The following is a 72089-nucleotide window of genomic DNA, read 5'->3' as shown; positions in this document are numbered from 1 at the left end:
ACTTGCAAATTCTTTCTAATCTGTTTCTTGAGTTTAACTCGAACTATTTTAATGGTTAAAGTCCTGTTTTGTTGTTAACTTACATCTTTGGATGATGTATTCAGTCAATAGTTCAGAATGTCATAAGTTATTGTAAATTGCTAAGCATAGTGGCCAGTTGTGTTTAACTATTTACCTTACCTTGTGTATTCTAAACATTTACTGATGTTAACTAGATTGTATCTTGAATACAGTCTACCGAATCCTTTATTCATCTTGATAACTTTCAAGATGTTCATTCTTGAATAATGATATCCTTTACTTATGATCTTGACGGATTCCTTCCGTTTATTTTCATTGATTATACCCTTGAACTTTCAAAGGTCAAATCATTATTTTCTTTTTGAGAAGACATACTTTTATGTCTGGTTAAATGCATCACTCTCTTTATATCATCTTTCTATAGATGATGATTTATTAAATAACATAGTTTCTTATATTTCGAAAATTTTCGATAGTTAATTTCGAAATTTAACTATCTCTTTTCTTAATAGTATTCTTTATCACGATCAATGCTAAGGGATTTAATTTACCCTTTTATTATGACAAAACTTCTTGTTTAAATACGAGTTAACAAGTAGTTTATAAGAGTTAACTAACTATTTCTTATGCCTTTGAGTTTCGGACTACTCTTGTTTGTTTCTATTTATTGACTGCCAGATGCTCCTTGTTTTTCCTTTCTTCCTATTGTTGTTGATCCATTAATTGCGTCTTTGAACATTTTCTTTAAAATGTCTATTTTCTCCAAAGATGAAACATGCAACTGCCTATAGTCGTTTTCAGAATGTCATGTGACTAATGTATTGTTCTTGTTCTGTTTTTCGACATTTTCCATCATGTCGTGTATCACAGTTCTGATAGATTGGTCTTTTGAATTTAAATGGTTTCTCCTTGTTGATGTTATTCTCTTGATTGTTGCCTTTTCTTTCTTTCTCATACTATTTTTCTCTTTAACCTCCGTATTTCTTACCATACTGTTGATCAAATATCTGGCCAATTCCATGGCCGAGGAGGTAGTTTGTGGCATATAGGTTCTCACTATATCTACTATCTGTTTGATAATGTTCAAGAAACTTAGTATTATAATCCGTGAGATTTGTTGCATTCATCTTGTGGTTTAGAAGCTTGGTTTGAATATAATTGACTTCATGTATGGGGCAAAAATTCTGTAATACAAGTTCTTAAATACTTCCCATTTTATTTGATACAAGGTTTCTCTGTCCTTTCTCATGATTAGAATGTTTCATTATTCTAGAGTTTCACCTTTGAGTTTCAAAGATGTGTACTAAGTTCTTTGAATATTAGTAAATTGACTAATGATAACGATGGACTCGATCTTTTCAAGTCATCGTAAAGTGGGTATAACACCTTGATTGCCATAGAACTCCTTTGGTTCTTAGGTTTTGAAGTTCTTAAAACTACAACCTTAAGTTACTAAATGGCTCTTGAAGTTCTTACTACCCGTATTGAAATGGTTTTTCCATGATGATAAGCATTTCGACATGGGTGAGTTCTAATAATCTTATTTGAATGCTTAATTTTGTATATCTCCCATTTCATTATATTGATAAGAGAGATCATTGTGTCATGAAATCTCTCTTGCAATTTGACTAAATATCATTCAGGAATCTCATGGTCAGATTGTGTCATATTTTTGTTGCTTCTCTGATTGGAAATTTCATCATTATTTATTGACTGTTTAGGTTCAACCTTCTATAAATGGAATTGCATCAGTATGAAAGAAACTTATATACTTATGATATATTGCGTGATATGTGAACCTAAAGCTACAAGAAATCGTTTCATAGATGTGTCGTATTTCCTTTCCACTTTTTCTTGAACCTTGATTAACCTTTCCTTAAGGTTTATTTGTTTTGCATTGGGCATAATCCATGTGTTTTACCCTTTTGACTGAGAATGATATTAAAGAACTTTTATAAGATGATATATCCATATCTCTTAATTACCATAGCTCTTTCAGAATATCTTGTTGATAGGGTTCTACTAGTTTGTCCTTTATTGTATACTCTTGAAATGACTAGTATATACCTTGTGTACAGACAACCCATGAGAATTTCTAATTCTCTTTCTAGGTTTGATTATGTCTCTTTTGCTAAATACTTCTTTAGCATTGATTTGGAGTAATTTATTCTCTGAATTTTGTCCACCTGGACTTTTCCTTTAAGCTGATATTTTCTTCCAGACTTGCTGGGAAAATAACTCTAAGAGTTTATGCTTTCTATTCCATGACATAATTTAAAGATAAGTTTAGTATTTCGAAGAAAGTAAAACATATCTTTTATTTATGTTGTAGTAGTAAGAATGCACAAAAACTACTATTACAATATTTATTACAAGTTATTGTCTACTTCTTCCAGCGAATGATCAATTTCTTGTTCTTGTTTTTCCTTCTTGATGCTTTTGCTTATCTCCTTTTCTTTTGTCTTTCCTTGTTTTCCATTTCTTTCTTAAGCATTGCTTATGCTAATTTGGAAATGATTAGACTTATTTTCAATGTCAAACATTCCTTCTAAGGAAATTCTGAGTCGTATTCAAGTGTTTTTCCTTGAGTAAAGTAAGGATATTGTTGTTCCCGATAATTGTCTTTTGGATTAGCCATTACTCTTTTTCCTTTTGACAACATTGGATCCTGCTCCTTGTATATTCTAATTTATGCTTACCAGAACTAATGGAGTCTCAGTGTCCTGAATTTTCTTCCATTGTCGTTTGATATGAGTCTTCATTACTGGACTCAGAAATTGGGAGTAGAGATGTTCCAATACATCCCTTTCCTTTACCAGATTGATGTTTGAATCGTATAACTATTGTGATTGGAAATCTGGGTGAGATTTGATTGAAAGTAGGAATGCGTTCCTATCTTATTTATACACTTTATCTTATCCGTAATATTTGAATGTTTAGATATTTTTCTGTTAAGTATCTAATATATTGTGACTGATGATTATGTAATATGATTGCTCTTCCTATTGGCATTTATGAATCTTCCTAAGATTCTTTGTTTGCCCTATATATGGAAAATTAGGAACCATTGATTGTTCTTGACTGATAAAGATTGTATAATAGCTGTCATTACTGGCCATATCTGATGGCTCAGATTTGAATGCACTGATTGAATGTCTAACAACTTAGCGTATATGCCTAAAGTAGTTTTGTATAAGACATTGATACAGATTATGCTTAGGGATATAGATACTTCCAATCTTTACTTATCCCTATTTATTCAACAAGTAGTTAAAGCTTTAGGTACTAATACATTAATACCAAATTTTGTTGATATTGATGACTCTATAATATGATTGATATTTATCTCTGATCAAAGCCTAGGTATAATTTATACCTAATTCGCTAAGATTGATGGCTCTGATACCAACCTGTCACACCCCGGCTTAGGGCCTAGGTGTATGACCAATAGTTGGTACCTGTTTTGTAAATACATCAGAGTTGCGGGTTATTTTAGCGGAAGACATTAGTTAAATAAAATATTAAATTCATTTGAAAACTTCTCGGATAATAAATACCCGATGTTTTATAAAGCTTGTGGAAATACCGTTTGCAATATTTTAATAATTAAAAACTGAGCCATCATTACCTTGAGAGCATCTATCTCCATGAATGTTTTGCTACCTGTACTAATCTGTATTCCCTGAAATGTGGGGAAAAATACGTCAGCTATATGCTGGTGAACACGTATGACTCTATAAAACATTTGAATGACATTACAATACAAATGTAGTTTTCTTGACAATCTCAACGGAAGCATTTCTACTTCCGGTATATGTACCACTGCCCTACACACACAACGGTATTCCCCGAGCCAAATGGCCCTGATCCGAGAACTGATCGTGACCGTTTAAGCCCGCGGCTTCATTGCCTTTGATTGATTGATTGAGCTTTAACAGTTATGTTTGTATCCAGACACATGCGTATTCGGTCTGAGTTGATATTATTCTCTACTTTGTATTATAATGTTTTAGAGATTTCATTATCTCATGTAGACGTTGATTGACTCGTTAAGACAAACACCCGTTCGTCTCATTGAGTATAAATATGTTTTGACTGATTAAAAAGGTTGAACGTATTTACCTGTGATTGACAGTTCTGAATGATATGGTGATCTCGTTTGAAACCTTGACTGTGAATGAAAGATTGATTGACTGACTGATTGAATGATTGATTGACCTATAATAAAATAGGTATATAAATATCCGGATCGTCTCTTGATCCGGCTATAGACCTTTAGTCTGGTTTAAATATCTTTAAACCTTGATTGTTCATTTGTTTGAATAAAATATTAAAACATATAGTCTTTATATTTATTTACCAAATCATATGTTGAGTTTCTTCATCATGAAGAAACATCTGTAATATGTTTCTTCTTCAAGAAGAAACGTTCATTGTTTGTTAGTATTGAATGTAAAATCTTATGTTTCTTAATCATAAAGAAACAATGTTTTTACTATATGAAATGCTATGTTTCTTATTCGTTAAGAAACTATATCTTCTTATGAATGTAAAACTGATGTTTCTTAGTTAAAAAGAAACACTATTATAATCCTTTGTATGTTTAAAGCTTATGTAAACAAAATTTTGATCAAGGTTTGGGCTATATCCCTGACTGTGGTCTAAGCCATAATATAATAATAAAATAATGACGTAGGCAGAACCCCTACCTCATACGGCTATTCGGAGTTTTGCTAACTAAGATTGACTGAGCAGCACTTCTACTCTCTATCGCATTCTAGGGCTTTAAACTGTCAGAGCTTCAGAGCTTGTATGCACTACGATGCTTGGCGTGCAAAACGAGGCGACATATGGTGGCCGTCGTGTTGTGCACGTACTTCGAGATAGGTGTCGGGTTATTTTCGGGTGGCACGCTCTTCGAGGTATTGTCGGTGTATGGCACGGATTACGAGGTAACGATTGTCGGGTCAGGGCACGGAAATCGAGGTAGTGAGAGAGTATTTCTAGAGAGAGAATCTAGAGAGAGAAAGTTTGGAGTGAGAAATGAATGTGCCGTGCACCCCCCCTTTTATAGCTGATTTTAGGTCCATCGCGATACGCGATGGGTCCCCTTTTCAACACCGTCGCGAATCAAGACGGGTAGATTTCTGCCACGTGTTACTAGAGTGTGACACGTGTCCCTGAGTCATCACGGCCCATCGCGGTATGCGATGGCCGTCTCCTTGGACGCATCACGTAGCGCGATGGGTCCCTATATACCATTTTTTTTCATTTTCAGTCCCTTGTCTTTTATAGCTTGTCATTTCTAGGCCTAACTCCCATTGTCCAAAAATACTAAGGCGGCTCTTTAGCGGCTCGCGGCGATGCGAACGTGCGAAGTGCAAAGTGCGCCATCAAAGCGGCACTTTGTGCCCATTGCCCTTCGCCCGAGCCCGAGCCCGTGCGCGTCGGGTGCTTTGCACCCTCCGCTAGGACCACTGGTTGCATGCTAGGCATATAAGAATATTATTATGGAAAATCTCTTCCTTATTAAGAGCTTCCATTTATTTACCACTTTTCATGTGGGATGGGTTTTAATTTCCTTATTTATACCCATCTGAAATGCTTCCACTTTCTTACATCTTTCAATGTGGGATGTAATTTCTTTATCCCTTAACATGTGGTAACTTTATTTAAATTTCCAAACACTTATTTTAGGGAATTATTTTGATCCTTCAACTTTACTTAGTTGTCAAATTTGGATCGAAATTTTGGGGATGTTACAACAATCCTTCAAGATGTCTGAACCTGCCTCAAATGCTAACCGTTCCTTCTCACGGCTTGCTAGCGTAGCATTCGTGGATTCAAGTAGAGATGTCAACCTGTTCACCACTACATCTCTCTGCACCGCCTCATACTCAAGTTGGGCAATCCGTTGCATAAACGAGCCTTTTACCCGACTCACACCCCAATATTTACCTGTTGTCAATCCGTACCCAATCCCTTTTAAAAACCCACCTTTCTCTTTTCCAAGCACTAAGGTGACGGCATCTGTGCACGGTTCAAGTGCCAGGGCTCCGGAGGCGATATGCTCCTCATGCTGAACCTGCAAGAAAACAAATATTCTAATACACTTGTAACATGCTTATGTATCCACATCAAGTGTTGAGACAAGTTATACAGACTCAAGTTTTTTTGACACAAAATATAAGGCAATGAATTGACTTTAAAATGATTTAAAAAGTTTAATACTAAAACATACTAATTTGGTTGTCACGCCTTCGACAACAGCATTCTTGTATGCACCATCTTTGTCCTCCCTTCCTTTCATCCACATTAATGCACGGGCGGGGATCTCATCCAGTTCAATTTCCTTCCTTTTGACCTTGTAAAATATTCAAGAGAAAGCAGCTGACGGTCATGCGTTAGACAAATCATTGAACTAGAGAGAAAGCAGCTGACGGTGATTACCAGTTTCTCTCGAAGGTAGGTATAACCCCCTCGTCCCATATGATGATCAAAAACATTCTTTGCTCGAGCTCCCTTTAATGAAACCGATTTTTTCTTCAACCACACATTATAATCATTTCATTATATTTAAACAAAAAACATAAACCATATATAGTCGATCAATCTACGTTTGCAGAGTAGAGGATTTATACCAGAAACTGCTCTGATTGTGTGTACTCAACGAAGCGATCCCAGTCTTCTTGCCTGATCATCGTCCTGTGTCCCTTGGGTATCGCCTTCAGCTTCAGAGGTTTACCGATGTTCGGCATAATGTATTTGGCATACATTTTTCTTCTGAAATCCCGAAGAAGGTGTCCGAGCCGATTCATCACAGAAGGCTTGTGAGACGCCTCAATCTCAAAATATTTCTGCATAATATAGTACAATAAAGGTAAATTACTTCTCAAAATATAAAATGCACAAATAAAAATTAAGAATAACCGTTATTTGTTCCCGTAGTTTATCTCTAAGCTCCTTTGTGACCTCCCCCCGACATAAATGTCTCAAGCCAACTATTTCCCTTACAACATCCCCTAAAAAACATGCAAACTTTGATCTGTTTTGGCCAGTGAACCTACCCAGATTATCAAACTCCACTACCAGTTTGACACCACCAGAGTTTGCATATTCGGTACGTAGCTTAGGTAACCTCGGCAACCCCCTTATAGGTTTTTTCGTAGTAGCAAAACTGTTGATGGGTTGGATAGCCATCGTCCATAAATCATCGTCCCTACCAGTCTCACCGTCATGGTCGTTGGCTTCCTCGCTGGAGTATCCTTCAGTGTCGTCTGATTGAGCATCGTCGACATCGTTAGCTTCCTCATCGGAGTATAAAACATGTTCTTGTTCGATTGTTTCATCTATAAGCTTCATCGTCGTGCTGATTTGTGGAGTGGAAAATTTTTAATAATTTTGAGTGTAATTTGATTTTGGAGTGTTAAATGTAATTTGGAGTTTTTGAATATTTGGAGCCAATATTTTGAAGCTTTTTGAGTTTTGCCTCCCTTTTATTTAAGAACCAATAGATTATTGGCATAGTTTTTACGGCAGAGAACCTGTGGCTGAAATTAGACACTTTGACAGAAGATGGTTGGAAAAGCGTGTTACTTGCGTATTAGGATATTTATATATTATTAAATAGACACTTTGACAGGAGATGGTTGGATAAGCGTGTTACTTGCGTATTAGGATATTTATATATTTTTTGTACATTAGCGTGTTACAAGCGTAATAGTGTTTTTAACAAAGTGTTTTTTGTTTTATTTTTAGATTTAACCAAGTGTTTTTAGTTTTCTCGATTTGTTTTAAGATACTCCATAATTACCATTTATTAAAAGTTTTTATACAAAAGACACCATTAAAACAATAAACTAAAATATGTAACCAACCAACATTCAAAACAATATGTTACAAGAAACTATAAAAGTAAAACATTTAAAAGTTAACTAAAATAGGTATCAATACAACCATCTAAACATGAAAATAACAGATGTTCCAAAAATCACAAATTTCACCAAATCACAAATGTTTCCCAAAGTCACCAAATCACAAATGTTCCAAAAATCACCAAACACAACGCGCATTCTTGCACTAATCAACTTTTGAAACGAACAAAGTACCTTCACTGAAATCTAACCAACCAACATTCAACACAATAAATTAAAAAGTGTATCAATACAACCATACAAATATTACCAAATCACAAATGTTCCAAAATTCACCAAACACATCACCAAATATTTTCAAATGTTCCAAACATCACCAAATCACTAATCAACTTTTGAAACTAACAAACTACCTTCAATGAAGTCATATTCAAATTTGCACTTATCACAGATCTGTAAACCATTTTCCTCCTTGAAATTTTTACATTTTTGTAAAGAATATCTGAATTTAAGCTTCGACAATTCACCATGGAGTTTCATTTTTTTACGTCCTTCGGGATTGACCAAAGTGATTAGCATTCCATCATAGGCATCAATCTTGGTAGCAATGTGACCCGGAAGACGCTGTGAAAAGAAAATTTCAAATATACTTGTAAATAAAAAAGAAATTTAAAAATTCAATTTACCAATTTCTTGGTGACGTCCATGTGGAAGACGATTTTAGAGTCATCATTTTGCTCATCAAGATGAATTGGGTTTTGGGAGGAACTACCTTGATTGCTTAATTGGTAGTTGAGAAACAGCTAATTCGGACCAGGAAGGATAAATTCTATTCCATCTTCATAAAAGACATTAATATGAAATGTGTTATCTGATATGATTTCAAACACAACAAACGAACCACCTTTCAAGTTGGTTTGTTTAAAAACCTCAATCCATCCATCCTCTAGCCTATAACCCATTCCATCCCAATGACATGAAACGTTAAACAACACTCTATCTGGAGCAATAAGCTCGAAAAGCAAATTCATCCAATTTTCACCAAATTCTTGAATCACGTACCACTCAGGGAAATCCTGTTAAACATGTTAATTAGAAAACATTTGAATTTGGAAACAATCATTAAAAACATAAATTAAAACTTACTAATTAATGGACGTGTCGGTTTCTGACTGGAATACATATCATAGTACCGGATTGATCATTTACGTTTCTTTTGAAAGTAAACATGTTCACCATAGATGTTGACTTAACCTCAAAAACAACATATGTTCTAGCTTCTATACAACATTCTCTGATTAATTCAGTCCAATCGGTTCCAAAATAAAAGTCATCAAGTACTTTGATTATAACAACAGAAAACGTTCTACCACTTTGATCATAAATCAAACAACAGCCGGTATTCGATTTCATGTCAGCAAACATTGGTTGAACAGCTTTAGGAATGAGCTATAAGTAACACAAAAAATGTTCTTAGAATGTATATGTTGCAAAACTGTAAAATGTTTCATAAAAACAAATTAACCAGATAACATTAACATACCATCCTACTCATGGAATAGCTGTTGATATCTACCAGGAACTTAACTCCATTATTGAGACGTGGCATTTTTATGTTCTTACGAATTACAGTAAATACGAATTACAATAGAGCGAAGTAGAAGTCGATTTAGGGTTTTGAAGTTAAAAGGGGTTTGAATTTTGGTTTTATTTATTTCTACACATTTAATTATATATATATTTTTGTTTTTGTTTTATAAATTTTTAAAAATAATATAAAAACATTTACTTTTAGTTTTTTTTACTAACATTCCGGTATTAAATTTCGTTAAAAGTTGAGTTCATTTAATAAATCGTATTTTTTAAATAAAATTAAATTTTTTTCCATTAGTGAAGTATTATCTTAACCATTAGTAAGATTTTCTGGATAAGATTTACAACTTCGTAATAGAGAAGCTCATAACATTCTAGTGTTATCATTATCATATGGTTATCATCATCACCATATGTGTTATGATGATGATCAACATCATAAAGTTATCATGGTTATCATGTATTATAGTGGTTATCATCATCATAATCATCGATCACCATCACCATGAAACGGCATCATCATCATCAAACGTGCGGGTAATCAACGTGGTCATTGTATAGGCTATCGTAGTTGGCGTTGATCATACTGGTAACATATATCTCGCTATAAGTGTTGCCATCATCGTCACACATCATCATCATCATCATCATCAGCATCATCATCTGATTGCCATGTACGGGATGTAGTCAGCGTCGTATGGGTTATCGTAAACAAAACGCCCAATATTAGCGATCACTGTCGGCACCATCTTATGAATTGTTGTCGTCATCAAATGACATCATCAGTCATACATTCTACCATCAGTATGACCATCGTATACGTTATCATGGTCATCGTCGATCATACGGGTTACATGTCATTAAACATCGGTGTCACCATCATCATCAACATATATATATATATATATGAGTGTGTGTGTGTATGTGTGTGCGCCTGTGTGGCGTATTATCATATAGGTACATATAATTGGTCAACATCATATATATTTGTGATCATCATCATAGACGTCATGCTCGTTGTACGAGCTACAGTCGCCATCGTATGGGTTGGCGTAAGCAAACCGTACCATATAGGTTAGCAACATCAATATGATAACCACCACCAACCCAGGTTGTTATATTAGCATCGTCTCGTCATAATTGGGCCAATCATCATGGTCATCATACAGGATAACATCGTCATCATCTCATGTATTACATATCCGCAATCATACTACACACCACCTACTACCACCATCCACCGCCCACATTCGCCACAACGACCTCCAGCACCAACCACTAACCACACTCCACCACCACCCACCACAACCACCCACCACAACCACCCACCACACGCCCACCACCCACTAATATTATATAAAAATATATATACATTTATTTATACCCATGACCAACACCCACTACCCACCACCACCACCGACCTCCGCCACCAACACCCACCCACCACAACCGACCTCCGCCACCACCACCCACCACCACACATCCGTCACCACGAACCACCACACCTCCGCCACCATCCACCACCATATATATATATATATATATATTGCTAATATACAATACAAACCGTATGTTTAAAATTTAAAAGCACGCGCCTTTTTGCTACTATACAATGCTAACCGTACGATTAACTCATCTATTCTGGAACGGCGATAATTATTCCCAAAATTCAACCTCGTATGTCAATATTCCTAAAAACCGTCGACGATTCCTTTCTACTGTGAAGAACAAGCACAAGCACAAGCACAAGCCCGAGTAGTTTAATTATTCTGGAACGGAACCAAAATGAAAAAACCTAACTCATCTACTTCTGGAACGGAACCAAGGACGAACCAAAAGCACGATAGGTCTCAGAATAAAGATGGAACAGGTGTTAATTTATGATTTTTTTAGCGTTTTAGGTTTACTTAATCTTAAAATGTAAGCATTTGTTTGAATGTATTAAAGCGTTGGATAAGCGTGTTGTTGTTGTAATACATATCTTTGTTTTTTTTAAATCTATGTATAATATTAAAGCATGTTATAAGTGCATGATTAGCATGTTATGGCTTTGGTATGAGAATTTATCATTGTGATGTTTGATAAGAGTTTTCTGTTTCCTTGTGATTCGTGTTGTTATCCCCTACCCCCGTGTTTTATTGTATGTATGTGATTCAGTTGTCGAAAAAAACATGACTGATAAAAGGAAGACTAAAAAAGTTGCTCCGGTGGGGAAAACAAAACATGTTGTGGAAGCAGACTCTGATTCAGACCTTGACACAAAAATCGACATGTTGTTGTCAAAGTGGAAACAAGTGGAACACAGCACCTCTGACCCGGACTTTCAGCCTCCGAAAAAGAAAGCCACTAAAGAAAAGAAGCCAGCCGAGATGGGAAAACCTTTTGTTAAATTTGTAGACAAAAAATTGAAGAATAGGTGTGCACCTTGTAATAATGTTGATGCAGTGAAGGCAATGACCACCGCCCAAAAAACTTGTGTGGAAGAAATGGGTTTCGGGTCAATGTTAAGACTTCAAGTAACCCAAACTCCAACAACTTTGGGATATTGGTTGCTCATGAACTATAATAACCGTTTAAATGAATTGAACATTGGGAGCGGTTATTAAGATAACACCACCAAAAGTACATGAAGTGTTGGGGATACCAATGGGTAAGATTCCTGTTTTAGACAAGAGTAGACCAAGACTGGGGGAAGATGTTACTACAGATTTGTTCAAAAATCAATTCCCGAAAAATTCAAGAATAAGTATAAAGCATGTGAAAGACAAACTGGCCGCGGATCAAGGAGTTGGTGAACTGTTTAAGATTAATTTCCTTGTGTTGTTCAACACCTGTATAGGATTTGTGACAAAATAAACAACAGTCAATCAACGATTTATCTCCGTAATTGATAAAACCACGGAGATTCCAAATATGGACTGGTGCAGCTATGTTATTGGAAACTTGAAAATGACAAAGGAAGAATGGAGAGGTATCAACGATCAATACAACGGTCCAATCACCTTCCTTGTGATGCTTTACACGCAATAATACCAGAAAAAAATATGGTCCATTTGGGACTCCCGTCACAACGCCTGCAGTCAACTACATAACAACAACTACTCTTAATAATATGGAAAAATACTTGGAGAATAATGGTCCTTCCTTAGAAGAAGATGCTACTGAAGTTGCTGCTGTGATGTTTGTGTTGACGGGAAAGGGATTGATGCGGCTGCTGCTGTGACCATTAGTGCTGCCGGGAAGGGACTTGATGAGACTGCTGATGCTGTTGTTGCTGATACTGCTGCTATGACAGTTAGTGCTGTCGGGAAGAGACTTGATGAGACTGTTGTTGCGGCTGCTACCGCAGATGTGACGGTTAGTGATGCCAGTAAGCCTGGATTTGAAGAAAACACTGCAGCTGAGGAGAAACAAGAACATGGTATTAAACTTGTTATTTTCTTCTAAAAAACTCTCATATCTCTGACCTCTACATGCATTTTATGTAATACAACATTATATGTAATTAAAAAACAGATGGTCAAAGTACATCTGAAACAGATAATGCCGATCAAACAGCTAAACATGATTTGGATGATTATGTAAGCGATTATTCACCTTTAAGTTTGCAAATGCCTATCGTGTTTGTTGACTATTATTTAACTCCATTACAACTGGCTGGGATAAATTGAAAATGTTTTTGAATTAACAATAACTATATTTTCCTTTTACAGTCTTGGAATAAGGCAATGGATAACAAGTTGAAGAAATTTGATAAAATTTGCTCCGAGATCAACGAGTTGGTCCGTCAAGGAAAGGATAGACATCCATCAAATGAGAATATCTTTGCTAGATGTTGTGAATGGGAAAACAGATTCACTAATAATGTGGTCCCTAAAACACAAGATTCAGATGTTGGTGTTGGTGGTCCACTGGCTGCTCTAAAAGGTATTTGGGCTAAATTAATTATTAGTATAATTAAAACGTTCTTAAAACACTTATGTTGTTATTTTAAACTTATTACATCTATGTGATGCAGTTGATTCAGATGTTGGTGTTGGTGGTCCAGTGGTTGCTCAAAAAGGTATATCATATATATACCAGCTTAATTATATACCAGCTTAATTATAATCACAGTTGAACATATTACATCTTTGGTTGTCGTAAAAAATGATGCAGGTGATGCAGGTCAAGAAAACAATGTCTCGTGCGCAGATATTGATGAAGTTGTTAATACAGTGGTTGCGTGGGAAAAAGAAGGTATATAATTATAAATAAAAACCAAAAGGGGTTGAAGGTACTTAATTATAGTTACAATTATTTTCAGTCAAATTTAATGTGAGTTGTTTTATGTTTAACAGTTGACACCGGATTGTCAACAAGTGATAGCCTCATTACACTGAACTCTCCATATCTTCTGAGAGAGGTTGACGTATCCGCTAGTGTCATAGAAGATGAACAAATAATTTCAGAGTATATATTTTTTTGTCTTGCAGACATTTGGGAGGAGGTCTACAAGTCCACTCACACAGACTCGTTCAAGATGGTCTTTGAAAGCTTCTGTCCTGGCGTTTATATAGCCACCAATGCAATGGATGCATTCAGTGAAGTAATGAACTATGAAGAAAAGAAAAATCTGCAGCATCACCGTTCAGATTCTTTGCTTCAAGCACTGTGCTTGTACAAATTAATCTATTTTGTTTGTACTATTAGAAAATGCACAATAAAAGCTTTAATCATCTGCATTTTAATTATTATACAGACAAGTGACCATTATGTTGAGTCAATGGGTTTCACAGAAAAAGAAAGATTGGATGTGTTGAAAGACAACATCAAAACAGATATGGCAAAGAGTGGAATTCTATCACTCAAGGAGGTTGCAATAGTGCTCGTGCCAATTCTACAAAACGATCATTTCTTTGTGGTTACCTTCAATCTTCAAACAGGAGTCATAGAATTACTTGACAACGGTGCAAATCAAGAAATACCAGCTAATGCAAAGTTTAAAAGCTTAGAAGACAAATCAAAAGCAATTAGAGAGAATTTGGAACAAAGATACGGAAAGACTCCTGATATACTGGTAAATATATACCTTTAACCCAAAAAACATACTTAAATTGCTTAAATTGCTTAAATTTAAAATACTTAAATTGCTTTCTATTTTGTTTAGAGAAACGTCTTTTGCATGTATCTTAAAACAATCAAACACCCCATTACTCAGCAAATCCAAGTAGTAACAATCAATAGATTGAAGATGACATGGAGAACAAGAAATAATGGAATAGATTGTAGTATTTTTGCTATGAGACACATGGAGACATATGATGGGAAGAGACCATGAGGGTGTAATTTCAAAAAGGAAGGCGATAAACAACAAAGACAGCTAAAATGGTTAAGGTCAAAGTATTTGTGCAAAATCCTCCTCTCGGATATAAACCAAAAGAGAGATACTCTTATCAAGAAAGTACTGCTATTCCATGAAAATGACGACACTCGTTTAACCGAGGAAGAGTTGATTGCTGAACTTAAGATAAGGCAACAAAAAATTTGAATGATTTCAAAACTGACTGCTATGTACTTTAAGATACTTGTTATGGAGATCTCTAGTCTTCTGTTAACAGTTTGTAATGCACTTTAAGATAATAGTTACATGTTGAATCAATTTTTTAACACAAACATAAAAATTTTATTATTACCAAAACACACCATCACAAACATATAAATTTTATTACTACTAATCTCTGGGTGACACACATAAAAACACACCATCACTACATCATAAACACTCATGAAACACCATCACATACTAATATCTGAGTGACATAAGAAACTTCAACTTCAATTTCATTGAGCAATTCAGTTCAAGAATTGCCTTGCCCAAAAGTTTTAACTCGTCAAGCTCTCTCTTTCCTACATCAACCATAAACAAAATAGCAAGATCTCGGATGGTACTAGCGGGCATTCGAGTAAGAACTTTTGCAATGACATCCCTGGCATCCAAGCTGTTGCTAGTCTTTACAAATTCTTCAGTAAGAGTTTCACGACAAGCTTTATCTATCTCGATTTGAGCCTCAATATGCCTTCTGAGGGCAGCCTTGTAGGATCTGGATAATGATGATGATGACGAGCAATCCATTATTAACTAAAAAAAATAATTTAAGATTATGTAGGTATATGAGTTTCACAAATGTGGTGTAGGTATATATAACCAAAAGGCTCATAAACAAAACAAAAGGGTGTCCCACGCTTGGGAAATGCAACCGGACGAATAGTAACTCTGTAATAAAAAAACAAAAGGGTTTCCCACGCTTGGGAAACACACAAACTTGTCTCATGTGTTTTTGTTTAATCTAGAGATTACTTGCATTTATATCACCTGTCAGAATTAATTGATCACAATTATACTCACCTGTCAAAAATGCCGGGAAAAATATTATGGTAATGATAGCCTACATTAAAGTTAAGCTATATCTTACTAGATCTTACTATATCTTACTACAAATCAAACTTACTAACTTACTGGTTATTCAATCACACTAACATTTTCAGAAAGATAATAAAAATGTATTCTTCTGACAAAACCGTGAAGACCATAATGAAAACAACCATGGATCATGAGAAAGAGAAAGACGACACTTTGTTGAAGAAAGTCGAAGCGATTAGGGCTACAATCGCATTCGAAAAAACAAAGACCTTCGACTCCTGTAAACTCATGTTGTGGGAAGACGACAATGACTTTCGAGCAATAGTTGCTGATTATCAGAAACAACAGTCTGAATGCTATGACTCAGTGTATGAGACCCTGGTTGACACCATAACTACGGTGTCAACCAACATGAGTTTTAAGGAGATGGGGGCGGAGACTGTGGACATGGTGGAGTGATGGTGATGTTAGCTTCTCTCTTTTTGGTTTTTTTGTGATGCATTGTAAATATATGGATTATCTTAAAATGCATTATGTATTGTAATTAATGGTACTTTTTGTGACGCATCTTTTGATGAATGGAAATATGGATTAATGGTTCTCATCTTTCTTTGTTAAAAATGCGTGTAATCAATTAGCTTAAAATATGTTATATATTTATTCAAAAGAGTCTATTACGCTTGCAACACGCTACTGTACATAGACATATATAAATATCCTAAAACGCTAGTAACACGCATGTGTACAACAACTCCTTTCTAAACCCTCCTATATATATATACTTATATATCTAGTTTTGTTTTCAATAAAAACTCCTTTTTCACCATGGAAGAAACCTCATCGCGGACCACAACATCCAGTAACAATCGATCTCAGGTTTATTGTTTTTGTGGTCAAGAAGCCATTCTAAGAACATCAAGGACCACCAAAAATACAGGTCAGAGGTTCTACAATTGTGCATCTCAGGTTAGTGAAATTGCAAATAAAGTTGGAATTCATCTACAATTGTTGACCATAAACTCTATATTTTTTAACTTAGGGCAAAAAATATAATTTCTTTACATGGTCTGATTGTGTTTCGTCCACAAGATCTGATGTGTGCACAAGATGTACAGACATAATTCCTATCTTTATAAGGGCAAATAAGTCATTAGAGGATCAACTTGCAAGGAGTGTAGCTTCACTGATTGAATCAGAAAAAAAAAGTGAAGATATTGTATTTTATTTGCTTCTTGTTGTTTTTAGGGCTTTTAATTAGTTTTGTAATTAAAAGCTAAGAAACTTTGTTATGATTTAGACCAGCTATTATGATGTATTTTTATGTTTCTGAACGGATTTAAAGGCCTTTTAATGAGTAGTTTAGTTTGAGTGTTTTCAAAATCACAGTGTATTTATTTCATTAAAAAGAGGTTATTATAAAAAATTAATAAAAATATGTTCCCTCCGGAGTTTCGAACCCGCGGTATTTGCAATCTATGTTTAATCACAAGCGCCTAAACCATTTGAGCTATACCCTGAGAATGTAATAGAACCTCTTTTAATATTTATATACCGACATTTTGAAGTTTAAGATTTTCATTTTTACCCGCCAATTAATCGAGTTATCTTTGGGAAGACTCCCAAATCAATTAGTATTTATTGAACCAAATAAAATCTCACCAAACCCTAATAAATGATTTGCTAGTGTATTTATTGAACTCTCATCAATATCAATCCTACCAAACAGCTTCATTAATCTCAGGTGAGTACCAAATATTTTTGCTTTTAATTAGTCGGTTACATTTATTGGCGTTAATTAGTGTGTGTGTGTGTGTGTATATATATATATCGTTGATGACACAGTTAATAAAAAAATTCTTGGAAGATGGATAAGTCTTGGATGTTAGTAGGCAACAGGTGTAGTAAAGCATATAAAGATGGTGTTAAGGCATTTCTACATTTTGCAGTTCGTAATTGCAAGGAGACATCACCACCAATTTAAATTTCATGTCCATGTGTTCGGTGTGTGAACCACGTATCTCTTAGTGTAGACGATGTAGAACATGACTTGTACAGGTTTGGAATTGATAAGAGTTATACTACTTGGATAAAACATGGAGAAACCGACACCAACATTGCAACTAAGATTAATAATACTAGGTTTGCCTACACCTGCATTCCAACTAATTATGATAATAATGCTGGGTTTGTTGACACGAACATTCCAACAGATGCCTGTGAAACTGTAGAAATGGTAAATGCTACAAAAGACAATTTCAAAGGCGACAAGAAGTATCAACAGTTTCTACAACTACTTGTTGACGCTGAGAAGCCCCTATATAAAGGATGTCTTGACTTCACCAAGTTGTCTGCATTAGTACAACTACTCAACTTGAAGAGCAAGCATGGGGTATCTCATAAGTTCGTTGATGAACTTCTGAAATTGTTGAAAATGATGCTACCTGCAGATAACGAAATGGTAAATAATATGTATGAGGGCAAAAGGATAATGAAGGCAATGGGCTCAGGATACGAAAAGATACATGTGTGTATCAATGACTGCATTATTTACTATAAGGATTTCAAGGATTTGGAAGCATGTCCAGTTTTTAACAAGTCAAGGTGGAAGGTGGGTGAGAAGACTAACAAAACTTACATAAACACGCCCGCTAAGGTACTGTGGTACTTTCCCATTATTCCACGATTCAAGCGCCTCTTTCAATCAAAGACCACAACAGAGAATTTAACATGGCACGCCACGAGTACAAATAAACCCGGTGTTTTATGCCACCCATCAGATTCACCAGCATGGAAAGCCATAGATGACAGGTACTCCGATACCATCGGAAACGATCCAAGAAATCTTTGTCTAGGGATTAGCACTGATGGGGTCGACGTACATAGAGGCAACAGAAACCACAGTGTCTGGCCTGTTTTAGCAGTCATTTACAACCTTCCACCTTGGATGTGCATGAAAAGAAAATTCATCATGCTTTCCTTATTAATATCCGGAGTGCCAGGAAACAATATTGATGTGTTTTACAGCCTTTAATTGACGATCTAGCATCTTTATTTGAGGTCGGAGAGCCAACATATGATGCATATAAACAAGAAATGTTTACACTACGTGCAGTTGTTTTATGGACGATTAATGATTACCCTGCTCTTGGTACACTATGTGGTTGCACTTACAGTGGATTCAAAGGTTGTGTGGTGTGTCGGGGCGACACTCAGTGTGTTGGACTTTATCACACAAAGAAGCAGAGTTATGCTGACCACAGAAGGTATTTATCACATGACCACCCTTTCCGAAAACAAACAAAGACGTTCAATGGAAAAGAGGATATGAGAACCGCTAAAGAGCCTATGACAGGGGAAGAGATATACGACGAGGTCAAAAACATTAACAATGAATGGGGAAAGGGATCTGAATCCCTAAGTGGGAGTAAGAGGAAAAGGGATAACACAACGCCGCAGCCATATTGGAAGAAGTTCAACATATGGTACCAACGGCTCAGCTATTGGAAGTATTTACATGTCCAACATTGTATTGATTTGATGCATGTTGAAAAGAATGTGGCAGAAAGTATTGTCGGGACATTGCTGAACATTCCCGGTAGGACAAAAGACGGATTGGCAGCTAGAAAGGATATGGAGTTTTTAGGGATTAAAAAGGAGTTGCAACCGAAAGCAAAAGGAAACAATACAGAACTGCCTGCAGCATGCTTCACATTATCAGCGCAAGAAAAAGACATGTTTCTTAAAACACAGTATAAACTAAAGGCTCCACTAGGGTATTGTTCTAACTTCTCTAGTATTGGTGAATCTTAAAGAAAGGAAGCTACAAGGCCTTATATCACATGATTATCACATGCTTATGCAACAGTTTCTGCCCCTTGCAATACGGTCCATCATGCCAGAACCAATGAGAAATGCTATAATCAGGCTTTGTTTTTTTTTCAAGTCAATTTGTAGCAAAGAAATCATTGTAGAAGAGCTTGATAAGATGCAGGAAGAGAAAATAGTTACATTGTGCCTGCTGGAGAAGTACTTTCCGTCATCATTTTTTGATGTCATGGTTCACTTAACAGTGCTCCTTTTAAGAAAGATAAAGTTATGTGGGGCACCATGCTTTCGTTGGATGTATCCCTTTGAAAGGTGTATGAAGGTTATCAAAGGGCATGTGCGAAACAAAACCTATCCAGAAGGGTGCATTGCTGAGGAGAACATTGCGGAAGAAACAATCGAGTTTCTGAGTGAATACCAAAAAAACATCAAGAGTACTGTTAGTATTCCACATGATAAGCATGATGATAATGGGGAGACAATTCCAGTCACAGGCGCTAAATCAGTTGAAGTTTCTCCTGATCTCTTCAAGAGAGCACATTTCTATGTGCTGTAGAATACGCCTGAAATAGCGCCGTATATCGAGTAAGTAATACTAACATATATACTCTAAATTATATATATATATATGGTGCAGTTACTGTTTATAGAAAACTTAAATCAGCAAACGCACCCATATATTAAATCAACTTAAACGCTCAGCAGACGCACCCATATATTAAATCAAAATATACCGTACGTTAAGGCACTAGCGTACAGTAACTGCACCCATATATATATATATATATATATTAATTCACAATATATTATACTCCTACTTGCAGACAACACAAGACCTCTTTGAAAAACTAAATGCCTGGTAAACGAAAAGCATTGCTAGAGAAGGAGTATACTTTAAAGTTTGGTGACTGGTTACGCGACAAGGTAGATCAATTTATTAAGTCTTCTATAATTTTTAAAATTCTTTTATAGTTTCTGCAATGTAGGTGAAGAATCTAATCCTTGTAATGAAATTCAGGTTGAAAGAGAACTAGCGGGCTCCCCAGGTTCTGTATCGGAAACCGTAAAGTGGATTTCACACGGAGCACACCGCAACGTTTACAAATACGACTCATACGACATCAACAGTTTTGAATTTCGTACAAAATCTCATGTTGGTAGAGTTTAACAGAACAGCGGGGTTGGTGTAGAGGCGGATGACATGCACATCAAAAAAGACGTGGTGACCTATGAACAAAACTTTTATTTTGGGGTTTTGCAAGAGATATGGGTCCTAGATTATCATACTAAAAGTATTCCGGTCTTCATGTTCCAATGGGTTGACCGTAAACATGTCAAACATGATATTCTTGGTTACGCGTCGGTCGACCTCAACAAATTTGGCCACAAGGATGATCCGTTCATATTGGCCTCGCAAGCACGCCAGGTGTTTTATGTTCAAGATCAGCTGGATAGGAAAAAGCATGTTGTCCTCATGACTCCACCCAAAAATTATAGGCATTCGTATGACGAGGTCAATGAGGAATTTAGTACGGTAACTTTCCCTCATGAGGGTAATACATTACCACTTGTACAACCAAATCAACTGCTTCGTAATGAGTCCCCGGATGATTACTGGAGGCTCGGGAAAAAGCCTACAACTATTCGTAATGGAGATTGACACCGATGTCGGGGTTGTCGACCCAGCAGTTGTGTTCGTTCGGCTAGTTAGATGTAAATAATGTTTAAATTTTGTTGTGATACACGATATCACCATTCTTTACTTTGTACTTATTAATTCAAACTAAAGAAATATAGGTTGTTTTTAATACTATTACTACTTATACAGGCCGGTTTGTTGAATTCATTTCATCTTCTGGCTATTTTGGTCAATTGGTGTCAAGTTTAAACATACATCATGTTACATCAATAAAAGTCACAATTGACTTGTAGTGTATCATAGTAAGATCAATAAAGTCATCACACTCATAACTAACTCGTGATATATCAAAGTTACATTAATACAAAGAAAGCCCAAAAATGCATCATGTTGTCTAGGGTGTTCATGGTTCGGTTGGAAACCGCGAAACCGCCCAAACCGGCCATCGGTGACAGTCATCATTTCTTGTCTGATGCTTGCACAACCTCTATTTGGTTATGTTTCAACATACTTTTTAACAGCTGGTATCCTGCAAAAAATTATCAACTCATTTTATAAAAAAGACCATTATGCCCTTCTTTTCACTAACCTGCATACCAAAATTGTACCCTCCATAATCAGATCTTTGACCAAAGCATCTGTGGGTCTTAGACTTTGAAGAAGCCTTTGAACAAATAAAATTCAGTTTTGAAAAACCCTTTCCAAACTCAATGCCATCACCAGTAACCTTAGATTTGGTGATGGCATTGAGTTTTGGAAGGGATTTTATCAAAATTTAAGATCTTTGGGAAGTTTAAGATCTGTGGAAACCTTAGATTTTTTCTGCTTGGCCAAGTTTGGAATTCACATAACATATATATATTAAAGCCTAATAAATTTCAGCCACCAGTTTTATTGCAGGCATTAAAGTCTGTTGTTTTATAGTTGGTTTATTGCAGTCATTAAATTTCAGCCACCAGTTATATATATCACGCTTTGGAAATGCTCCACGCTTTACAGTTAATAATAACATTTACAATAATAACATTCACATAATATAAGTGATTATGTATTAAAAAAAACAGTCATTAAATTTCAGCCACCAGTTATATATATCACGCTTTGGAAACGCTCCACGCTTTACAGTAATTAATAACATTTACAATAATAACATTCACATAATATAAGTGATTATGTATTAAAAAAAAGCAGTCATTAAATTTCAGCAACCAGTTATATATATCACGCTTTGGAAATGCTCCACGCATTACAGTTAATAACAACATTTACAATTAACATTCACATAATATAAGTGATTATGTATTAAAAAAATTAAATATGATTAATCAATTCACATAACATATTAATACCAAAATATGATAACATTTACAATAATAACATTTACATTAATAAAGAAAACCAAATTACATAAAACTAACTAGCTCCTAGCATCCAACTCCATATCAGAATCTACATCGACATCCATCGTAGACTTCCATGTAGATTCCGTATCCGAATCTACATCCGGATTCTCTTTTGGAGTATGAGAGGGCATTATCCTCTCGTACATGCCATCCGAGGTATAGGTGGAGTCCCTAAGCCTTTGGAGGCTAAGGTTCACCTGACTACGGAGTGCCCCATAAACGGACACCGCCTTGAAGTGCTCCAAGTCGTTCAACTCGATGTACGCCACCTCGATTCCCGGCACTACCATATCAATGATAAAATAATCAGCAGTCGTGTACCCAAGCCACCTAACCATTCGGTTAAGTTGTTGGTACATGAAGGTGTGAGGGTGGACATAGTCCACATACCTCACACTTTGATTCCTCCGGACAGCGCCGGAAGAAAAGTGGAATCGTATAGTGAAAAATGTGTGGTCGTAGTAGATGGGGGCATGAGCACCCGGTGCACGTTCGACCCATGTTGAAGCCATTATCGGAAATTATAATCGGAAGAAAGGTGGAATGTGATTGTGATTGTGGATTGTGATTATGGATTGTGATTGTGATTTGTGGATTGTGATTGTGATTGTGATTTGTATTTAAACACCATCGGAACCCGGCGGTACATCTCCATGACAATTTGAATTTGGCGGCACAAGAAACTGTAAAGGCAATGATGACGTCGCCACTCGTCAAATCAACGTGTGGCCATTAATTACGTTTTTGACACGCTTAAACATTTTTAGTGTGACCATTTATCACTTATTTTACGTTTTTGACATGCTTAAGTGTATCTGTGACAATTAAAAACTTAGAAAAAATAAAACTAACATACTCTTTGGTCACACAACCTTGTATAAGTGGCCATTAATTACATTTGGACACACTTAAAAATATTTAAGTGTGACCATTTCTCACTTATAACCACACATAATAAGTGTATCTGTGACAATAAAAAACTTATAAAAAATAAAACTAAAATACTCTTTGGTCACACAACCTCGTATAAGTGGCCATTAATTACATTTGGACACACTTAAAAATATTTAAGTGTGACAATTTCTCACTTATAGCCACACATAATAAGTGTATCCGTGACAATAAAAAACTTAGGAAAAATAAAAGTAAACTACTCTTTGGTCATACAACCTCGTATAAGTGGCCATATATTTTAAGCGTTTTAGCCACATTACTAATAAATACAATGGTTGTTCGTCATATTTCGCCACTTTATTAAAAATGTGGCTAGAAAATGTGACATTAGGTCACAAAACGTAATATAAGTGGCTATATCTTTTACCTTTTAGACACATCTCTTATCAATACAGTAGCCGTTTGTCACATTTGGCCACACTATTAAAACATGTGGCTAGTTATATGTCACAGTTTGTGGCTAATGCATGTGTTTTTGGTCACATGTATCAAAGATCAAACAAACTATGACTGTAGGTCACATTTCGCCACACGTTTTTATAATGTGGCTAGTTTTTGTCACAGTTTTTTTCAAATTGTGGCGAAAAGTACCTGAGTAGGTATTGAATGGTCACATGAAGAATAATATTTGTGGCCAAAACATTCTAGAAGGTTTTCAAACATGGTCAAAGACCTTTTAGCCACACATTTAAGCCGAAGTGTGGAAAATTGCCCAGGCCACATGTGTGGCCGAAGGTCGATATTCACGTAGTGGTTCAAGATAGCCATGTGTCGCTCAAGCAAGCTCGGTAAAGGTAAAAGTGTATGAATACATAGTACGTGATAACTTTAACTTAATTATTAAAGAAAGAACATGTGAGCAATAGGGATAGGGTTGATTACTTGTTTGATTGATTAACTGTTTAGATGTAGAAACTCGCACAAGTGAAATCATAAAGGGAAGTATGTAGAACCTGAGGAGTATAGAAAATAGTTAATTACACTTGGCCACTGCCACTAACTACTTACCTTACGAATCATGTGCTAAATAATTCCTAGAGTGATGACGTTTGTGATTTCCCTTTAGAATACGATGGCTGGAGCAAGAAGGTTTGTTGGGAAGGGAGGTCACACTGGACGTCCTCGTGGGCCACGTGTAGTCCAGGAACTTTCTGAAGAACCAGTTACTACCACGAGAAAGAAGAAAAGTGAAACTCTGCAAGGACTAAGTAGCGGTGAAGGGTATCAGCTGGATCCCGTTGTTCAATTTGCCATTTCTTATGCCGTAGCTGCTGCCGTGAAGAAATTTCGTCCTGGCAAGTTTGCTGAAAGCCATGCAAGGGCTACTGAGAGGGCAGGGGAAGACAGTAATAAAGTTGATGATTATAAGGGAGGAGCGAAAAGAACCAAACGTCCTGCAGATGTCGTGGAGTATGGGGAGAAGAAGACACCAAAGATGGCGGCCAAGGAAACATGCAAGGTGTGCGGAAAAATGCACCTGGGAGAATGCAGGACCGGGTCAGACAAGTGCTATCGGTGCGGAAAGAGTGGACGTTTCTCTCGAAAATGCCCTGATCGCCCAAAATGTTTCAAATGCGGTAAAACAGGTCACAAGGCAAGGGAGTGCAGGGGACTGAGGCGGGAGGCGCGAAGGGGATATGAACTTAGGCCAAGGGAAAACTGCCAGAAGGGAGCGCTCGATAAAGGAATAATTGCTTATGCAATAGTTTTATTTTGTTTTAATTTTTGATTGCCTAAGAGCTTGTTTTGTGTTAAGGTTTAAAACTTATGCTTATCTATGACGTGTAATATACTGAGTTGGGTGATGAATGATTATTATGTTATGATAAAATGTTGTTTTAGACGATAGTGTTAGATAGTACGAAACCAAGCCCCATTGGAAGGACGAGACGAGACTTGGTACATCAAGGGCCTCATGGAAAAGCTACCTCGAATAGCTAAAACCCATGAGCATCACTCGATGACTGCAAGTCAAGAGTAAGAAGGATAACCCATAAAGCGAAGGCGATTCAATAAGTATGTGAATATAAGGAATGCTCCTTTTACAAGGAATAAGTTAGGTTTCGGGGACGGAACCTCTTTAAGGGGGGAGACTTGTAACATCCCGAAATTTCTAAAAATAATATTAATTATATTAATTATTATTGGTGAGAAATTTTACTCGGGTTAGTGGAGAAATAATAAATAAAGTATGAGTTAGTATGGGTCGGGCTAGTGTTGGGTAATGGATATGGGTTATGGACTTGGGTTAAAATGGAAAGAAGATAAACCATGGGCTCAAGCCCATGACCCATCATATGAATACCTTCATTCTGCCTAAATCATTCATTTTACACATATTCCATACACCACCCAAAACACAAACTTAGCTCTCTCTCATCCTACACTCTCTCTAAGCCGAAACCAAGAAGAAGAAGAAGAAGAACCGATTTCCAACTCGAGGTAATGATAGTATGATGTTGTTTGAACTCAAACACATTAGATTGAGTCACGAAACGACGAGCCGACACCGTTAAACCATTAAAGTCACAAGATCCGGGTGGAATCGGGTATAAACCGAACCTAAGATTAGCTTAGGGGTCACCCTAGCTCAGATCTGGATCGAACGTGACGAAAAACAGTGAAAACGGTGATGGAATACGTTTTTCCGGCTACCGCCCGTTTTTCCGGCAAGTGCGGCGCCGGAGGTTAAGTCATATCAAGGAATGTTCGATGTGACATGTTACATCTAACAAACCCTAACCCTAATTCGTTACGGAACACTAACGAACTAGTCTCGTTCGTTAAGTAATTCACGTGTTAATTCGTTATGATGATTCGTTAAAGAAAAACAACAAACTAGCATTAATTCGTTCGTTATGATCATTTGTTAAAGCCAATTCGTAATGATAAGTCAAGATAACGAATCAAGTGGTTCGTTACTCGCCCTGTTCGTTATGTTAAAATAACGAATCAGGTGATTCGTTATTCACCAGTTCGCTATGTTAAGATAACAAATCCAGCCGGGTTCTGAATAGCGAATTAGGAGTTTGGAAGACTGACAGAATCGCCCCTGGATTTAGAAAAGAATGAGATAATTAATTAATAGCCCTTGGACTTTGATAATTGATGAAAGATATGTTTGAAAGGCTAACGAGTAACAATTAACTAATCGGGTAATGATTCAAAGAAGTAAAGCCGGCTTAGACGCGTAAGACTTGTTAAGTAGCAATGAGAATGGCTAGAGTAGTATTTAATATATGCAATTATTAAACAGTTAGTCGCCCACAGCTTAAGAGGGAACAACCAGTAGAAGAAGAAGTAACCGAGTTCAGGTGAGTTTCTAGCCCCACTTCCTTGCTATGTTTTCGGGGTTGTGTGCATACTCAATGGGAAGTGTGAATACACTTACCTTAAGTGGTAAGTGTATGCTATAGATGTTGTTTGAAGTAGCTATTATATAACGCTTGTCGGTGTGTGAACGATCTTCGGATATTGCATGTGTCGTTAAGGATAGTGATTGTCTAATGGTTATTAGTGTGTATGCTTGCTATGATGTGACTTGTTTACTATGTAAATAATGTACTGATAGGAAGTGTGTTATAGACAAGTAGAAGTAGAGTGTGATAGAAGTGGATAGGGGTCTAGTAAGAGTGTTAAAGCTGCAAAGTGGCATAATGTTATACGTTATTAAAGTGGCAAAGTGACATAACGTTATTCGTTATTAAAGTGGCATAAAGTGGCATAAGTGGCTAAGCTGTAGGAGCAATTAATTGGCTAAGCTGTACGGGTAATTAAGTGGTTCAGCAGTAACAGGTTAGACAGTGGATTATGTGCCTTCGGACACATATATAAATGCCTGTAGTGGTTGTATGACAAGTTGCTTGATTAACTAGAACTCACTCAGCATAGCTGACTTTTAGTATGCACACAGGTGATTTGACCAGAGAGTTAGCATGAGGATGACACATGGCATGGATTGAACGGCTGGCATATGAGGATAGAAGAAACGATGTTTTAATATAATGTTTTGTGTTATGGTATCAAAGTAAAGATTTAATGTTTTGTAACAAATGCTTTAAGTTGATGTTTCCGCGAAAGTTTTAATTAACTCTGATTGTAAGAACTGCGTTTATTAGTAAATCCGACGTTAAAGTAGGGCTACCGGGTTCGGGCCTTACATAGGTTTTTTATGCTTGTTAGAACCCCTTTGTTAATTCTAATCGGCAGAGGGTACAAGACCTTCAATTAGGATATTATCAAATTAGGTTTTATATGGTTTGGGAGATGATTTGTAATGTTATATTTAAATTTTATGTTGCAAACTTTCATTGTGATAGACACCAGCCAGTTGGCTGGTGCAATTGAGTTAAACTTCAGAACCGGCTTGGGGCGCGGGTTCGAATTAATTAGGCCCATTTTTATTTTTTATTTTTTTTCTTTCTTGATTTATTTCATAAATCAAATAACTTAAGAAATTATTATTGTCACTCGTTTAACTGACCCAACCACCGTTAGAACTGTCAAATGTCTTCGTTTAATCGTCTATACACACACATGTTAGTTTATATATGTTATAAATTCAATTATTTTCTTGATTTAACCTAATATAATTTTTACTATTAAGTAAATGAATAAACTAAAAGAATATTTTTCGCTCGTCTAAACAAACCGATCACCGAAACAAATTTTCGTTTAATTGTTTTATTATATATTTAATATTTAAACTAGTAAATTATTGTCTAAAAATAGAAAAGTAATTAATATTAACAATTACTTGTTTCTGACCCTAATTCAATGTTATAGAAAATTATTATAATATATATTTACCACAATATCGATCTCAAATCCGTTATAAACCCTTACTTTTTATGTCTTGCTCATTTCATATCTTTAGATTGTCTATTTAATTATAACTTTAAATTAGCATGATTCGTCAAGACTCCTGGTGGAACTAACTAACTTGTTCGTTTTAACCGGCTCCTAGTTACAGTCTACCTTATCTCTAAATGTGAGTAATCACATCCCTTTTTTTCTCTATTATATTAATATTAATATACTATGATACTCAAACACAATTCCCTTATTTGCGTGGTTGTGATACTACTCGATTAATTGTTGATTGATATATGAATTGTGCGTTTACTACTTTTATAGTTGGTTGGTTGGTATCTCATCCTCATCCTCATAGTATGATCATATGTCGTCCGAGCAGACATGTCCGAATCTAGTGGCATGCTCGAAAAGACGCATTTGTTTACTTTTACTTTATGTTGTTTATTGGTTGCGAATTCGTCCGAGTAGACATGTCCATAATCTAGTGGCATGATAGAAAAAACACTTATACTTGTTTATGTTAATCAATGATATTTACCTACGCAAGGAATTGTTTATTTCACATTACTATTATTACTATTATAATAAACCGTGGTTACTCGCTCAATATGCGTTGTTAACAAATTATTTTAACGCATAATGCAAGTTGTTATTTGAAGTGAATATAAGTGAAGAATAGTTTGGAGTTACACTAGAATTATAAAAGTCTAAATGTTGTATTAATTTCTTTTCATTTGAATTATGTGTGTATGATTGTTATGAATAAATTAATTTAGATATTGACACTTATTATTAGGTTTAGTGTCTTTGAACTATGATACAAATTATGTCTCACCCCGGCATGTTCCGCTGTAGGTTAGGGTGTGAAACAAGTGGAGGGTCGTCTTCTTCATGGTTGTATGTAACATCCTACTTTTGATAATAATGCATAAAAGAATTTCGTTTACTTAATGGTGTGTTATTATTTAGTTAAGTTAATTAAAAATAACACAGTTTAGGCTTGGGCAATAAAAGATGGAATAAGGGATGGTGATGGCCTTTGGTCCATGGGCTTAGGGGTATATAAACACCCTTAAACCTCCCTAAAACCCTAAAACCCTCATTCCACGACCATTGCCTCCTTACACACTAAAAAATACACACAATCACTCCTGTTTCATTTCGACTCAGATCCGAATCTGAACCAAGAAGAGTTTGTGTTAGATCTTCATCAAGCAACAAGAAATACGTCTAGATTCACATGTTGAATCAGACCCGAAGCAAGAAGTGACCCAAAAAGGTACGTTTTAGGTTAAATGTTATGTTTTGAGGTCGGTTTGCCCTAGGATTTGATACTAAGGCAAATCATATAACAATTCAGGTTTTCTCATTTATTACTTTGTAACCTTTACCCGACCCATTTCTATGTATCGATAAAATACCGCAATTATCGAGTTATCTTTATTATTTTAATATTATTGTTTAATATATTTATTTATTAACATAATAACTTTTGTTGGTATACAATTTTAACCCTTGTGAACACTTTAACCTCATTTCATACCCACCCTTATAGTACAAGGACTATATTGCAATTTCTACTAAATACAAACCAGATAACTCATTAACCCATCAACCACACCCATAACCGTGACCCAATTATTATTCTTGAAACAATATTATTTCCCTAAACTTGGAATTTATCAAGGGGAATTACTCCTCATACCTTAATCGGCCTCACCGACGAATCAGTTTGTTAATAACAATCAAGTTTGATACGAATTGATTATAATAACAAACCGACTTAACTCGTTTAACAATATACCTTATAAAATTCATATTAACACAATTAAATCTACCCACACTATCCTTGTTTCATAGCCGACAAAACCCACACCATTAATTAAATTATCTTCGCTACTTGAATATGCTCTTAATCGGTTTTTGGTCGGCAATTGTTTACTTTAATTGACCATCGTTTTAACAGTGTTTAAGGTAATTAATTAAATGATTCAGTTCGTTTCTATGCCTTCATCATTAACCCCATAATCAATTGGCCAAACATGCAACGATTTGGCCGATTGATTGTTCTAGGGTTCATGTGTTAATCTGGGTCAGCGTCTGTGTGTTTAAAACTAATAATAAAATATATTATCAATATAATACGATGAATAAACTTTATTAAAACGACATCGCTAAATTGTCACTTGCCTTGTTCTTTCAATATATATATATATATATATATATATATATATATATATATATATATATATATATATATATATATATATATAGGGTGGGGTTAAAATAAAAAGTGGAGTGTGTCTAAAAAGTGTAAGAAGTAATCTGGTGCGTTAGATATGTTGATCTGATGGTGGATATGGAAAGTGTGTTTATTGTGCGGTGTGTTCTATTTTAGTGGTGGTGTGTTTATTATGCGGTGTGTTTTATTAGATCTAGTGGTGAAAACACACTTTCTACACTTTTTAGGAAAAATCTACTTCTTATTTTAACCTTGCTCTCTCTCTCTCTCTATATATATATATATATATATATATATATATATATATATATAGGGAGAGGATCATGAGAGAACTCCATTTTATGGAGATAACTAGAGAACTAATAATGAAGTATTTTTAATTTAATTAAAAATATATATTTTTAAATTTTTTTATCTTTCATCCTTCTTATATGTTGTTATTCTTCACCACAAAATGAATACAAATAAAAAAAAATAACGAGTAATGCATATATGCCAATACACCGACTTTTTTTATAATGCATATGTGCAATAGTGTGCATTTTGATATTTGAAATAGTGTTGAATAACATATATATAGTTGTTTGTATTGTTTATTTGCAATAGTGTTTTACTATATACAAAAATTAAAAAAAATCGATATCGTGCATATGTGCATTAGTGTTGTATTACATATATGCGATAATGTGTTTTGCATACAATTATTAGTGTCGTATTTGCATATATTCAATAGTGTGTATTGGATATTGCAATTGTGTTGTATTATATGCAATAAAACACTATTGTATATATGCAATAGGCATTAGTGCACATATGAACTACAGTACTACACCGACAAGTTTATTTTTTATTTTTTTTAAGTATCAATATCATCTTATTAGAATGAGGAAAGAAAAAAAATCACAAAATAATTTTTTTTAAAATAGTTAAAAATAATTCTTTACTAGTTCTCTAGTTCTCTCTTTAAGAGGAGTTCTCTCTAGATCCCATCCATATATATATATGTGTGTGTGTGTGTGTGTGTTTATAATTATACGTATATATGTATATATAATAGATTTAATCAAGATTTTTAACAAGTAAAAGTATATATAAATACATTAAATGCACTTTAGTTTAAAATAAATATTTAAAACCAATCACTTTATATAATTTATCAACAATTATAAATATTTATTTATTTAGGTATTTTATTTGTAATTATAAGTTTATATAATTAAAAATATACTATTTGTCATAAACTTGATAAATAAAGGTAATAATACAAAATAATAAAGTAATAATAAATTTAAGTAATATTTAACTTTCGTAAGAACAAACTCGATCATTAAAGTCCCGAATCTCTATCTAGTTTTAGGTTCCTTATTCAATTCATATTTATTTCGCAATTATTTTACTTATGATTTCTCGTCGGTATTTTCCGAAGAGTCTGATATATCCTTTTCTTATCAAATCATTATCACTTTGCATATTTGATAAGGTGAGTATTCACTCCCCTTTTTATTTATTTTTAATCGATTTGGGGACATGTGCGTAACATATTATATTTACCTATTATATAGCATTCACACTTGCAAATTGTTTAATCCTTGTGTGCATATCAATTAAATGCCTAATTTGCTACATGTTTAATTGTTTTATTTGATCACATTTGGAGAGTTACATCATAATCACATTAATAGTATGATCATACGAACGTCGTAGTAGCCAAAGCCCAATTCGCAAGGCAATGGTTTTACCAACACCTTTAATTGCTCAATGGCTTTATTGTTTATCTCACAAAGGACAGTTTTTCACTTTTGTATTATATTGTATTTAAACTAACTAGTGTTTTACTCACTCAACCTTGTGTTGACAAAATTATTCTTTTATATACGAATATGCAGGTTATCGTTTGAACTAATATCAAGATTGGTGAAGAATCTAGGGTTATATTTGCTAGAAGAACAAATCAAAACTTAGTTTTATATTTGAAATTTTGAAATTTTGAATTATCTTGTTGCTTTTATTTTTTAATTTTATGTAATTGGTTGTTTGGATTTATTTGAATAATTAATTATATTTAATATATTTTCACTTTTTAATTATTGCATGATAGTACCTTGAGAGTTGTGAGCTCACGCCCCGGCATTTCCGCTTTAGGTTGGGTGTGACAGATATTGTCACTTTTTAATTATTCTTCAACTTGTTTTGAATGTTATTTTGTTGGAGTTCATTATACGTGGTGGTTCACGGGATGCTCCAACTACTCATATTTAATTTCATTAGTTCGTTATTTAGTTGGTGCAGTTAAAATGTCATGTAACGCTCATGGGCCGTCCAACTCTATTCCATTGATAATTCAATAATTAGTTGGTAAAGTTAAAATGCCATGTAATGCTCATGGGTCGTCAAACTCATTTATTTTAAATCGTTATTTAGTTGGCACAAATAAGATGTCATGTAATGCTCATGGGTCGTCCAACTCCATTACTTTTATTCGTTAGTTTAGTTGGGCCATTCAAACCGCCATGGAAACAAGATATGTTTCGTTAGTTTATTGCAAAATTAACTTAATCAACAAAATTTTAATTTTTAACTAACCTCATCTCCTCATCTAGTTACCTCACGTTAACCTCATTAGTTGCGTCATCTCATAAATATTACACAAATCACCCCTCATCTTACAATTATTTATTTTCATTTCCCATAGAATGTATTTACTCAGAAACAACTGTCATCACGAACGTTCATCTGGTTCTCACGATCGCCGCCTAGCTGCTAGAATCACCAAGGAGTTTGTTGCTGCTATGCCCACTATCATAACCCAAATCCAGAGCCTCAACTCTAATGGTTCTGCTACTTCGGCTGCTCCGAACAACTATAATTTTAAGAACTTTTTGAGTACCAAACCTACTTATTTTGTGGTGAGGAAAATGCCACCAAACTGTTGCAATGGTTCGAGAAGATGGAGAATGTGTTAATCCACTGTGAATGTCCGAACGCCAAACGAACTAAGTTCGCTTAGAGCGTTTTCGAGGACCGAGCTATCACCTGGTGGAATGCCTTGAAAGCCGACCAAGAAGCTGATTTTGTTGTAGCCATGCCTTAGGAGGATCTCAAAGAGACTATGAACAAAGAGTTTTGCCCTGATCATGAACTGCAAAGGCTTGAAGCTAAGTTTTGGGAGCTCAAGCAAATCGGTGGGGATAACTCCACCTGTTCAAACCTCTTCGGTGAACTTAGCAGTATCGTACCTCATTTAGTAACCCCTGAGAACTGTGACATTAAGAAATACATTCGTGGTTTACCAACCATTTTCCGTGATGCTATGGTGAGTCGTGACCCCTTAACCATCGGTGAGGCTATGGACCAAGCTGCTTCCCTCCTGACAGTCATATTAGGGATGGAACCTTGTCTGGAAAGGATTCCAAGCCTACTCCCGACAAGACCACAACCGACTCATCCACTGATGCCAAAGCTGAACCCAAACCGGCCAACAACAACAATAACCGCTTGAACAAGAACCATAACAACAATAACAAAAACAACAACAACAACAACAAGCGTAAGGCCAATCACCAAAACTTTGTTGTTAACCAACCTCCACCTAACCCAAATGCCTCAAACAAAAGCGCCTACACTGGTCATCATCCCTTTGTGCCAAATGTAATTGTCATCACCCGGCTCAATCCTCTTGCCGATTGTGCTCCTAATGCAACTGTTACGGTCATCTTGCTAATGTTTGTCATGCACTGCCATGTTCGCAGGTCGTCCAAACACGGTTTGCACCACCTACTTCTAGACTTGCTGCTAACCCTGCTCAACCAGGTGTTCCTAATACCCGTGCTTGCTACCATTGTGGGGACCCTAACCATCTCCACAACACCTGCCCAGTGCTTGCTCATGCTCATCAAGCCCATTGCATGCCTGCACCCCACTAAGTTACCTATGCCCCACAAGCCCAAGTGTACCTCGCACCGTACTATACTTCTCAACCTTACCAAGTGAAAACCTATCAACCCCAAGTTCCTTCAGTTTATGCACCACAACCCTATGCTCCTCGGTGCCTCAACTTATAGCTTCTCCATCTGCATCAACTCAAGCCTATGCTATTCCAGCTCGCCCATTGAACCAAAGCGCTCAAATCCCTCAAGGGTCCAATGGTCGTGACTCTATGATGAATGTGAATCAAGCTCAAATCTCTAGCGACGTGGTGAATGGCAGTTTCTCATTAATAATCATTATGCTTCGGTATTATTTGATATGGGTGCCGATAAGAGTTTCATTTCTTTAGACTTTGCGTATATTATTGGTAAGCCTCAGAATAAGTTATCTAAGCCTTTTACCGTAGAAGTAGCTGATGGGAATTCTATTATTATTGATTCGGTAATTCGGGATTGCGTCATAACTCTTAATAAATTCAAGTTCCGTATTTACCTTATTCCTATGAAAATGGATAGTTTCGACGTTATTGTAAGGATGGATTGGTTAACTCTTAATTATGCTGAAGTTATTTGTTTCGAGAAATTCCTCTGTATACCTCTCAAGAATGGTCGTGTTCTTAACGTTTTCAGTGATACGCCTATATCTAAGCTTATTCTTATGTCGTGATTTCAAGCTCAACGTTATTTGCATAAGAAGTATGTTGCATTCGTATCTCTCGTGGTGGATAAAGAGCGTAAAGAGAAAAAGATATCCAACATTCCGGTTGTGCGTAATTTTCCCGATGTCTTTCCCGATGAAGTCTCCAGACTTCCTCCAATTCACCAACCCAAATTCCAGATTGACCTTATACTCGGAGCTAACCCCGTAGCTAAAGCCCCTTACCATCTTTCACCTTCTGAAATGCAAGAACTTTCGAGTCAACTTCAAGAACTCTTAGACAATGGTTTTATTCGCCCGAGTTCTTCTCCTTGGGGCGCACCGGTTTTGTTTGTCTAGAAGAAAGATGTTCATTCCACATGTGCATCGATTACCGTGAACTCAAAAGCTTATCATCAAGAACCGTTATCTGCTTCCTCGTATCGATGATCTTTTCGATCAACTTCAAGGAGCCGCATGCTTCTCGAAGATCGATCTCCATTCGGGTTATCATCAACTTTGCATTAATGAAAATGACATCCCCAAAAACTGCTTTTCGTACTTTTTATGGGCATTAAGAATTTCGTGTTATGCCTTTTGGGCTAACCAATTCTCCTGCGGCTTTCATGGATCTTATGAACCGTGTGTGTAAACCCTGTTTGTATAAATTTATTATTGTTTTCATCGATGATATCTTGATTTATTCGAAATCCGAGAACGACCACAAAGATCACCTTCATGCCATTCTATACCTTCTTCGAAAGGAGCAACTGTATGCCAAGTTTTATATGTGCGAGTTTTGGTTTAAGGATTCACTAGTATCAACTTGATCGAGCAAAAAAGAAATTCAACAATCGACAATTTAGGATATCAATTAAACCCCAGACCCCTCACGGCCTCACCCCACCTCCAAACTTCAAATCATTTCCACAACCAACACGCAGAAGGTGTGGATTGATGGATTCTAATCATCCTCACTAAATTAAGATTTTTTATCCACTTTACATTATATTTTGTTAGTGGGGTGGGTTTTCCCATCAGGTGTTCGACAAAATGCCTTAATGAAATAATTAGAGTTTTTGTGTTTAAATAAGGGAGAGCAACGGGTGGTTTCTCTCCTTTTTCCTCTACGTTCAGGTGTTATATTCCTCAAAATCAGCTCGAGTTTTGTTTATCGACGTTTTCTTGTGTGGGGTTATGACCGAGACCCGGTTTTGGTAGTGCCCTTCTAGGGGATTCCATTGTTTTCTGGATGGGTTGGACGGTCCAAGGAGATCTCAAGGTTTGTGGAACATATTAACAAGCTTCACCTATGTTCGGATGAATAGAAATGGGCTATGCGGGATGCGGTATCCGTGGATTGGGAGCTTTTTGTTGAGGGCATGTCTTTTACATTCGCTCAGTCAGTTTTGCCGCCATGTTGACAAGGTAATAAAGTTCAAGGTGGATACGTGAGGGGTGGAAGACTTCCTTGTTGGGGTCCCTAGACCGCCGCTTGCAGTTGGTGTAGTTTCTATGGTTAGACTATTATGGATGTGGCCCTCCTTGATCGTATTTGGCCCTTCCGTTGAAGAAGGTTAAAGGAATCCCTCATAGTTGTGGTGTGGCATTTTCCAGGGCTTTAGCTGTTGCTTTATGTAAGGTGGCGTCCACGCCAAAGTCTGTTGAGGCATGAGTTAGACTTTTGATATTACGTTGCACATCACAAGTTTTTAGGCCTCTCACCAACAAGAACGTAGGTCGGGAATAGGAAGTCCTTGTAATGCTAGTTGATTCAGCAGGCCTTGGCAGCTTGGGGGGGGATAAAAAGTGATGGTATTGAACTTGTCTCGTTGCTCTTTAACCAACCAGCGAATATAAGCTTGTGACCCGATGATACCTCCCTCGAAGGTAATTGTTCTAGGGAGGGTCACAATGCTAATCAATGTATTTGGAAAGTTGCAGATGGGCACTTCACGGCTGCTGTTTGTGCTCTTCGGGTGTTGCTCCTTTTGGTGATTCTACTATGGAAGCATTGCTGGATAAGCATCCTATATTGCCCCCGCCTTCCTTTCCTGTGGCCTTACTCTTGAAGCCCTCCTTGGTTGTGGACATCCAAAGTGTTCTTCGGTATATTAAATCTTTCCCCAAAGGGGATTTTCTTTGACTTTCATTACAATTTACTAGTGCGGAAAGTTTCTAATCTGACACGGTAACATCAAATTTTTTTTGGATGGCCAACAAACATAAAATGCCTAGGTATGGGATAGATGGTCAGAGGGCCCAACATATCATGGATACCTTATGTGGGGAAGGATCAATGATTCTTGTGGGGTTGGTTATGGCTATTACAGAGGTGGTTAATTTGTGGTTGGGGAGAAATGCCCCAGTGCCTTGGCAGAGTTTGTGGCTTCACCCCCCCCCCCCCACCATTTAACCCCACTACTTAATCTTGACAATGGGGTTAGGCCTATTGTTGTAGGCACGATTTGGAGAATGCTTGTATCTAAGATGGCTATAAGGAGTGTTGGGAAAAGAGATGGAAACATATCTTAGTGATTTTCAATTAGTGGTGGGGATCCCGAGTGGTGTTACACCCCAACCTAATGCGGAAATGCCGGGGTGCGAACTGATTGCTCACAGCTCACAAGGTACTATCATTTAAATATGACAATATCTAATTTATTTATTTAAATTCAATCAAATACACATTGTTTCAACATGTTACAAATAAATCAAACTAGTTGTCTTTTTATATATAACATAAAAGCCAACTTATATGACCTTCAGTCTTCACATCAAACCAAAGAATAACCAGCAATATGCGTAAAAATAAATATTTTTTCAACAACAAATGTTGAGTAAGTAATCACCAAATTTTGATAATAAATATATTATATATAAAATATGCAAATCAATATCATGAGTATCAACAATTAAACGAAAACAAATAACATGTGACAGTTGACCATACCTTACAAATGGGCTATGGCTACTATGACGACTCGCTAGAATCAAGACTTGCTAGAATCAATGACGGACCCCTCCGAATTGCTAGAATCAAATAATCAAATAGACATCTAATTGATCAACAACACAATAATCATGATTTGCTAGTATGGAATATATGTAGTATGATAAATAAAATTTGATACGTATAAAGTCTCCAAAAGCATTATAAAACAGTAAAATAGGGGAGTGTTACTGACCTTGATGATTAAGCGTGTAAACCGAGAGATAAATAAACGAGCAAGGTTATCACGACAAGTATTCTGATCCGAACAGACCTGAGACTTATACAAAATAAAATAGTATAAAAACCGAGAACATAGCCACTGGAATAGATCCAAAAGGATGTATAAAACTCCGGTTATGATATTTTTAATAAATAAGCGAGTTGGTACTGACTAGAATTTGAACCGCGAGCCGGGATTCGGTTTTTGTTCAATATACTCAAAATCTTAAAATAAACATAAAAGTATTCTGGCCTGAAAGCTAATTTTGACCAGAAGTAGTAGTAATTGAAAAACCTTTGAAATTGACTTTTCTACCCTAAAATGGGTCGGGATCAAATTGACACGGTAAATCCCCTCAATCTTATAAATTAATTGAGGGCTTTAGTAAAGGAGATAAAAACCTAAAATATCGAAGAAGAAAACTTACCCAAACGAGAATTGGAACTAAGAGAAATTCATGGTCAACGGGGTCTTGAACACCAAAGTCAACTAGTCTTGAATGAAATCGACTAAATCTTGAATAATTTGATGATAGGGAATGGGATTTCGTGGGAAATGGGGAGGATGGTTGGAATTCAGTAATTTTTATGGTTTAGAGATGTGTTTAGATTAAATATTGAGCGCTACAATGTATTTATGAAGTACTCCACTTGATTAGGATACAAAATAAGCTATTAATGAGAAAATCACGTATATAACTAACAAAATACAGCTTGGACAACAAGAACACGAACTGGTATGTTTTAAAAACATCAATTGACGTATCTTGGAGCTTAAATTTTGTTAATTTAGTCAAAAATAAGAAAGATTTGGCAAAATTAGTCCCTGTACTTCCATAAACACGACTTTTAGCTATTTTAAGCGATTTTATGGGTTTCTGAGCATTGTTTGACAAGTGTAAAAGTTATTAAAATAAAAAATTAGTTAAACCAAGTTAAATACTAATAAAATCAATTTTGAAAAGGATACATATTTCACTAGGTGTTGGTGAAACATATATATATATATATATATATATATATATATATGATGTTCGGTTACTAATGCTCGGGTTTGTGTTATATATATGGCAGACGAACATGTTGTTGATGCACCTGCACAGGAAAACCCAGTAGTTCAATAGGCTTCACAGGTTCAACAGGCACCACAAGCTCAAGCTCAAGCTCAACATGCTACTGCTGAATTGACGTATGATAAAAGCATAACATCTGTGCATTCTTGCAAGATGACTTTGTGGGACGAGATATCTTTGGGGACGTAATCGCTTTCTTACGTCGCTCACATACACACTATGCTATCTCTGCTGATGTCCCGGTGCATTTCAGCATTATCCGTCCATTTTGGGATAGTGCTAGATATGTTGATGTTGAAAAGCACATTGTGGCTGAGGTGCAGAACAAGAAGATCGTAATTGATGCTGATGTGATACGAAAGGTCCTTCAGTTTGCTGATACTATTGATCACCATTGTGAGTATGGTAAGACGTTGAATTGAGGACTTTTTCAGAGGTTACACTACAAGGGTGAGCTTGACCGATCACAGTACAACAAGGCATACTTGTGTGAACAATACAAGTATTTGCTTCATGTTATTATCCATTGCCTTGGTGGACGGAAAGGAGGATTCAATGAATGCAGAATCATGTTGCAGTCTACCTTTGTCGCTCTTATTTTGAACAAGCTGTTCAACTTCTTGGAACTAATTTTCTATCATTTAAAGGAGAATTGCTTGGTTCGTCATCGCAAGAACAAGTTCTTGATGTATCCTCGATTCTTGTAGCCGATTATTAATAATCTAGTACCTGATTTGGTACTTGATCCGACTTTGGTGAATGATGTGGTGGTGTTAGATCACATGATGGAGGATACGATGAAAAGAATGAATACGTATCGAAATCAATCTGCTGAGGACATACCTAGGTTCAAGAGATTTATTGGTCATTTGGCGAGACCTGACTATGAATGTCCATCTAATGATCGTTGGATTCACGAGACGATTTTGATTCGGTACGTGAAGATGGACTAGGTGGGAACAATGATGGAGGTGATGATGGTGATGGGGAAACGGTGGTAATGATGGTGGTGCTCAGGTGGTTGTAACAACTAGTTCTAAGGTTGTTCAACGTAAGTGTAAGGGAAAGCACCAATGTCGGAGAAACCAAAGAAAATAAGGACCCGCAGGGGTGGCGGAGTGGAAATTGGTCTGTTTGTACCACGATCATCGATTCCATCATCGATTCCACAACAAGTACCGGTGGTTTCTACAGTTGTTAGTACCCCAACAATTACTTTGACGATGATGACATTATTTGACCCGATATTTTCTTCGATTCCTCAATCTATGTTATCTTCAATGCCGACCTCTCTGATCACTACTGTTTTTACAACTCCTGCACCAACGATGATGACTATGCAGCCATCGGCTTTTTCATACGTGAGGTTTAATCGTCCTCAAGGTCCTGTGCAGCCGATTCCTCCGACGTTTCATACTTTGACCGTTCCTCAGCAAATGGATATGCTGCTAAGTCTGATACATCTTCAAGAAAGTCAAATGGCAGCCGATTGACAACTTCAATATCAAATGCAATTGGATCAACGCAGGATGGTGAGTCACATAGCTTACTATGAAAAAGAGAACCGTGAACTTCGAGAGCTTGTTACTGCTCAATAGGAGAAAATCAAAGAACAAGAAGACGTTATCCTTCAACAACATGCAACAACGATATGCTAAAGAATTTGAAAGGACACGACAAACACAATGACCCCTGATGCTGGTACGAGCGATGGTGAGCAACAACAACAGACAGGTACATCTGCTGGTGGTGTTAGTACCGAGGGTAATGACAAGCAGTTGGTAGTGTATCAAGATACTACTAACGTGAAACCCATTGAGTCGATCAAGGCTAACAAGATTCTATTTATGGACAACAAACATGGTGTTGTCATGAGTACGGCTAATGAAAATGAGATCGATGAAGGAGAATTCGTTGATTATGCTTTATCCCGAGATCAAATCTCTTTATTACCCGGCTTGAATAATGAGGAGTTGGATGCGTTGGGGAATGAGGAGGATGTCGAAGTTATCGATGACGATGAGGTCAGCTTCGACACGAGTATCCCATCTCGGGATACGTCGTTTAATTATGATGACGTTGAGGTAGAAGATGTGACAGTTGAGGAGTATCCTTATCTATACACGCATACCAATGCTGATCAGGGTATTCCATTCTTCACCACAGAACAGAACATGTACAAGAAGCTGAAGAACATCTTGGGAAGATTAAGAACAACAACAAAGAGGAAGTACCAGAATCTGCTTCGGGTTCGAAGAATCCAGCATTCGAGGGTATGTTTGAGGTACGCAATAAGTCTCGAATTTCGAAGCTTATTGAGGTCCATAGATATGCGGAGAAAGAAAAGGAGAATGAGATCAAAGCTCGGGCAACAGCTCACCAAATGACAACATTCAAAGCTGTGAACATTGTCAAAGGTGATATTGTTTCTTGACTTTATGATTCCGACCTTAAAGTATGCATTATTAAGTGGGAACACGGTGTACAGTACTACGAATATATCACCGATATTCTTACTTTACCAAGGTGGGATGTACGAACGCTAGAAAACAGGCTGTTCGTGAATCGTGGTGGCAATCAAATGGCAGGATGGTTTCATCAACACCTGCTGTTTGAGGTAAATCATGGTTTTAAATTTTTTAAGCCACAGATTCTGAAGAGAAAGTACATTGATGAAATCGATCCAAGAATGGGTTGGAGAAAGTTTGTTTTGAAGGTAAAGCCGTCGCGGACGATGAAGCGTGTACCTGTAAAGACTTTCCTCCAAAGTCTTTACAAGACATTCAACAGGTGGTATTACGAAAACCGCACCAATGAAGTTGTTATTGTACTCGGTACGGGACTAAAGACTGAGTTCATACGGATGATCGATCTGATGTGGTTAGTTAATTTATTGGAATCGGACAACGAAACGCTATTCAAGAATGAAATCCGATTTGCCGATATTAAAGATTATGATCGTGCTATGCAATTCCAACGTTTCGTCTTGTTTGCCATGCGTTTGGAGTTCATAGCTGTGCGGATTGGAAGACAAAAATATTCAAGTGATCGAAGACAAATAGCACGAGATGAGGGGGAGTTTGTTAGTGCATTGTTTTGTTGTCTCGGTCTTTGTTTATCTTTGTAATTAATATTTATTAATATAAAAGGGCATACTGGTAATTTACCAGTCCATTCGTTATATTTATATGGCCATTCGTTAAGTGTGTTTAATGAATGAGCCCATACGTTATGATTATTGGCCATTCGTTAAGGTTGTTTAACGAATGAGCCTATCCGCTATTATTATATACCATTGGTTAAGGCTGTTTAACGAATAAGGTATAACAAATGAGTCCTTTGCTATACTTTAAGTTAAGTTAGGGAATGAAGACGAATGGATCCCATTCGTTATGGAATGTATAACAAATGGGTACCGTATTCTATATATACATGTATCCCTGATCTGTAAAACATGTATCCCTGATCCTTAAAGTATGAATTGAAATCGATTCGTCTGTAATAGGTTTCTCAAACAAGTTGCGTCGTCACCTTCTTTTAAATGACAACCCCGATCCTACTTAAAACAAAGTTAATAATAATAATAATAATAATAATAATAATAATAATAAACGGATTACCCTATAGAATAGTAACAAAGTTTTAAAATTATTTCAATCAGGTCACTCATAAAATATTTTGTTCTAATCAAGCCACTAAAGTTTTATTTTTATTCTAATCCTAGATATTTTAAATGGATAGCAGATTTCTTTTTATTTTCTAAATAGTTTGACATTAAAAAATATTTTTTAAAAAATTGAAAAAATTGAGAAAAGTAATTTTTACATTGAGAAAAAAAATCTGAAAATTGCAAAAAAGAAAAAAAAAACATTTGAAAATTACAAAAAGAAAATCTCTTTTTTTTTGCAGTTTTAATTTTTGTTGTATTTGGCATTGAAGGATTTATTTCTTTTGTTTAGTTTCGATGTCGTAATTTAATACAGATTGATTTTGCATCAACTTACAACGAGTTTATGGTTTATTATTTTTACTTATATATTTTATTCGATATAACGGTCAGGTCACGAAGCGAGGACCTATATCCCAAATGGATTAAAAGTAGGTTCCTTCCGATTCCCCGGGTCGGGTGGAAGGTGTTTAAAAAGCCGCCAATCACATGATTATCTTGGATTAACTACTACTCACGAACGAACTCATTAATCATCATCATATCATCTCTCGATCTTCTTACTTTCTCTAAACTCTCATCAATTCTTCCTCCAAATCCACAGATCTTCACAACCCAGGTTCCAATTTTAACTCTTATTAATTAGGGTTTTGCATATTGCATTTTGATATTGCGTTGATTTTACCCTCAAAATTAGGGCATACTTGGATGAATTTGTATTGCTTTCATCTCAATGCATCTTGTTATGTGGGTTAAATTATATATATTATTAACCAATGATAAAATCATAAAATATTAATTACTTAAAATTGAAATTAATAATGAAAGTCGCTAAGTTCGGTGCCGTTTTAATTACACAGGAAACTGAAATCGAACTGAAAGTTCGGTTTGTTCGTAATTATAAAACCAAACCTTCAGTTTTTGGTTTGGGTTCGGTTTCTTCGATTTTTTTATTTGGGATGGAAAGTATTTGTGTTAAACCATTTATTAACTTATTAATTACTTCAAATTGATAATTGAAAGTCTATAACTTGGGTTTGGATTTTTTGGTTTTAATCACACGCGAAACAAAAATCGAACTGAAAGTTTGGTTTTCACGTAAACCTAAAACCAAACCATCAGTTTTTGTTTTGGTTTGGATTTTTGGGTCTGCCATGTGGATTGAAAATATTTGTGTCAAACTTATTTAATATAACTTATTATGAATTACTTCAAATTGAAAATAAGAACTGAAAGTCTATAAGTTTGGTTTGGGTTTGTCGGTTTTGGTTTCACGCAAAACCGAAATCGAACCAAAAGTTCTGTTTTTTACGTAAACATAAAACCAAACCACCAGTTTTTGTTGTGGTTCGGTTACTTCGCTTTCGAATCGGTTTTTTCGGTTTTATGTACATCCCTGACCCCTAGACTTTTGTTGTATAGTCTGGACTCTGCCAGATTCTTAACTTATTACAGTTTTTGGATGTAATTATTTGATGATTAATGAAAGTCTATTGAATATGGAACATATGCATATGAATTTGATGTTCGGTTGTGAAATCTCAACATGTTAGGGACTTAGGGTTGATGTCTTAATTATGTCTTCATGTTTGAATATTCAATAGTATATGCTTCATTTGAACCACACATTATATAAAAGAACAGATTATTGGTGGTTTCGTTAAACAAAAAATTACAGTTTGTTGAAACTTATATGAGCATTAGAGGTCAAACACTGTATTATTTGTTATGTTTCGGGACAATTATATCTTGCATTAAGTAGTGTTCTTCATCTATTTACTTTGAGTAAACATATTTGTTTCATTTCTTTCATATGCATATTGTTGTATTATAAACTTTTCATTATCCGTCTAGATATTTAACCTAACTTTTAGCAGGTCTTGGCAAAAGTGAAAGCAACCACATAAACGGAAACACTTCTTGCAGTATTGTTGTTGTTAGAAAACATGCAGAATCATGACGAGATCCCTGTGGAATCTGAAGCAGAGTCCACAGCATTCAGCATAGCTTATGAAGCTGATGATGATTGGTCCAATTACAAGGATAGTGATGTTATGCAACAACAGTCTGTAATTTTTGAACAAGATGCAGCTAAGTTCCCGTTTGTTGGCGATAAGGTAATAGAAAATTAGTTCTTTAAATGTTGTTTCCGGTTAATAATTTTAATTTCTTTTAGTGGTGTGTGTTTGCAAATCTCTCTAGTTATACTTTGCTCTTTGTATACCGAATTTAACATATTATTTATGTCACTACAGGAACCTCTTTCTTCATTAGAAGCTGAATATAAGTCTGGAAGCCCTATTTTACTTGAGAAAATTAAGGTTTATTTTTACTTCTCTGTGTTTCATTTCGTGTTAATCTTTTTTTTTTATAATTAAAATGTGGTTTGTATTTCTATGCAGGTGCTGAGTGAAAACTATGGTGCCATCAGACGTACACGTGGAGATGGGAATTGTTTCTTTAGAAGTTTTATGTTCTCTTATCTCGTATTTTCATTTCCTTTCCTATCTCATATCTTAATATCTGCATCTTGGTTTGTAAACAAACAAAATGAGCATTTTAAAGGACATATTTTCTTGTTCATGTTCGTTCGTTAAGCAAATGAACATGTTTGCTTTTGTTTATGTTTTTACGATTATATTATAAATGGACACAAATGAACGAACGTATAACGAACTAAATGAAGGATCGTTGACAGTCATAACTGAATGTAAATGAACAAGGAAAATGATTGTGTTCTTGTTCGTTCAATTTGTTAGTCGATAGGTTTTGTTCTAAAATTTGATTTGAGTGGTGATTTATACATGGTTGTCAAGCTAGTATTGCTAATGAATGAATTTAAATAAAAATGTAAATGAACACATATAACGAGCGTAAACTAACATACGTAAACGAATATAAACAAACATGAATGAACGAACATATATGTATGTTCACAAAAATAAATGACCGAACAAGACATATGTTAATGTTCGTTCGTTTATTAATTAAATAAACGAACATAAACAAACATGAATGAACAAACATATACGTATCTTCACAAAAACAAATGAACGAACAAGACATGTGTTCATGTTCGTTCATTTATTAAATAAATGAACATCCCGCCTAACTGTTCATGAATGATTCAATGAAAGTTCGGTTCATTTATAGGTCTGACTGCATCCATTGTTGATGTCAAGATTTATATTTTGGTTTTGTGCATAAAGGAACATATTCTTGAATCACAAGACCAAACTGAGGTCAAGCACGTTAAAGCAAATGTGGAAAAGTGCAGAAAAACACTTCAGGATTTAGGTTATGCTGACTTCACATTTGAAGATTTTTTCTCGGTAAGTATTTCGTTCATACTGAATTTATTGATGGATTATAATTAGTCTGTTTGATATAATCTGAGTTTACCTGTAAGTGATCATTTTCGCGATGTATTTGGTTCGAGTAAACATTTCTGCTTACACGTAGGCTTGTGAACAAACTAAACGAACAAGAACGAAGGATGTTCGTGTTCGTTTGTTTACCTTTAACATTAACCGAACAAGCGGTCGAACACGACCAATTACATGAACATGGTGTTCTTGTTCGTTTTCGTTCGTTATTAACATGAGGATGTTCGTGTTAGTTTTTGTTAGTTCATTAAGAGTATTCACGAACGTTTCACTAATGTAAACGAATGAACATAACTGAGCTAAAACTTATTAAAAGTAATATGCGGGACCTAAAAAGTTATTAAAACTATAATAAGTTGTTATGGGCCAAAAAATTTGAATGAATATGTTAACAAGCGTAAATGAACAAACATAAATGAATTTAAATGAACGGACATAAACAAAACGTTCACGAACATAAATGAACGAACGAGACATGTTCATGTTCGTTCGTTTAACTAAATGAACAAATTTTTTTGCTCATGTTTTAACTATAACCGAACAATGTACAATAAACAGACGGGGGTTTTCTAACTTTCTTGTTCATGTTCGTTCGTTATGAAATTGAACATGCTTATGTTCGTTTGTTAAGAGTATATAGACGAATGTTTTATGAATGTAAGCAAGCGAACATAATTGAACATAGATGAACAAACATAACTGAAAAGTAATGTGAAGAGCAATGTCCTGGCCCTAAAAATCATTAAAAACATACTGAGCTGTAATGGGCCAAAAAAATTGAATGAATATATTAATGAACGTAAACGAACCATACATGTGTTCATCTCCGTCTGTTTAACTAAATGAACAAAATTTTTTGTTCATGTTTGTTCGTTTATTAAATAAGCGAACTTCCCGCCAAACAGTTCACAAGCTGTTGACCGAGAGTTGTTTTCGTTTACAGAATTACTTACGCACACTATGATTTTGTTAATCAAACAACTAGCTGTTAAGATACTCAGAATATGGCAATCTTTAAAACTTTTACAATGTAAAAGCCTGATATGGTTAGATCTTGTCCCAAACAGTTGTTTATCGAGCAGCTGGAAAGTGTTCTTCAAGGGACGGAGGCTTCTATAAGGTTTGCACACTGATTCGTTTTTTTCAGATTTGTTCAATTATTTAATATTTAATGAAAACAAAACAGAGGTTTTTTTTATTTGAATATAGATATTAGATTTTAGTGTTTTTGTGAGTCTGAAATAATCTGTTTATTTTCCCCAGTCATGACGAGCTTGTAGCAAGAAGTCGCGATCTGTGTGTATCTGATTACGGTTAGTTTTGGTAATTTGGAATGAAGTTCTAGCTTTCTTAATATTATTGATTAGCAATTAAATGATTTTGGCCACTTTGCAGTTGTGATGTTTTTTAGATTCGTCACCTCTGGAGAAATCAAGAAACGCTCGGAATTCTTTGAACCTTTCATTCTTGGTTTGTCAAATACAACTGTAGAGCAGGTTGGTTTCACACCTAAAACTCCAGTTAATGGCTTTATTTAATGGCGCAATGTCATATATACCCCCGAAAACTTGCATAGTATCATATTTACTCATGGAAAACTCATGGAAAATACTTCAAATTTTATATCTACTCATTTCATCACAAATGATTTGTAATTTGACCACTACACCCTTCTCTTTATATTTACATTTTAAACTCATATTCTAGTGCAAGTTTTAAGGGAAGGGTATAAATGTCATATACTCAATATTATGATTTCTCTTTTTTTGTTGGGTAAAGTTTTATATTTTTCAATTTCATCAAATACCATGTGTAATATGACCTTATACCCTTCTTACTTTCCAAGTCTCATATTCCAATTCAAGTTGGAGGGAAAGGTATAAATGCCATAAATTTAAAAATGTGTGTATTGAGTTTTTTTGTAGGTTAAAATTTAATATTTATTATTTCATTATATACAATTTGCAATGTGTCCTTACACATCATCTTCTTCGTCGTCGTCGTCCTCCTCCTCCTCCTCCTCCTCCTCGGTATATCCCACCAATAGCAAAGCTATGGTAGGGTCTGAGGAGGGTAAGTTATAAACAGCCCTACCTCTGCCCCGTAGGAATAAAGAGATTGCTTCTGGTGAGACCTCCGGCTCGATAGTAGTTTTGCATCAAGCCTTGGCGCACATAACACTCAATCATCATGACACCGGCCGATTGGTGCATGCACCCTTGTCTTTCGGCTATCAATGCCACCACATGATGCCTGATTAACCTTCCGCCACTTTTAACGTTATTTTCACGAGAGTAGTAAAATGACGTCAAAATTAGTGCAATTTCACTTTAGCCCACCCGATGGTTTACACATATATACATTATATGCGCGCACCGCAAGCTGGGCGTATCCTTACACTCCAAACTCTTATATTCTAATGCAAGTTTCGAGGAAAGGATGTAAATGTCACATATACCCCATAAAACTTCCATAGTTTTATTTTTAGTATTTACACATCTAATCAAAATTCAAATACAATTTGTAATATGACCATTATACCCCTCCCTTTACCTTTATATTCCAAACTCTTTCTTGTGCAAGTTTAAGAGAAGGGTATAAAGTCATAAATATGAAAATACGTGTATTTTATTTTATGATTTTTTGTTGGGTAAACATGACATTACACCAAAATTTGATATTATTTTTTTGTAATGCATAACTCTTACGGAAGTACGTTTCTTTTAAATGTTAGTTTTGCAAGACATCAGTGGAACCAATGGGTGAAGAAAGTGACCACATACACATAACCGCATTGTGTGATGCATTGGGTGTACCGATTCGTGTTGTATATCTAGATCGTAGCACATGTGAGAAAGAGGGTGGTGTGAGTGTGAACCATCATGATTTTGTTCCCACGCCCGCAGATGGTGCAACCGCTGCTAGTACTGGCGAGACTGGGTCTGAAACAAACCCGTTCATTGTCTTGCTATACCGACCCGGTCACTATGACATACTCTACAAAAATTGAAAACATCATGTGTTCTGGTAAGCCTGCTGCTTTTTGTCCTTTTTATTAGAAACTTTTTAATTTGATGTGCTAGTTTTGATTACAAAGGCAATATTCTTATAATAATGAAGTAATGGTATCAAAAGTTATGAATAATATAGGTGACCTTGAAACCTTATGACCATTTTCTCTATTTTTTTTACATTTTTGATTAATTTTTTTGAGATTAAACACAATCTAAGTTGTCTGATTTTTAAGTAAATGAGTCATAATTGCCACCTTAGGATGTATCCGAGTTATTTATTTATGTACTTTTTTTATGGGTATGAAAGTATGAACTAATATGATAAAAGTGTTGTAGGTATTGATTGTGAAGATGGGTGGAAACTGCAACGCAGAAGTGGTTTCGAAAACTTTCAACATGTTTCTCCATTTTGTACTTGAATGTGAAATCTTTTAACGTTTGATCAGATCATGCCAATGATATTGCGTTTTAGACTGACTTAATATCGTTAGTCACTAGTTTCTATCTTTGAAATTATGCGATAAATAGGGTGTATAGAAATTCTAATTGGTTTGGAAAATATTTTCAAATTACTTGTTTTTTTTTAAGGATACAAATGTGTTTACGGTTTTATATACGAACCAGCCAAAAACATTAATTGATTTTGTGTTTAGAAACACTTCAAATTGTTTTGGTGATCTCTTAAAAAGCACTAGGGTAAAACACATCTGCATGTGTATTTTCTTTTGTATTGCTATTGTTATTGTTATTATACGACTTGTGTTTTGTTTCATGGTTTTATATAACAAATGTTGTGATACATGAGATGTTCACTTAAACATGAATGCACTTAATTATTTAAACGAACTTCTTTTGAATGTTCACGTACGTAAATGAATGCCTTTAGTTTGATCTTTGTTTATCAAGGGGAACATAACGTATCTTCTTCTGGGTGATAAATAAACATAACTAGTTTTTTTATCCGCGCGTTGCGGCGCATTGGAGCATTTGTTAACCATGGACCATTACTATAGTTTTTGAATACACCAAACATAATGGATATACAACTACTACATAACACAACATTCGTTTTTAATCAATAATACCATGATGCCAATGGTTTAAAATGCATAAATCAAGGCACTAATACAAATACACAATGTAGCCAACGACAATAGTCAAAGCACTTAATCTCTTAACAAGCTTTCGATTCTTCCCAGCATAAGTCTGCCCCTTCAAGTGGTACCTAAAACAATAAACGTAAAACATTTTCTATAAACTTAAAAGAATTGATTTGTAATAATATCAAGTTTGTTAAATGTGAAGACAAAACTTGGTAAAAGCAACAAAATGAATCTAACCTCAACAAAAGCATAACCTGGAGCTGTCGGTTAAACTTTAAGTTCAATGTGGGCTATTGGACTAAACTGAAAGAAAATGTTAAATTTAAAACTAACAAACTGAGATGGATGATAATTAGAATCCCAACAGAAAATGGTCAAATTTAAACAATTAAGTTGATCAAAGTCAATATCTTGTATTTTAAGCACTATCAAAGTGCACATAACATGTTCCTCAGTTGCTGAAGCCTGAAACATATTGCTGGCCATGCTAGTCACAGATTACTGTTTTTTTTTCCTTTTGTTTCTTTTTGGAATGATTTAACGCCATTTTAGTATATTCAATGCTAGATGTAGAAGTTAAAATAAACCATTATCAAATAAAAGTAAAGATCAGTGTTAAAGTTCTTAATTACTATTGTTGTACCAATAATTCAGAAAAGTCAGTTATAATTTTGTAATTCTGACTTGAAAATAATAATAAAAAATGCTCGTTTCAATTACAAATTAAGCTCAAAGAAAACGTCAATTGGTATGGTTAGTTACAAAACTATATATTAAAGAATACATCACAAAACTTTTAGTGCTTCCATCACAAAACTTCTCAAAAAACTCAAAATCAATCAACAGTAAACTTCCAAAGCCTAATTGCATATGAACACCAAAACAAACCTGAGTTGTTGATTGCATAAAGTTCATCTACATCTGTAAACAAAACAAAATCAAGAAAACTCAAATAATGAAAACTATGGAAAGGCAAAATAAACACACAAAAAGTAATTAAAAAAAAAAGAGTTGGAGAAAAATATCTTACACACCGCAGGTGAGAGGTCGAATGATTCTGGAGTGATGAATGTTGTAACCCTTTGAAGATCTCTTCAAAGGTGCGCAAAGTTGAAGAAATAAACAGTCATTTCCATAAATCGTGAACCAAAAACTTTCATATCTAATAATATGACAACAGATCGACTTAGTAAAACGAATCAAAGATAGTAAGTGGTTCGGAACACAAACCTTTGACGGTCGATTACAGTGTAGATAAACAGTAACTCTGATATCTCTATGTCTCTGGTCGTGTTTGTATGGAGAATAAATCGTTAGTGATGAAGCTGATAGATGGAACTTGGAACAGTAATGCAAGACAAATAAAAAAGATTGATGACAAAAGGAGGAACAAATGTGGATGTGACTCTTTGAGACTGAAATGGTGGCAAAACTCCATAAATTACCGATTATTTAATAAACTATAATATTTTTTGTCGGTCCCTACTCGGGGATAGAGTACTAAATTAATAATTCGCTAAAATTATAAGATAATACATTTTTGATAATTTCTTTAGACCCCATATAAAATATAAATTAATAATTCCTTATATATAGCATATTACATGAATGATTTATGAAAGTTTCTTGAAAAATGACTCAATTGTCTTTTGTTTTTTGTTGAAATCAATTTCCCCTTGAATCTCGTCTCTAATTTTCCTTAGCATGGTAATAACTTTTGGTGTTGTTTTCTCATAGCTCAATAAGAAATTGTTCAATGTGTTAACCTATTTTGATCTTGTATTTAACCTTTTGTGTTAACCTATTTTGATCTTGTATTTATATAGAAATATTTTTAATGTCAATAAAGTGATACATGGAACACAAGAAGCATAATAAGGTGGGAGATTGAAGGTTTCTTTCAAATTGGGCCGTTCATTTGATCTACGTACATGCATTGTATACAATAATTAAGTAGAAGCTTGAAAGGTGTTTGTAAACTAAGTATTCTACTATAAATTAATAAAATATTAATTAATATATAACTTAATAATTATTAATTTATCGATTAATTAATAACTCTTTTAATTAATAAATTTTGATGATCCAAAGTATATTATTTTATAGAGTTTCTACTGTATATGGAGAGATGGTTTTTAATATATATATATATATATATATATATATAATGTGAGAGATACAAACAAGTTTGCACGTAGTTTTGTAAAATGAGATTTTGAGTGAATAATTCCGCACATATAACATCTATATCTATAATTTATAATATATATAAACGAAAACATAAAAAATTTACGTGTTGTGATTTGGTTGTTCCTTCTTTTTTCAGAGTCACCAGATTTGCTTGATTTTTAAATGGAGACTTCTCATGCATTTGACCCGAATTCACGGGTATTGTAACACCCCGCAACCGCAGCGGAAACGTAAACGGGATGCAACAGACACCTCTGATATCAACCACATTGTTTATAAAGAAAACTGAATACATTAATATACTTCAAATTACATTATCTTGTATTTCATTACCGTCTAGGTGATACACGCATCATACAATACGATACACAATTCTATTTGTTATAATGTATCCTAACATCCTGCACGCAAATCTTACACACATCAAGGACTTAGCACGTAAGCAATCACTTCATCTTAATTGTACCTGAAAAGCATGTGAGAAAACGGGTCAACTACGAATAGTTGGTGAGTTTCACTAATTTAAACAACAGTGACAAATCATTATAATAATCATATATTAGCGATGTAATTATGCTGAGCCCACAAGTGAAACCTCTGACTATCACACACAACCCCCGTGGCATATCCCCCGCCCACGGAACTGCCCCAAACCGCTATGTCTAACATTACATAGCAAAATAAATAACAACAAAATAGACATGTGCAACTGGCTGGGAAACATCAGCAAATCCATGCCGGACCAGTTGGGTTTGTCAGACCAATAGTACTATCCACACTCTACCGGCTTTCAGTTAATCACTCGTGTTCCGGGGCCTTAGAATGTTAGCAACTCAGACAATTACCATCTTAGTACATTTCCGTACGATTCCCGTACAATAAAATATATACAAATCCACGCAAATCCATGCGTTCAGTATGTACTTAAACATTTCAGTAATAGCATGCTTTCCGCCCCGGGAAAATATTTAAAACAATTCAGAAAAAGGGGCTCGTGAAACTCACCTTAGCACATGCAAGCAGGTAACAACAATCATTATCAATTAACACGTCCAATCTGTAATATGATCCCTACGATCGTTATTATACACTTATTGTTTATAAAATCTTTAACCGTATCAACCGGTACATCTGGGGACACTGTCCACCCAGTACTGTACCCATTCCGGGGGCAAGGTTAACCCAGTACACTTCTCCGGACTCAGATTGTGATGTCGTTTAGAGTTCCATGGTCACTACTATCATTAGTCGTTTTTCTCGTTTTGCGTGCCTAGCACGGTTATCCGTTTTTACGTTTCAAAAATGAGTTTGGTCACACACGACCCGAAAATAGTTGTAGACTGATAATTTAGTTAAAGATGTGAACTTAGGGCTCGGTTTAGACGTCCCGATTGGCCGCGGGACTCGTTCCCGTCTTTGGCGTACCGGAAACTGTTAAAATAGGTTAAAATTACTCAAATCATCCGAATTAATTTCGGATGATTTATTTTTACTTGTTTAACTCAGTTATATGAAAATCGTTCCTTTTTAGGGTTTTTATACACCAGTAAGCTCGCTTAAGCTCGCTTAAGCGAGCTTCACCGGTTTACGCGTTTTAACTTTAAAAGTTTGATAATTAGCACAAATAATTATCCGTTTAACCTCGGATCTTGAAATTTTGTACAAATAACATTTTGACAGTGGGGAAATTAATAGAAATATTTCCAGAATTAATTTTTATATTTAAAATTTATTTATCTATTTTTAAACACCATTTAAACACTAAATATGTCGTAAATACCAAACGATCTTAGAAAAATCCCAAATTTTTCCTGGATGTCCCCTGCCATCCACATAGTCCCCTGTAATTTTTCCAGAACCAAAATCTTCTTTTACATGCCATTTTCACTAAAACCGAGCTAGAAAACCCTAGAACTCGTTTAACCAAAAAGCCTACTTAGACTTCTCCAACTGACCTCAATTTGTGTGTGACTTATACATTATATAAAAAGCTTATCTGCAATTTTCCAGAATTTTTCATGATATTTAACTATTTTTCACCATTTTTAGCCAAAACCGAGCATTAAATTCACCAAATATTCATCATTTATCCAAAAATTACCAAAAATTCACAGAACTCTTATTTTCATGTGTAGAACATCCCTGTAAAATTTCATTACCTAACTCTAAACCATCAACAATCTGTCCCAAAACACATACACCGAACATAAACCGAATATACCTTTCGTTTTCCGCCACTACAAGCTACAACTCGTCTTTCCGCCTTATCTACCACTAAACACAGATCCTACAACCAACATACCACAATACCAAGCAAGTTACACTCACGATCAAGCCTCTTACACTATAGTTTCGGTTATGATTCAAAAACAAAGATTTAAACCGTAAAAATCCGTTTTTGGTCCGTTTAACTCCTTTCTAGGACCAAGATCCCTTGTATAACCCGTATACATCACTTGATCATGCAAGAATCGGTTTTCATCTTTGAAACCTCATTTTCTTGCAAATAAACTCAAAATGTGAAATAAAAATCAAGATTTAGCCATCCCGATATACAATTACCTTGAGTTTTCTTGCTAAAAATTCCGGATTTTGGATCATAGAATGGAGAGGGAGAGGATGGATGTTGGATGTTGTTCTAAAAAAAGAAAATAAAGGGTTTGGGGTATTCCTTATTTCCGATCGGGATTTTGAGATGGTGGGGTGGGACCCACCTTTTCATCCTAGGCCACATCTTTGGATTCTCGTAATCCGGATAATGTTTTGGATAATCTGGTTCAGTTCGTTTTTCGGTTAAATGTTTAGTTCGGCTTAAAACGAGGCTAAAACGGTCGTTTTTCGGCTTAAAAATGAAATTTATATAAAACCGATTTAGAAAACTTTAAAAACTTAAACCCTGACATTTATTAACTTAAACCATCATATTTTTAATTATTGCGCATCTTTTTCGGCTTGATCGATCGTCTCTTGCTCGGTTTGGTATTAAAGGTTTCGTTTAACGTACCGACGTACATTAAATCGAAATTCTTTTTCTGTGCCGTACTTTACTTATCCCGAAGCATTAATACTTTGTAAAATCACTACATATCATATATCTCGTCTATAATTGAACCCTAGATTCGTTCGGGTTTCAATAACTATCGATCGATTGATCGCATATTCAATACGATGAATTATATATTCACGTACAATCCATACAGTGAACCCTGTATTCTCGTATAATTACTATGATAATTCATGTATCCGACGTTAAATATGACGTAACTATTATCTACCGGTTAGGGTATACCGGGTTTCGTCGGAATCGTTACATTCTCCCCCCGTTAAGAAATTTCGTCCTCGAAATTTTACACGCTCACTATCCCTTTCCGAGGGAAAGGTGGGGGTTTTTCCTTCAGAATACACCCTCGCGTTACCAGGTATAATCTGGTCCTCGCTGTGAATTCCACTTAATCTTAATCAATAAAGCTTGGTGTGTCCAAACTGTTTAGTTTTCCCGTCTACTATCTCTACGGAATTATTTATGATATCAAGTATGACTTCTATGAGTACCTCCATTACTAGTACTTTCGTTGCCTCATCGCTTAGGTACTTTTCAATCCGTATACATGGCAAAACATCATGTATAGTACTTAGCCCCTGGAGTACTTTAATCGATAAATTAAATGACCAATTATGGAGATAGTCTCATGAGGTCCAATATATTAAGAAGCTATTTTCGGTTTTGCCAAACCTCATATCACCTCTCTCTAAGGTGATGCCTTAAAATGCCTTGTCACCTCTTTCAAGTGACAATGGTTTCCTTTGAACGTTGGCATAAATCCTTTGCCAATCTCGCGCTGCTTTCAACTTATCCTAAATATTATAAATCCGATTGGTTGTTTCTCGAATCAATTCAAATCTTATGGCTTGAGTGACGCCCAATTTCAATTTAACAAATTGGTGATAATTACTTCACCCATAGAAAGCTTCAAGCTCTCGATGCTTCCTTCCCCGCCTTCCAATAATGGAAGTAGGATGCCCATTTCGATCTGAGATAATTGAAAATGGTATTCCACGATGAGATACCATTTCACCATCATGAATTTGGGCGAGAATTCATTGTGGTAATCATCATAGATTGGGATGAAATGCGAGGATTGGTTAATCGATCTGCGATTACCCAATTTACATCATGCCTTTGATATATCTTGGGAATTTGCGTCTCGAAATCCTTTGTAATTTATTCCCACTATCATTGGCGAATTTTTCTGTCGTTGTAGCGTTCCCTAGGGTTTTCGGCGTGCAGCCTTATCTCTTGCATAACTTAAATATTCACCAACATACGTAACCATATCTTTCTCCAAACTCGGCCATTAATACAATCCTTTCAGATATTCGTATCATCAATAGTCTATTCCGATCCCGGATGTATGGAATATTTCGATCTATGAGCTTCGTCCATAATTAATTCACGAAGGTCATGGAGGGTGGGGATCCAAACCCGATTTTTGAAATAGAGAATCTCGTCCACGCGCTGTTCGAAATTCTTCTCGTTGCCGTAAAGTTCCTCCTTTTCGCTGTTCCTCTTTCAACGCCTCACGTTGAGCGACTCGAATCAGGTCCGAAAAGTTCGACTGGACTATCATCCCTAGCGCTCGCACTCGCAATGGCTTAACCCGACCTTTCCTACTCAAAGCATCGGCTACGACGTTAGCCTTGCAGGGGTGATAACGGATGTCATAGTCATAATCGCTTAACAACTCGACCCATCTTCGTTGCCTCATATTCAGTTCTTTCTGATCGAATATGTGCTGCAAACTTTTATGATCGGTGAAGATGGTGCACTTCGTATCGTAGAGATAATGTCCCCACATTATAAGTGCGAAGATAACCGCTCCCAGTTCTAAGTCGTGAGTAGTGTAAATTTTTTTTCGTGTACTTTTAACTGTCGGGAAGTATAGGCTATAACCTTATTATACTGCGTCAACACGCATCCTAACCCTTTACGCGATGCGTCACAATACGCGACAAAACCATCGTCTCTATCGGGGAGACTTAAAATCGGCGCTTGGCACAATTTTAATGGTTTCTATCTTATTTGTATCTTTGTGAAATCTTTGTTGCTTTACAACATGACCAAGGGATTATGCCTTCTTTATTCAAAATCACATTTCGAAAACTTCGCGTATAGCTCCTCTTGCTTTAACACTCCACAATTTTCTTAACCGTTGTTCGTGCTCTTCTTTGCGTTGTAAATATATCAAAATATCATCAATGAATGCTATGACAAATTTGTCAAAATAAAGTTTATAGACTCGGTTCATGAGGTCCATGAACACTGCCGGCGCATTTGTTAGCCCGAGAGGCATAATTAAGAATTCATAATGGCCGTAACGAGTCCGAAACGCTGTTGTTGCAACGTTCTCTTCTTGGATTTTTCATTTGGTGATAACTATATCTAGGATCAATTTTCTAAAAATAAATCGCCCCTTGCAATTGGTTAAATAGATCATTTACTTCGAAGAAGTGAATACATATTCCTGATCGTCACTTTATTCAATTCTCCCTAATCAATACATATCCTAACACTTCCGTCATTCATTTCCCAAACAACACTGATGCACCCCATGGTGACTAACTAGGTCGTATGAAACCTTATCCAATAATTCTTGCATTTCAGTTGGTGCAAGTCGGTAAGATGCTCTAGCAACAGGGCCAGCTTGAGGTATTAAATCGATTCTGAATTCGACCTGTCGGGTTGGCGGTAATCCAGGAAGTTCTTCTGGGAGAACTTGTGGAAATTCGCGTACCATCGGAATATCTTCTATATGTTTTCTTTTAAATACTTTGGCAATCACGTTTGTTAAATACACCACATCTTCTTGTCGTAAATATTATAACATCTCAAGATGAGATTAGAGTGGTAACATAATACCGTACACTTTTCTCTGTATTTAATCGCTTCATCGTCCGAAGGAGAGCTTCTAATCATCTTCTTTTCATATTTGATTTCAGCTTCATGTTGAGTTAGCCAGTCCATGTTAACTATTACGTCAAAACTTCTTAACTTTACTGGTCGTAAGTCAATAAGGAAAGGTTAATCGTTCAGAATAATAGGACAACTCCGAACAATTTAGTTAACCATTAGGGGTTTACCGTTAGTGATTCTACAGTATAGGGTTCTATATTTTCACTAATCGGTATCTATCCAAATGATATGAGGTTAACAGGAATTAACTTCTATCGACGACCGTAAAAAAAAATATCACTGAAGCCTATTGATTTAAAACTACAACATACTTAACACCACCTTTGGATCATGACGTGCTTTATTCGAATTACTCACAAAAGCACGGCTCCTTGCTTGATCAGAGGTTGATGCTTGCCATGAGGTTCGTCTTCCAACGACACCTTGGTTCAACTTTGGGCAATTTCTCTCGAAACGTTCTGTACTGCCACATTCATAGCAAGTACAACCGTTTGGTATAATTTGGTTTCTTTGGATGGATTGTTATTGAAGTTGTTGGGTTCGGAGTGGTTGTACACGAATGGGTTGGGGTTGCCGGTTCACATGGCTTCAATTGGTTCTACAATTGGGGCATTACGTCCATCTTTACCACACCTGTGGCCTACTATCACTCGCCATTCTTCTTCCTACCGATAACCATATTTTCCACATTTAGGGAAGGACCCTTCATGCGGTTCATGTTTTCACACCAGAACTAGTCTTAGTATAATTCTGGGTTGTAGGACATACCTACTTATTCAAAAGCCCATCTTGCCCTATACCTTTATCATTTCTTTTCTTTAACACTCGACGTCTCACCTAACGTCCTTCCATTCCGCTTCCCATAAAGTCAAATATATCAATGCTGGCTTGTGACACAACCCTTCCAAAGGTTGTATATTTTACAGGGTTGATTATACTCCTTATCGATGGAGTTAGTCCCCAATATGGCGCTCACTCCGCTTAGTTTCAGGAGTAATTAGCCATGTTACAGACATGACAATTCCTTCAAACGATTAGCGTGTTCTAAGTGATCAGCACACAACATTTCTATCTTTCATAGCTCAGTTTCCAATTTCTGAGTTTAATTACTCGAATAAAAATGCTCTAGCCCAAGAATTTTAAATCCTGACCATATCATCTGAGCAATAATTTTCTAACTGTAATTTTGTACCATCGTGTTCCATCACGATACAACATAATCTACCAACATATCTGTAGCATATTTCACTACACAATGTTCTAGACTCTTACCAATATCCTTAACCATTTTGATCTTTTCTATCCACTCGTTAATCTATTCCTCTCTTTACCATCAGTAAACTATTAATAATTTCCTTAACACAACCAACAAATATATCCTTCATACCGGATCTAATTCATTACGACTACTATTCATGTTTAGTTTATAACTAATACTTGTAGTCGTAATTGTATTCGGTGGGACATTATCACTCTAGTAATACCACTAAGAATTGAAATATTCATATTCATGTGATTGCTCGATCTATAATTCTGCGATCACATTTGCATCAACACTAGCAGTGATCTGTGATACGACATTCGGTATCATCATCTGCTATCTTTGAGCAATTCATGGAATCATATCAATCTCCATCATTGGAGTTACTTTTTTTATGTCATTCTGCCGTACCCATCCCGTACGCAGTAATCAATACTAATCTCACCGTATAACTCGTTACCAGCTCAATCATAACAGCAGGTACACATACACACCAAATATTATCATACAAATTACACATACCCGTATCTAGTATATATATATGTCCCATAATATAACAACATACGGATTTATCCTGACGTCGGTTAATGTTTAAATATGTTTCATAACCCTTGTCACCAACTGACATATAGATCTTTCTCGACAAAGATTAATGTTTAATATGCTTGATTTCAATATCCTTCTGCACGTCAGCATAACCGATACATGCTCACCGTGAGCACCAAACGATTACGTACCACGGAGTTATAATATCCGTGTCTGTTTGTATACCCGGCATACACGGTTACCACCTACGAACAAACGACCACCTATGCTATCATGATTCCAACACCTCTTTGTGTATGGGTAATCATTCTATTCGAGTATACATGGGTATAGGCATCTAACGGATGTAAGGTTAACATAGGGAGTTGCAAGGTTCAAGGTAATCGCGCAACATGGGTTGCCTTCAAATATTATTAATTACTATTATGGGAAACTCTATCACTTGCTCAGCCAATGTCCTCAGGCGTTCTAGGTTTGCTAAAATCAGTAATTCTCGATCTGGAGGTGGTATGACTCATATGTTTGAGAGTGAGAAATACATGTATATGTTTCTATATATTATTTTCATCTGCTCATTCGTTATAATTTTTTTTTGATGGAATAAGAATGGGTTCAGGTACAGGGCCGTCCGTACGTGAGGGTCGACGGTTCGGGTGAACATCTGGGGTTATTAGGATATACGGTACCGGTGTTGGTAGGGTAAGGGATTTATCAATTTTGGTTGGGAGTGACGGTTACTAGATATTTCTGGTTAATATCAAACGGGAGATCTAACTTGGTACTACCATAACTATAGCCCGATGCTCTAGAAATTTCAGCATCCTCGGTACTTTTATTATTTCCTTCCCCGGTTCCTTAACCGGGTCTTATTTCTCAATACATGTACCCACAAGATATGTACATACATATATATATACACATTAGCACGTATAAATAATATTATATACTTTACACATATGTTGCCATTTTTACCTATTAATGTACCCCGTGACTTCCCCTGAATTCCCTCGTGCGGACAAGTCTGTTATTATGTTCCGGACCATAATAACTCACTTGTCCATCCAAGTTCATCCAGCTCTCGTCACTATAAATTATTAGTTGATATTCAGATCCTATAATACTTGAGCTACTGGTTATATTTTAGGTATCTTTTAAAGACATCCTAATTCCTTATAACCAAAGGCTCGGATACCAAGTTCTGTAACACCCCGCAACCGCAGCGGAAATGTAAACGGGATGCAACAGACACCTCTGATATCAACCACATTGTTTATAAAGAAAACTGAATACATTAATATACTTCAAATTACATTATCTTGTATTTCATTACCGTCTAGGTGATACACGCATCATACAATACGATACACAATTCTATTTGTTATAATGTATCCTAACATCCTGCACGCAAATCTTACACACATCAAGGACTTAGCACGTAAGCAATCACTTCATCTTAATTGTACCTGAAAAGCATGTGAGAAAACGGGTCAACTACGAATAGTTGGTGAGTTTCACTAATTTAAACAACAGTGACAAATCATTATAATAATCATATATTAGCGATGTAATTATGCTGAGCCCACAAGTGAAACCTCTGACTATCACACACAACCCCCGTGGCATATCCCCCGCCCACGGACCCGTGGCATATCCCCCGCCCACGGAACTTCCCCAAACCGCTATGTCTAACATTACATAGCAAAATAAATAACAACAAAATAGACATGTGCAACTGGCTGGGAAACATCAGCAAATCCATGCCGGACCAGTTGGGTTTGTCAGACCAATAGTACTATCCACACTCTACCGGCTTTCAGTTAATCACTCGTGTTCCGGGGCCTTAGAATGTTAGCAACTCAGACAATTACCATCTTAGTACATTTCCGTACGATTCCCGTACAATAAAATATATATAAATCCACGCAAATCCATGCGTTCAGTATGTACTTAAACATTTCAGTAATAGCATGCTTTCCGCCCCGGGAAAATATTTAAAACAATTCAGAAAAAGGGGCTCGTGAAACTCACCTTAGCACATGCAAGCAGGTAACAACAATCATTATCAATTAACACGTCCAATCTGTAATATGATCCCTACGATCGTTATTATACACTTATTATTTATAAAATCTTTAACCGTATCAACCGGTACATCTGGGGACACTGTCCACCCAGTACTGTACCCATTCCGGGGGCAAGGTTAACCCAGTACACTTCTCCGGACTCAGATTGTGATGTCGTTTAGAGTTCCATGGTCACTACTATCATTAGTCGTTTTTCTCGTTTTGCGTGCCTAGCACGGTTATCCGTTTTTACGTTTCAAAAATGAGTTTGGTCACACACGACCCGAAAATAGTTGTAGACTGATAATTTAGTTAAAGATGTGAACTTAGGGCTCGGTTTAGACGTCCCGATTGGCCGCGGGACTCGTTCCCGTCTTTGGCGTACCGGAAACTGTTAAAATAGGTTAAAATTACTCAAATCATCCGAATTAATTTCGGATGATTTATTTTTACTTGTTTAACTCAGTTATATGAAAATCGTTCATCTTTAGGGTTTTTATACACCAGTCAGCTCGCTTAAGCGAGCTTCACCGGTTTACGCGTTTTAACTTTAAAAGTTTGATAATTAGCACAAATAATTATCCGTTTAACCTCGGATCTTGAAATTTTGTACAAATAACATTTTGACAGTGGGGAAATTAATAGAAATATTTCCAGAATTAATTTTTATATTTAAAATTTATTTATCTATTTTTTAAACACCATTTAAACACTAAATATGTCGTAAATACCAAACGATCTTAGAAAAATCCCAAATTTTTCCTGGATGTCCCCTGCCATCCACATAGTCCCCTGTAATTTTTCCAGAACCAAAATCTTCTTTTACATGCCATTTTCACTAAAACCGAGCTAGAAAACCCTAGAACTCGTTTAACCAAAAAGCCTACTTAGACTTCTCCAACTGACCTCAATTTGTGTGTGACTTATACATTATATAAAAAGCTTATCTGCAATTTTCCAGAATTTTTCATGATATTTAACTATTTTTCACCATTTTTAGCCAAAACCGAGCATTAAATTCACCAAATATTCATCCTTTATCCAAAAATTACCAAAAATTCACAGAACTCTTATTTTCATGTGTAGAAAATCCCTGTAAAATTTCATGACCTAAATATAAACCATCAACAATCTGTCCCAAAACACATACACCGAACATAAACCGAATATACCTTTCGTTTTCCGCCACTACAAGCTACAACTCGTCTTTCCGCCTTATCTACCACTAAACACAGATCCTACAACCAACATACCACAATACCAAGCAAGTTACACTCACGATCAAGCCTCTTACACTATAGTTTCGGTTATGATTCAAAAACAAAGATTTAAACCGTAAAAATCCGTTTTTGGTCCGTTTAACTCCTTTCTTGGACCAAGATCCCTTGTATAACTCGTATACATCACTTGATCATGCAAGAATCGGTTTTCATCTTTGAAACCTCATTTTCTTGCAAATAAACTCAAAATGTGGAACAAAAATCAAGATTTAGCCATCCCGATATACAATTACCTTGAGTTTTCTTGCTAAAAATTCCGGATTTTGGATCATAGAATGGAGAGGGAGAGGATGGATGTTGGATGTTGTTCTAAAAAAAGAAAATAAAGGGTTTGGGGTATTCCTTATTTCCGATCGGGATTTTGAGAGGGTGGGGTGGGACCCACCTTTTCATCCTAGGCCACATCTTTGGATTCTCGTAATCCGGATAATGTTTTGGATAATCTGGTTCAGTTTGTTTTTCGGTTAAATGTTTAGTTCGGCTTAAAACGAGGCTAAAACGGTCGTTTTTCGGCTTAAAAATGAAATTTATATAAAACCGATTTAGAAAACTTTAAAAACTTAAACCCTGACATTTATTAACTTAAAACATCATATTATTAATTATTGCGCATCTTTTTCGGCTTGATCGATCGTCTCTTGCTCGGTTTGGTATTAAAGGTTTTGTTTAACGTACCGACGTACATTAAATCGAAATTCTTTTTCTGTGCCGTACTTTACTTATCCCGAAGCATTAATTCTTCGTAAAATCACTACATATCATATATCTCGTCTATAATTGAACCCTAGATTCGTTCGGGTTTCAATAACTATCGATCGATTGATCGCATATTCAATACGATGAATTATATATTCACGTACAATCCATACAGTGAACCCTGTATTCTCGTATAATTACTATGATAATTCATGTATCCGATATTAAATATGACGTAACTATTATCTACCGGTTAGGGTATACCGGGTTTCGTCGGAATTGTTACAGGTATGGGTCGCATCAAACCCATATATTTCTTAAACGGGCACAACATATCATTAAATTAAAAACTAATCTCACCAAATATTTGATCTAAAAATCCTATAAAGTAAGGATATACTTAAAATTAATAACTGATTTATTTAAAAAACATATATGTTATTTATAATTAAAAAACCAATTTTATAGTAAAAAAATAATAAACGGGTCTTAGGACTCATCAAACCCATAAAGCTTTTAAACTGAGTTATTACATATTATTTTTTTTTGAAACAATTTATCAACAAACTAAACTTTCATACAATAAAAAAAATAAAAATTCAAAAAACAAATAAATATTACAAACAAATAATATAAAACAACCCCCGTAATACGGGAAATAAAAACTAGTATATATATAAACTAAACATAAAAATGCTACGTGTCGCAATGTGGTCACTCCCATCTTTTTTTAGAGTCACTATATTTGCTTGATTTTTAAATGTAGATTTCTCATGCATTTGACCCAAATTCACGGGTATGGGTCTTATCAAACCCATATATTTCTTAAATGAGTTATAACATCTCATTAAATTAAAAAATAATCTCACCAAATATTTGATATAAAAATCCTACAAAGTATGGATATACTAAAAATTAAAATCTGATTTATTTAAAAAAGGATCTATATTATTTATAATTAAATAACCAATTTTATAGTAAATGAAGGTTTCTAAAGCCACCAGATTGCTTTATATGTAAATGAAGGTTTTTCATGCATTTGACCCGAATTTACGGGTATGGGTCTCACCAAACCCATATACACGTTAAACGGGTTATAACATCTTATTAAATTAAAATTTTATCTCACCAAATATTTGATATCTAGATTCCTATAAAATAGGGATATATGAAAATTTAATATCCTATTTTTTGTTTTTAAAAAAATGTTATAATTAAGTAACAATTTTATCATAAAAATCATAAGCGGGTCATATGTCTCACTAAACCTAGATAGCTTTTAAAACGGATTGTAATATTTCATTTATTTGTGACCCTTTCATCATAAAATCATAATTACATTATTAACTTCCTTACAATAAATAAAACAGAAATCAAATATATATATATATATATATATATATATATATATATATAAATATTATAAATGAATAATGTAAAACAACCGGGGGATAAAAACTCGGTATATATATATATATATATATATATATATATATATATATATATATATATATATATATATATATATATATATATATATATATATATATAAACGAAACCTCCTTAAATTCTCTCAAGTCACTAGATTACTTTATTTGTAAATGAAGACTTCTCATACATTTGACCCGAATTCACCCGTATGGGTCTCACCAAATCTAGATAGCTCTTAAACGGGTTATAAGATCTCTCATTAAGTCAAAAATTAATTTCAAAAATTTTTTATATAAAAATCCTATAAAATAGGGATATACTAAAAATAAATATCCGATTTAAAAAATAGATATTATTTATAATAAAAACAACTTTAGATTATAAAAATAAGCGGGTCATGGGTCTCACCAAACCCAGATAGTTTTAAACCGGGTTATAACATCTCATTTATTTGTGAAACCTTTTCATCATCAAATTCTAAGTATATTATTACCTTTCTTTTAATAAATAAAACTAGAATCCAAAAAAATAAAAATCCAAAAAAATATATAAATATTAGGAACGAATAATATAAAACAACCCCGTAATATGGGGGATAAAAGCTAGTTATTATATATATTAAAAATAAGATTTACTCCTACTCACATATATACTATTCGTTTTACTATTCAATTTTTTAATATTATATTAGTTACAACCGTTAAATTACTAGCATAGAAATAAAAATGATGGATTTATTTTCTTTATTTACTTTTTCCCCAACTAATTGTAAAATTTATACAAACTATTTAAACACTAAACTTGGACAAGTGTCGGTTTTACATGTTTATTTGTCGGTTAAACGCTTTTCTTAAACTTTGCTTTCATTTTTTTTATAGTTCATCTTTACAATGACCGGAACTTTTTTTCATGATCTAAAAATATCTCATCGTCGCATTGTTTTATATCCGTGTTTTAACGTTTGATAATGCACATTTAAAATATTTTTTTGTCTAACTAATTTATGTTTACAAGCTTGTGTTGGTACCGTTGATACTAACTGATGTACATAAAAATATACATTTTTTTAGCATCAAATAATCTCTAAAAACTGCAATTTCTATCAAATAACATAGCACATAAAGCTACTTATCATAATAAAATGTAATTTCAGGTGAAACCAAGCCCCAAACGAAGAAACAAGCGAAAAGATGAAGAAAAACAGAAGAAAACACAAGAAAAACAAAGAAACACGCCCCATGCTTTTGAACACAAGAAAAGACAAAAATCTACAAGAAAAGACAAAAACTGAGAACAAAAGCACGGGGCGTGGTCGTCTACAAGAAAAGACAAAATAAAACTGGCACATATCATAATAAAACACGGGGGCGTGCCCACGTAAGCATGGGGCCGTGCTGCTCATTCCAGATTGCCTATAAATAGTGGCTCATGTTGCACTCATTTGGTGTGCCTTAAAGAGAGTTCTATCCGGTTTTCACTTATAAAAACACCCACTAACACTCATATTGAAGATCTAGTGAAGAGTTTGAAGGCTTGGAGATCATCATCATCAACCATCATCATCATCATTAAGAAGGAAGATTCATCCACATTTGGTTAGGTTGTTCTAGTTTAATCATATGTTTGTTAACATCATCCATTCTAATGTTCATAGCTATGCTCATTATTAGCAAAACTCAATTTACCATCTAATATCTATGAAGAAGCTTTGTTTTACTTGATAATTATATAAAACATGTGGGTTAGTCTAGTAAAGTACATGGTCATCTTACAATCATCTTTTGATGAGAAATTTCACCATCTTAAATCAACAATTCGAAGTTGATGATTGTCAATTCTATTGGCAATCATTCATGATCGATTCATGTTCTTGAAAGATAGAAACACTTTGATAAATTATCGAAACATGGATCCTTATATTGTAGTTAGAAATGATGAGATATAAGTTATGATCTAATTCTCAAAGTCTTGGTAATCTGAAAATGGCTTTTCTTAGGATATCATGCTAGTTAAAGAAATCATATGTTAATGGAATGTGTAAGTATAACCTACTTAAATCAACCAAGGGGAGGTTGTGTGACTAAACTACAACCACCCGAAGTTGTTAGAATAGGTATTTAAGAAATCGGAGTCAATCCTAATCTTTCTACTTTACGAAACTACTTGCCAACTTAAATTAACATTCTCGAGGTAGCATGATATTAGGAAAGGGTCGACTTTAAAATGTGCATGCTACTCCCTTTTTGTCATAGATTCTCGCTTATAAATGAGGAGCTATCTATTATATATTATTACCGCAAGTTTTACCACATGTTTACGTATTAATTATCAATGATAAAATGGAGTGGATTCTTGATCTTAGATGATAACCTTCATATAATTGAATTACTTGTTTAGAATCTCTCGTCTTGGTCACCTATATATTATATTTAAGTAATTATATTTTATAAAAGTTCAAAAATTAACCTCAAAATGATTAAAACCTCCGATTAAAGTAAAACGACGGTTCATTATTAAAAACATTTGTGTCCACGGATCGATACTTGGTTCTTACCAATACTATTCTACATATACGATAGGTACACTTGCCTATTTTGTGTGTGTTTAGTCGTTGTAAAAATCATTTTTATAAATTTAAAACACGATCTTGTGCAAAAGCTAAAATATCCAATCTCTTTCATATTTAACTGCAACGCACACTGCACATCAAGTTTTTGGCGCCGTTGCCGGGGACACGGTACGTTTCTAAGAATGATCCAAGTTTTAATTTAATCATTGTCTATAATTTTAAAAATTTTTCTTAACTTTTATCTTAAATTTTTATTAACTATTAAACTATAAAATTTTACGGCTAGCCTAATTTTAACCTTTATTTACCTAACCTTTACTTTAGCTTAACTAATTTAGACCTTAATCTAGTTTAAAATAGCTTAGCCTAGCTCGTAGTTTAGCTTAGCCTAACTTTAGTTTAACTTTAACTAACTTTTGCTTTAGTTTTAATTTTGATTTAGTCCCATGTATGTCCTCTACTTTTGAGCCTGAGCTTGTTTCTCCGTTTCTGATCCGGAACGACTCTTTCGTCGACGAGCAAGTAAACGGAGTGCAGAAACCGCCGAAGCAATCAAGTACGAATCAGTAGACGCCACCACATCAGGAGAAAATCAAACAGAAAAAATGATGGCGGCCTAGAAAAATGAGCCGAACATGAGCCAATATGCCAAGCCAACTCTCGAAGGCTACGGCAATGGAGTGGCTCCACCCGAAATCACCGAAAATTTCAAAATCAAATCAAGCACCATTCATATGGTGGAAAATTCAGTTCAATTTCATGGTCTCCTCGACGAAGACCCTCTTTCTCATATATCTCAATTCCTACAAATCTGCGGAACCTTTAAAATCCAAAACTGTTCAGAATATCAAATCAAGCTCAAACTCTTTCCTTTCTCTCTAAGGGGTCAAGCCCTGGAATGGATATAATCTCTTTCCTCTGGTTCTATCACTACTTGGGACCAGATGGTTGAACAATTTCTCCTCATATATTTTTCGCCTGATAAAACTGCCAAATACCGAGCCAGCATTACTGGATTCCGGACCGATGATGATGAGTCGTTACACGCAGCATGGGAGAGATACAATAGTCTTCTCAGAAGATCCCACATCATGGACTGAGCGTATGGTTACAAGTACAAACTTTCTTTGACGCACAATCCATTCAAAACAAACATGCCATCGACCAAATCGCTGGTGGAGACCTGGGATCCAAATCACCTAACGAAGCATTTGAAGTCCTGTAAAAAGCAGCAAAGAAGAGTTTCGCTTACAACCCACCAAGATCTGCACCAACCCATAAAGGAATACACCACGTTGATTCCAACACTCTTGTCACAGCACAGCTTGAAGCACTTTCTAAAAAATTCGAACAACTTCAAGCCGAGCTATCAAAAACCAGACTCACTTGTGACACTTGTGGAGGGAATCATAAGACAAGTGACTGTAAACAAGTCATTATGGTTATGGAAGAAGTCGATTTCATTGCACGACGGAACAACGCTTTCAACAATAACTACAATCCAGGATGGAGAAACCACCCAAATTTCAGCTGGAAAGACGAAAGTAACACTCAAACCCTACCCGGACTCAAAAAAGGACCGATGATACAACCCTTCCAACCAAAACCTCAATTTCAAGATCAAAGTTCCAGTAGCCATCAGAATCCGAGCTACTAAAAAATCAAAGAAATGTTAATCCAGATAATGACCAAGACAAATGAATCAGAAAAGAAGGCCGACTCAAGAGTTGTTGATATAAGCCGAGTATTATTAAAACATGAAGCCGACCTCAAAAGTCAACAAGCATCATTACAGAATCTAGAAACTCAGATCGGACAGATTGCCTGACAATTATCCGAAAGACCACCCGACGCTCATCCAAGCAACACAATCACCAACCCGAATGCAATAGCCAACACTGTTACACTCAGAAGCGGTACAACCACTGTTGCCTCACCAACTTCAGAACCATTTACGGAAAGGAATCTTGTGATAAAACACGGAAAGACGGATCCCAACGGGCACGGTACAAACCAAGGAGCCAGTCCGAACTTTGTTCCACCTATTCCTTACCCAGGAAGGCTGAAGCAAGAACGATTGGAAGCACAGTACGGGAAATTTCTAGAACTCTTCAAACAACTCCATATCAACATCCCTTTTATCGAAGCCATCGCTCAAATGCCGACATATGCAAAGTTTCTCAAAGAAGTACTAACCAACAAAAGGAAGATGGAGGAGCTCTCGCATGTCATTATGAGTGAAGAATGTTCAGCAGTCCTCTAGAACAAGCTGCCACCAAAAATGACCAATCCAGGGAGCTTTACTATTCCTTGTCTTATAGGAAAATTTTCTGTTAGCAATGCTCTGACTGACCTAGGAGCTAGTATTAATTTAATGCCTTATGCGGTCTTTACAAAACTAGGGATAGGAGAACCAAAGCCCACCCGCATGAGCATTCAATTAGCTGACCGATTTGTTAAATATACTCGGGGCATTGTCGAAAACATGCTTGTCAAAATTGACAAGTTTGTTTACCCAGTAGATTTTGTAAATTTAGACATGGAGGAAGACCCTTCTTAGCCACTGCAAAGGCTATTATTGACGTTTGTACCGGCAAACTCACTCTCAGGGTCAATGGCGAGGCAATCACTTTTGACATAGGAAAATCTATGCAATATCCACAACATCACGATGACACATTATATTGTGTCGACATCATAGATTCCATCATGAGTTTCTATATGCGAGATTCCTCCATTGATAAACCGCTAGAAACACAAGTCTTAGACAAAAAACACAACATACCCATTTTAGAAAACGAAATTATCAAAAATGACTATCAGGAAGCATCATAAGTAATATGTGAAATCACCGAAATTAATGAAAAATCAAAATCATCAATCGAAGAACCACCAGTCTTAGAGTTAAAAGAACTTCCAAACCATCTCGAATACGCCTTTATAGAAAAAGACTCTCAACTTCCAGTAATTATTTCATCTCACATTTCTAAAGAAGAGAAAGACGAACTTCTTAAGGTTCTCAAAAGCCATAAGAAGGCCATCGCATGGAAGATCATGGATATCAAGGGCATCAGTCCTTCATTTTGTACTCACAAAATTCTGATGGAAGAAGAATACAAACCCATGGTCCAACATCAAATACGTCTTAATCCCAACATGCAAGATGTGGTGAAGAAGGAAGTAATTAAACTCCTTGATGCCAGATTAATCTACCCAATATCAGATTCACCTTGGGTTAGTCCCGTTCAAGTAGTACCCAAGAAGGGAGGAATGACAGTTGTAATGAACGAGAA

General features: G+C 35.4%; 2 protein-coding genes and 1 long non-coding RNA gene across 5 annotated transcripts; 2 read left to right on the top strand and 1 right to left on the bottom strand.

Moving 5' to 3' along the window:
- Positions 1–35014: 35014 nt before the first annotated feature.
- Positions 35015–35692, top strand: LOC143576417 (uncharacterized). Its single transcript, XM_077060508.1, has 2 exons — positions 35015–35285; positions 35370–35692. Exons 1-2 carry the CDS (start codon positions 35015–35017, stop codon positions 35690–35692), a joined length of 594 nt encoding a protein of 197 aa, XP_076916623.1.
- Positions 35693–43844: 8152 nt separating this feature from the next.
- Positions 43845–50126, top strand: LOC143576419 (OVARIAN TUMOR DOMAIN-containing deubiquitinating enzyme 1-like). 3 transcript variants are annotated; one of them, XM_077060511.1, is made up of 10 exons: positions 43845–43905; positions 45177–45403; positions 45542–45607; positions 45689–45772; positions 46496–46618; positions 47740–47792; positions 47936–47985; positions 48068–48168; positions 49407–49699; positions 50023–50126. In XM_077060511.1, exons 2-9 carry the CDS (start codon positions 45233–45235, stop codon positions 49680–49682), a joined length of 924 nt encoding a protein of 307 aa, XP_076916626.1. In that variant the 5' UTR covers positions 43845–43905; positions 45177–45232; the 3' UTR covers positions 49683–49699; positions 50023–50126. The 3 variants fall into 3 exon arrangements, with proteins under 3 accessions (XP_076916626.1, XP_076916624.1, XP_076916625.1); XM_077060509.1 differs by having other exon boundaries at positions 43849–43905; positions 45164–45403; XM_077060510.1 differs by having other exon boundaries at positions 43863–43905; positions 45161–45403.
- A 603-nt stretch (positions 50127–50729) lies between these two features.
- On the bottom strand, positions 50730–52148 carry LOC143576418 (uncharacterized). Its single transcript, XR_013142947.1, has 4 exons — positions 52020–52148; positions 51678–51951; positions 51027–51092; positions 50730–50911 (listed from the first exon to the last, which is right to left on the bottom strand). It is a non-coding gene; the product is annotated as an uncharacterized LOC143576418 (long non-coding RNA).
- Positions 52149–72089: the final 19941 nt, after the last annotated feature.

Source organism: Bidens hawaiensis, unplaced genomic scaffold (assembly GCF_021521415.1).
Source record: "Bidens hawaiensis isolate Kalapana, Puna unplaced genomic scaffold, B.hawaiensis_p1.1 tig00028116_1, whole genome shotgun sequence".
Taxonomy (NCBI): domain Eukaryota; kingdom Viridiplantae; phylum Streptophyta; class Magnoliopsida; order Asterales; family Asteraceae; genus Bidens; species Bidens hawaiensis.
Note: the sequence above shows the minus strand (reverse complement) of the source record. Positions and strands in the feature narration are given on the sequence as shown.

Coding starts and splice junctions, on each gene's coding strand:
- LOC143576417 (XM_077060508.1), top strand. CDS start 35,015: ATGGGTGCCGATAAGAGTTTCATTTCTTTAGACTTTGCGTATATTATT. Junction 35,286..35,369: donor TTGTTTCGAGAAATTCCTCT/GTATACCTCTCA, acceptor CGTGATTTCAAG/CTCAACGTTATTTGCATAAG.
- LOC143576419 (XM_077060511.1), top strand. CDS start 45,233: ATGCAGAATCATGACGAGATCCCTGTGGAATCTGAAGCAGAGTCCACA. Junction 45,773..46,495: donor GTTTTATGTTCTCTTATCTC/GTATTTTCATTT, acceptor TTGTGCATAAAG/GAACATATTCTTGAATCACA. Junction 47,793..47,935: donor GGGACGGAGGCTTCTATAAG/GTTTGCACACTG, acceptor TATTTTCCCCAG/TCATGACGAGCTTGTAGCAA.